Source organism: Mobula birostris, chromosome 7 (genome assembly GCF_030028105.1).
Source record: "Mobula birostris isolate sMobBir1 chromosome 7, sMobBir1.hap1, whole genome shotgun sequence".
NCBI lineage: Eukaryota > Metazoa > Chordata > Chondrichthyes > Myliobatiformes > Myliobatidae > Mobula > Mobula birostris.
This window is the reverse complement of record NC_092376.1, coordinates 130,932,369-130,997,146: the sequence shown is the minus strand read 5'-3', so window position 1 is coordinate 130,997,146 and position 64,778 is coordinate 130,932,369. Positions and strand designations below refer to the sequence as shown.

Below are 64,778 nucleotides of genomic sequence, written 5' to 3'. Positions count from 1 at the left end.
TTCTCTACTTTTGCAATTGGATTGGAAGAGTAATTCTCACTGGAAATAAAAAATACTGTGTGTTCCAATAAATTAATTGTCATTTGTCAGTAGACCAGCTCACTTAATGTCATGAACGTAGAAGTGTCAACTTGCAGCTTACACTAACTGCTTGAATTTTGTAGCACAGAGATGAAATCACACAGCTGAAACCTTGACCAATTAATGCAGTGTTTTTAAGATGTTAAGCCATTTACATTAACTTAAAATCCCACTAATATAATCATCAGAAACTAATTAGAAATGGTCATTAGATATTTAGATGTTAATATCCATATTTCAGTGCCTAATGATTACATTTTCCAGTTCTTATAGAACTCAGACTCACCAAAACAAATGAATCCATGACATAAAACATAAAATCCTTGCACTGTTATACAGAGAGAAACCTTGAACCACTTGGCTCCAGATACGTTCTTACATCACGGTACTTCAAAGACATTATGTGTGTTTTATCAGAATGTGTTTAAACATTTATTGTATGCTAAGTTTCCAAATACATTTAAAATATAAATAAATTAGGAACAGAAATTGAAGGGTATAAACCAGTTACAGTATCTTGTCCAATTGTTTCTTACACATTTAAATGAGCTTTCTTTCAATTAAAATCAATGTGCCAGCCCAGTTAGCTGCTGGTTAATTCATAGATGGGTGTCGGGGCATCTATTACCCATCCTTAATTGTCTTAGAATTTGGTGGCTTGTTAGGCCATTTATGAGCACTGTAACTGTGTACCCGAGTCTGGGATCACATGCGAACCAAACTGTGTAATAGCTCTATATATCCTTCCCTCAAAGATATCAATGAACTGGATGGACTGAGGACCCTTAGGCTTAAAATAAATACTGGTCAGTGGACAGCCTGCTATCCATTTTTCAAAACTAGTTTAATAGCAGCTGCCTATATGAGGGTGCCCAAAGCTTTGGGTCATCCTGAGGTCAGAGCAGATATTTCCTAGTAATTGTACGTCCATGGCTGCTGGACAAATGACGTACAAAACTCATTGGCCGTTGCTTTAGCAAAATTCTATTCTGAAATTGAGGTATATGAATGATGTGGGTCTCTAATATCAAACCTGTCCTTAACCAGGGAATTCAGGCCTATTCATTGTGGTATTCATATTGTATGTCCCTATGCGCCCAGGTGCTGTGGATTCCAGGATAAGTCCTTTGATTATTTTTTCTTCCTTGGAGATAACTTCAAACCTGTCACCCCAACCCTTCCCTGGTTTAATATTTGAAGTATGCCACCAGGTAATCTGCTTCACCCCTTCATCCACCTTTAGCACTTAAACTTTTCCTGATCCTAGAACAGAACTTCATTCTCACTTTGAATCCTCTCCACCATCACATGCATATCACAGGTCTTAATCCTCTCTCTGACTTCACCCTTATTTCTTGCTCCTATGACCTACACAATTCTTTCTAATCCTATAACCATATAACAATTACAGCATGGAAACAAGCCATCTTGGCTCTTCTAGTCTGTGCCGAACTCTTACTCTCACCTAGTCCCACCGACCTGCACTCAGCCCATAACCCTCCATTCCTTTCCTGTCCATATAGCTGTCCAGTTTAACTTTAAACAACAACATTGAACCTGCCTCAACCACTTCTGCTGGAAGCTCGTTCCACACAGCTACCACTCTCTGAGTAAAGAAGTTCCCCCTCATGTTACCCCTAAACTTTTGCCCTTTAACTCTCAACTCATGTCCTCTTGTTTGAATCTCCCCCACTCTCAATGAAAGAAGCCTATCCACGTCAACTCTTATCAATCCCCCTCATAATTTTAAATACCTCTATCAAGTCCCCCCTCAACTTTCTACGTTCCAAAGAATAAAGACCTAACTTGTTCAAACTTTTTCTGTAACTTAGGTGATGAAACCCAGGTAATATTCCAATAAACTTTCTCTGTACTCTCTCTATTTTGTTGACTTCTTTCCTATAATTTGGTGACCAAAACTGTACACAATATTCCAAATTTGGTCTCATTAATGCCTTGTACAATTTCAACATTACATCCCAACTCCTATACTCAATGCTCTGATTTATAAAGGCCAGCATACCACAAGCTTTCTTCACCACCCTATCCACATGAGATTCCACCTTCAGGGAACTATGCACCATTATTCCTCGATCCCTCTGTTCTACTGCGTTCTTCAATGCCCTACCATTTACCATGTATGTCCTATTTTGATTAGTCCTACCAAAGTGTAGCACCTCACATTTATCAGCATTAAACTCCAACTGCCATCTTTCACCCCACTCTTCTAACTGGCCTAAATCTCTCTGCAAGCTTTGAAAACCTACTTCATTATCCATAACTCCACCTACCTTAGTATCATCTGCATAGACCCCTCACACCCTCTCCATGAACTGTTTGTTCTTCTGCCATCAGGCAAACATTACAGGAGCATCAAAACTAAAACCACAAGGCTACTAAGCAGCTTCCTCCCACAGGCAGTCAGACTGCTAAATAGCTGCTCTACCTGACTCTGCTTTGGACACTTTTAACTTGCACTGGACACTTATAACTTGATTTTAATTGACATATGGCTGTTGTGTTTTACTATTTATTGTTATGTTTATTATATAGTGTTGTATTTGTTATGTTATGATTGCACTGCTCCTGAGGAACGCTGTCCCATTCTGATGTACGGTTAGAATGACAATAAAGTTTATTGAATCTTGAATCTTTGAATACTTACTCATCCAATTTACCACTCCATCATCCAGATCACTAATGCATATGACAAATAACATTGGACCCAGTATAGATCCCTGAGGCACACCACTAGTCACCAGCCTCCAATCTGACAAACAGTTTTCCACCACCATTCTCTGGCGTCTCCCATCCAGCCACTGCTGAATCCATTTTACTACTTCAATATTAATACCTAATGATTGAACGTTCCTAACCAACCTTCCGTGTGGGACCTTGTCAAAGGTCTTACGGAAGTCCATTATAGACAACATCCACTGCTTAATTGCAACTAATGTATCCAAAATTCTCAATCCTTTTCCTTTCCATCCTCACCTTACTTGCAGCCTCTAATGTTGTCCAATGAAAGTTTAAGAAACAGCAGGTTTCCCTTTCCACAGATTCTGCCTGCTCTTCTGAGTGTTTTCAAAGTTGTGGCTTGTGCTGTCGAAACATCCAGAATTAGCTCCATTACGTATTTTCTTCTGCTTGCTATCCAAACAAAAGTATAGCCTTTTATCTAATTTTATTGCGCTACATTCAAACCCCAACCCCGGAGGTGAAAAGATCATATTTGAATGCTGACTCCACCCAGTTTTGCAATTGTGTTAGTTGGTAAACATGAATCATAAATGAATGTACAGTTAGTAATTCCCCTATTGTAGCATCTCCAAGGAATACAGTATATAAAATTCTGTCATAACCAAATTTCAAGCTCCATCTTTTTATTCATAAGTAAAGTGCAAAACAAATGAAATACATTTAGTCTGCTGACAGTGTCGCAATAAATCTTGGCAAATTATCTTTAACAAGTTTCTAATAAAAAATCATTAGCCCTCACCAAAGTCACAGTATTTGCATGTTCTCATGCTAGAAATACTCTGACATCTACTTTTGTTTAGTTGTCTTGTGCTAATTCTGGCATGATGAAAGACTGAAGTCGCTAGGAGAGACTGTAAGAGTTGTTGGATAACTCAGCATGATTATCAGATTATCAGTTGGAAAACTGAATTACATTAAGTTTAAGAATCAGTCTGCAATATAAACTAATCTTATTTCAGTTGCAGAAAGGAGCATTTATAATTGACTTCAATACATCGGATGAAACTGAGAAATGTTGGCCAAATTTTCCGCTTATAAGAAGTTGTTCAATTATTGCTAATTATTTTGCTAGATTAGTAATCAACAAATAAACCTGATTAGACAATGATACCCTACACAGTCAAACAGCCACCTACTATTTTACTGCCGTAAAGCACTAAGCTAGCTCTATCCTGAATAATCACAGGTTATCCTTACCATCTAGTTTTTAGGTAAAGGATGCTGTAGAATTGAATATAGAACTGTTCTCAAGCAGGGCAAGTATGAATTGTGAAGAAAGTTCCTTTGCACTTGGTAACACTGGTTAAGAGACAAGAAGGGAAACAAAGTGAAGCATCACTGGATAATAGAGAAACTAAATTACCAGAGGTGTTATAAATATGGTTGAGGCAATTAGTCAAAGGTTCTGCACCTAAGATGTTCCAATATATATTGAACATGCAATGTTGGTCATCTATGAACTAAAGTAATGCTAGCTTTGATAGGTAAGTGCAGTTTTAAGTTTCCCGCTCTATAGCAGGAAATACCACAGAGGAGGGACTAACCCAACAACCAAGATGCAATTCCAAATCTTGTTTGAGTTTGCATAATGGTTTCTGTAGGCTACTCAGCTCCACAGCTCGCTGATTTGTGCTACAGCTCATGATGAATGAAAAAGAAATATTACAAAATTGTAATCCAGCTACGTCATCAATGTAGTAAAAAGAGAGGTAACAAATTTAAAGAAATGTGGTTAACTATCAAATAAAACGAAATGGGATGATGCCAAAGGAAATATATTTTGCTATGCTGAAGGAAATGGTAAAGCTCTTACTTTGAAAGTGGCAAAAATGTTGGAAGAGTCCCTTCATATTGTTGAGTGGATGTGCTGTCTAGGATCATATTTATTGATTTTTAAAAGATTATGATATGAACAGCTCTTTGAGGTTATTAAATGTGTGGATAAAGATACATAAAGGGGAAGAGGTTGTGAATTTAACTTTTGTTTGCTTTTGTGCTGGTTATCTTTACACTATCTCTTTGCTGAATGGAAAATGACACCATAAAAAGTGATTTAACTCCATCTTTTTTACCTCTGTGGATGGTTAAATCAAATGCTCAGAAAAACGTGCAGCTATTCCCTTCAATAAATGATCACCAAATTATGACTATAGTTAAATACACATAACTCTGCATTTTCTGAGCTCTATTCTTTTTTCTAACATCTTTAGAAAAGCAAATACATTTTTAATAAAGTAATTTATCAAAAGTTCTGCACAGTGGATTATTGGATTCTCCTGACCCATTAAATGTTATTTCTGCATTCTGCTGAAAATATATTTTACAATTAGAAAACATCATTTGTATTTGCTAATTGTTGTATGAATCACAGTTTTGTTACTTCAGTTTAAGACCAAAATAAGACCATAAGGTACAGGAGCAGAATTAGGCCATTTGGCCCATTAAGTCTGCTGTGCCATTTCATCATGGCTGATCCAATTTTTCTCTCAGCCCTAATCTCCTGCCTTCTCCCCATATCTCTTTATGCCCTGACTAATTATGAATCCATCAACCTCTGCCTTGATTCTGAGACACACCCTGCGGATGCGCTGGGACACATCATCAGTGATGTAACCTGGGGTCGTCAGGTGTTTCGGGTCTTTCAACATCATACACCCTTGCCCAGGTGACCCAGCCCGGGTTGATCAGACCCCAGCTTGTGTCCCAGCAGCACTGGCCCATGGATCACCCCTCCTGATCCATGGCCATCTGGAGGCTCTCTCAGCGGCCTCTGTGATGGTCCTGATAGCCCTCCTCTTGCCAGCCCCAGAGATGCCAAGTAGGGTGTAGACTCTGCAGAGTGAGTGGCCGGCAGAACCCCTGCACCCCACTTCGATGGGCTCGCAGCGAGCCCTCCAGCCTTGCCTCCAGCACTTCTCCACCAGCTCCTGGTAACGTGGCCCACTTCTGCTCATTTTCCTCCTCAATGCGGTCCTCCCAGGGAACTGTCAACTCAATGAGGACAACCTGCTACAAGGACACTGAAGAAAGGACCACATCCGGCCTCAGTGAAGTTGTTGCTACATGGTCGGGAAACTTCAGCTGCCTCCCCGGGTCAACTTGAAGCAGCCCATCTGCTGCGGTGCTAAGCAGGCCCGATGATGACAGTGGTCTGGGCTGACGTAGGGGCTGTGCTCCAGCTCTGACAAAGGAGATGTTCTTCCTCTGACCACAATGTTTACTGGTGGTCATGGCCATTGCAATGCTCTCTGCCACTGCCTTCAACACCTGGTCATGACGCCACATAAAGACTTGGCTTCTACACCTGCCCGTGACAAAGAATTCCACAGATTCACCACTCTTTGACTAAAGAAATTCCTCCTCATCTCCATTCTAAAAAGATGCCCCTCTGTTCTGAGTCTGTGTCCTTTGGTCTTAGATTCTCCCACCATAGGAAACATCCCTTCACATCCACTCTATCAGATTTAGTTCTTAACACTCAGCATTAGATCTATAAAAAATTAGAAATGAAATAATCTGACAGATTTCCAAAATCTCAGTTCGGGTTAAAGATTATCATGTATCTGGACAGCAGTTTTAAAATGTGCAAATGTGAAAGGGCAAAGCAAGCCAGAATTACTCATTTCTCAGATATTTTCTCAAGCACAAGAATAACATTTGTGACATTGCTATTTAAAGAGATTGTCAATGCTGATTTCAAAGCATTTTCTTTGCTTTTCTATTATGTATAGTATATATTAAACTTTCAATTATAAAATAGCACTCCTGTAGCATCTAACATATGCAGCAGAGCTAGGGATTTCTGATTTGCCATCATCTTCTAAACAAAGTCAGTTTCAGAAACTGTGGGTTTAAATCTGTTCCTCGTATGCATGTTGCACAAATAAAGTTTTATATATATACAATGAGAAAGTATTGTAACAAGAAAAGAACTATTTGGACTGTTTAAGATTCCAAAGCAAACTGGAATTCTATGTACTTGAGTAATTTAAAGCTTGCCAATCTGCTTTCCCTTTTTGTGGCTATAATCTCTAGATGCAGAGATTGTCCGCAGGGAGATGGAGGAAGTTAGTTGTTATAAACAATCTCTCAGGCAGTTCACTCATGTTCCCAGGCATAAAGCTGGCGCTAGTTACAGAGTCTCTCAATTTTAATGATTTCCACATGGATGAGGAGAGTCTCAAGCCAAGCCTACGATATCGTCAAAAACTCCAAATTTAGAAGAAACATGAAAATTGCCAAACACGGCTTCCTTAGTGGGTAAAAGAAGTCCTGTGCTGAACTGCCACAGGTCACAGCAGGGTACATATGACTTAGTGCAACCAATAGAATTCATTCAGTGCTCTGTCAGTTGTGGCATGTAGCAGTATTAACTCCTTTTCAGTTCATATAAGGTAATAGAAAAAGGTTTTCCAAAGGAAGCAGCACAGAAAACTATTCAAAAGGCCCACAACTAGAAATTTCTTGTGTTGTTTGGTTCTCAGCAACTGTATTTATATTCAGGAAGAGAGAAGTTCAGACTCTATCAACAGCTCCAACAGGTGTGATTCCAGAATGAAGCAACAGCAAGAGGTACGTACCATTAATGCTTGTATCTGTTCTCTTGAAAGGAAATTTAAACTTTAATTATTAAAGCTTATAAGATATGCAAATTGCATTAATAATTTTAAACTACTTTTCTGAACTGATTATGCAAAAAATAGAGATTTTCTTTTCCTGCTTCTTTGGGATGATGCAATCTTACAATATGTCTACAGCAATATAACTCTGTCCTATTCAAATTTCACATACCCACAAGCTTTTATTGCAGTTTTTGTTCCAAGCCAATATAGAGTCATATTTTCCTCTGGTTTTGCACTTGAGAACTGCAAAAAAAAAAAAAATTCTCTCTGATGATTCCCATCTGTTTTATGCATCACTTACACAAAGCAGAATTGCTTTTCTAAACCAAACCAGACAGACTATTGTACACTTTATTGCACAGCTTTATGTTATGATACTAGAGAGATTTAGATTTAAACCTACATCAAGCTCTGTCATAGTGTATAGGTTGACATGAAAAGTGCCTGAAATGTGGTAAAGTAACATTTTAGCTGAAATAGAATGGATGATTATTGCTAACTTTTATGCTAACAAAGAATGGAAAACACTGGAGTGGTTGTGTCTGGAACAGAATACTAATTCCAGATGCTTCCAGCTGTCTGCGGAAACAATTTCTGAATTTCAGCAAAGCCATTTAGCTTACTTTCTTATGTCAGTGAAAAACAATTTGTTTAATAAGTGTGATACCTTAATAGATACATTTCAGCTGATCCTTTAAAAGCAACTACATTTATTGCCAATATTTAAACTATGTTAAAATCAAATGGAAACAAAATAAGCAGCCCTGTTAGCAAACATCTCCAAGCATACACATTGATCGCACATCTGAACATGGGTATGCTTAACTGAAAAATGAATTGATTTTCTGAGATTAGTGAGCTGATGAAGGTGTAGATTACTGAATATACTCAATATGCACTTCCAGATCGAAGATTGTAATGATTATGTACTGGCCATAAATCTATTTGCAATCTGAATAACTATTATCTTTTTACTGTTTGCGTTTGAGTTAAATTTAATCACTTAAATTAAGCAACAAAACTATCCAGACTAATCTAGTTCTGGCTACCCAATCCTTTGTAACCAAGTTGTTCATTCTTCTATTGCCTCTGTTTATACCAATCTTGCCTCAAATATGCCAAGCCAGTACAGATGGATAATGGCTATGGAGATTAAATGTTTAATACTTGCAGTTAAGACTGTATTAACAAAGGGATGCTTTTGGCATCTGGCATTGTCTTGAGCACAAGACATTTAAATCTCTCATTGCTTCTACTGGATGGGAATTTTGTAAAAATTGTTTTATTTCGGTTTGGAAATACCTACATAAATTGATTAACATCTAACTATCAGAAACCTCAAAAATAAACTCCAGAAGATGAAGGATAGACAAGGAGCATACCATTGAAGGCATTCACCTCAAATCCAAATGATAGTGCTTGTTTTTTGACTAAGTGTACACTTTTTCAGATGGAATGTTAGTTAGAACTTACTACAGCATCAGATTATTTGTTTTTGTGGAAAGCAAAAATTTAGAACTACTAATTTGTTCGAAATGGAATATATAAAGATACGTGAGCTTAAGAAACAAGTCCACTTACAGAATATTCAGGCCTACTTCTCCACTGCTTAACTGATCAGCTACCTCAGTCTTACCTCTTTTCAGTGTCCAACATACAATGATCCCCTCTATTTACACAATGTTAACTCTATCTCTATTGAATATATACAAACTCACAACATTAATATCTTTTTGAGTAAGAAAGTTTTAAAGACTCAAGACATTTTGACTGAAGATATTTCTCCTTGTATTGGCTTTTAATTCTAAGACACTGATCCTAGACTCCCTGAGCCAGGGAACACAATCTTTGAGTGTCTGTGTGGTCAAGCTTCTTAAGAATGGTGTTTTTATATAAGAACACCCTTATTTTTCTGAACTCTAAGGAATAAAGACCTCAACAAATCTCATATTTCAGGAACCTGTCTTGTCAACCTTCAGTGTTCTCGTTCTAGGACAAGATTATGTTTCCTTAGGTGAGCAATATATATTTGTACACAGTGTCATGTGTATGCTCTCACCAGAGTTCTATGTCATCGCCATGAGAATTCTTAACTCTATACCACAATCCTTTTATGATAGAAGGTAACATGACACTTAGTTTGTTAATTGCTGGAAGACGTTCAGGTTTGATTTAAGTTTAATTTCCTGATCTCACATCAGAATCATATTTAATATCCCTGGCATATGTTGTAAAATTTGTTAACTTTATGGCAGCATTATGATGAAATATGTATATAATAAATAAATGTAGGGAGGAAAAAAACTGAACTACATTAAGTATATATACATCTATTAAACAGTGAAGTTAAAATAAGTGTTGCAAAATAACAGGAATAAAAAAGTAGTGAGGTGGTGTTCATGGGTTTAATGTCCATTTAGAAATGGATGGCAGATTACAAATAAATAGATCATTGAAACAGTGGATTACATCATGTATCGCTTTGAAAGTTCTATCTGCCATATTCTTGATACATTCTTAATCATCTATATCATTCTGTGTTCTTCTCACAATAACAGCACTAAGGTACACATTCATACTCTGTTCACTTGTCTTTAAGAGGGTAACATACGGACTGACTTTATAATAGCAGAGAGAGTGGGAATAAACATTATTCTTATGGTTATATTATGAAACTTCCCAGTTTTCAAAAACCCTTCAACTGACAAATAAGTAATCGATTTGTAGATATATGTGCTATTTCAAATCTGGTAACAATACTTACCATGCAACTAACTTATGGGAAGGACAACTGAAATAATTGTGCCTTTCCATGCAACTTTAAAGTGAAATAAACTTTCTCAAGTAATAAGTTAAAACAAGGAGAAACTGATACAAATTGGGTTTCTATCCTATCAGCTCAAAGGTGACTGTACTATTATCTGTTTGAAATTCCTACTAAAATTTTCATACCAATCATTTCTCCTTTGCCACCAGCCCAAAACTACTGACTCCAGATTACTGAACACTTCAGTCCTGGCAAAGTCTTATCATTGCCTTCTCCAACCCACAGGGAATGTGGTCAGTCTATGTATCTGTACATCTAGCTCATCTAAAGTAGGAATGAACGTGTGATTTGTTTTCGGTTATACACAAAACTAAGGAAAGTTAATGTTAATATAAAGTATATGGAATCAATTTTATAAATAATTCGAAGTAAAATAGAACCAGAGTGCTGGAAACATTCTGCAAGTCAAAGAGAAAGACTCATGATTGGTCAGAGCTGGGGAAAGTTACAGAGAAGATTGGAGAGGCGGGTATAGATGGGGCAAAGGGAATATATCTGATAGGGTGAGATCAAGATTGCTGTGCTATCTCATATACAGTAGTTCATATTCATTTTCTCCCTCTCAAACTGTTCCTATTAACATATCTAGCAGAGATCTGTTCAACATATCTCCACTTCATTCCTGGTTTTACCCTATTCAAAGCCATCCTTTTTGTTCTATCTATCCTTCCCCACCTTCCTTGCAAATTAAAGCTAATTTTCTCTCTCCAGCTTTAATGAAGAGTCCTTGAACTGAAATGTTAATGCTATTTCTCTTTCCACAGATGCTGTTTCACTTGATGAGTACTTATAGCACTTACTATATTTATTTCAGATTTCCTGCATCTCCAGTTCTTCTGATTTTCTTTCCAAGAAAATGCATGTTTTCATGAGAATGAACTTGAATTATAATAGCTTTAATTACGTTTCCATGTTATGGGAGTACATGATCACTGACATTATTTTGGAGGCAAGTATTAAGACAGTAAAAATCCCTGACTGCTATCTGTAGCTTCATATTGTTTTAAGGTTTAAATAAATAAACAATAAACATTTGCTGCACAGTCTAAAATACTTCATTTTCAAGAATGAAGCCAAGATAGGGAAGTCAAATATTCCATTAGTGTACAACTTGCTTATGTCAGATGAAGTTATGAAGTTAGGAAACTTCAGACAACGACATACAATCTATACACAGTCCAAGAAGTTCCATCACCAAAATCGGTCATTAAACTACTGTTGTCAAACAATGAAATGAAACTGTAACATTTAAAGGAAGTTCAACATCGGGGCTCCTTATCTTTATCAGGCCTTTTTCTTTCTTTTGAATAAATCTAGTTTTGGAAAAGTGCAGACTGATTTGTAATTTTTAGCTTCAGTGGGAAATGAGCTGAATTCCAAAGAATGCTGTTGTAAAAGCAGGAAATGTGCTGGGAAACTGAAGAGGCCTCCTCCTGATTTAGTCTGATTCCTGTCTTGATGAATACAACAGATCAAACAGCAAGTTATACCTTAAAAGGAAATAGTTAGATCTATGTAGTAGTTTTGGTTTTATATGCCAGGCAATGTGTTTGAGCACAGATTAATTTGCCTTTCTCAGTTAATTATGATTTGTAATTACTAATCAAGTTCATTGACATTTTCCACATAAATTTAAATAAGTTTATTTTTCTCATAGATCTTACAATATCAATGTAGCCAGATGATAATATTTAACAGTAAAACCTGCAAAAAGTGATAGGATTAAAAGAAATTTACCGACCTGAATATTTACTTGTTTTAATCATCTCATCTATTTAAGATAACTCTTTTTTTTCTACCAATATTTTATTTGATGTTGAAAATGAGTAATAAATATCATCTCTAATAAATTTAAATTTTACAGACACTTTTTGATGGTTAGTATGTGGAATATTTATTGACTTATTCAAGAAGCACTTTATGCCTTCTCTCATTAAATTCTAAAACTTTGGTATCAACCTTGCTGATATGTTTTACTTTGAGAGGGTTAATTACAGGTTTAAGAATATTGGTCTGTGATCTAAAATCTATAGATTTTTAAAGTTGGTGCTAGATTATCTATTTGTACTTTGTGGCATTCTGATCTTGTAGGAGTAAGTGCCAGAGATGGAGAATGACAATGTACAGCTGTGAGTGTTGGCCAATGACCAGCTCAAAATTCTACAGTCTCTTTCCAGTGAAACATTGACATGCAAGTGACCATATTTGGTGTCCTATTGATGCTAACCATGCAACCCAATGGAACTACACACTAGCAGGGGCCAATATCATGGCTGTCTACCTCTAGTTAAAATCAGTCTGCAGTGCTTAAAGCTAGCCTAGCCATCTTAAAGAGCAGCAGAAGCTGGCATTAATATTAGAGGGGAATCTGATCCATGAAATACCATAAAGTGGCATAACATGGGAAAGAAATGACTCCAAGATGTTAAGTCATTTCTGTGACCTTGGTGGAAGAAATTGAAAGGAGGAATAATATGAATGCACCTCCTTCCTTCCTTCCTCCCGTTACTACAATATACACTTACCCTCTGCCTTTAGGTGCCCCAACAGCAATCCAGCCGGGCAGCATGAGAACGGAAAGGGAGAGATGAAGAAGACATACTGACACTTGATTTTCACACTTGTAGGCATCAGCTCAGTTATTGATGTTTCACAGAGGAAAGTGTGGTGGTAGGGAGACCCTGGCCATGAGTAGTCTGCATCGAGGGGATGGGAAAGAATAGCTCTGTCACACAGCACTAGAGTTCTGCAATGAGTACTTGCATGGTGCAAAGCACAGTAAGCACAATGTAATGTTTACATTGTGAAATCTCAGAAAGAACCTACATTCAGTCATGAAGAGCATAGAGGTGTCTGACATGGATCCGATCACAATGCAAAATCAGAAGGATGAAGTTGTAGCTTTTGCCACAAAACAAGCATCAGCCGCGAATGTCTCAGTGCTAACGTCGAAGCTCATTCTACATTCTTGCAAACTCTGACTTATACAAATGACTTACTGGTTCCTCAGCGGCATGTCTTCCAACATTTTACTAAGGATTCTCTGGTGATGTTTTAGGAAAGAGGCAAGTTGCTGCCCTCCCACAGGGTAAACCTGGATATCCACCTCCATCAGTTCTTTGCCAGCTTCCTGCGCATCAGCTGGGCCTGATAAGACAACCTTCACCCAGGTTGGGATGCCTGCAATCCATGTTCCAGGTCACATCTGTACTCACGTGCACTTGGTCAGCAGCTTCCATTAATCAATGTTGCATTGAGATAGCACCGGTAATTATGGTTAGTAAAAAGGATGATTAGCATTGATAAAGACATCAGAAGGACATAAAAGGTTGCACAATGCTAATAAGTTGACTTATATGTTGTGTTTGGCATGGTTAGATATATCAGTTTGGTTTAGAATGTCTATTTTCTCTTGGTCTTTGGTCCAGAGAGATGAACTTTGTGATGTTCAGCATTAGAGATGAGGTAAATTGCAGAACTCTGGTGAATGGGGAATTTGGACCTAGATCATGCCAATTATACAGTACATGTTAAAGTGTTCATGATGGACTCTATACTTTGCCTCCAGACGTGCCGTTCACGCTGGTGACAAGAATTGAGTTGGCTGCTGGAAACCTTCACACCCTCTCAGTCAAGTACTGCAGGGCTCCTCCAGTCCAGTCCATGCAGCAAATCGATCAAACACATGATCACACGGCTTTCATTCTACACATGCTGCACAGGAGTATTTAACTTACACACTTGATTTGTCAGCCTTGACACCAGCCAGTTGCCCTTGTCCCCCAGTGGTCAACCTTCAGTTTGACAACTGCAACTGTCAGAGCTAGCTTCTACAGAACCAAAGACATAATTTGAGGTAATGACCTATAAAATTGACTATCTATGGTCTTAAACTATGGTCTTAAGATGTCACTTCTGGGACATGACAGAGTTGACAAGCTTTGCTCACTCATCACGCACGGAGTCAGCGGAACCCTGCATTGCACACACCTCAGCATATCCACATAAAGCTGCTTTTTTTCTTCGCTTACTGGTTCTGGCACAAGGGGATAATACGCAATTGTCTCTTTCAGGAAAAATAGCCTCATTGACCATGTTTACTCTGTAGCAGAAATTTAGTTGAGGCATATTACAAATATCTCCAAATTTAGCTGTGACAGAGTCGAACGCATAAAATAAAAATCACTGTTATTGTTGCCTTTCAGTCCTTGCCCTGCTCCAAGAATAGTGTCTATGAAAGACAGCCAGCTTCTGTGAAGATGTCCTTATTAAAGCAGAGTCGTTCTCTCTTACTGTTCTTCCACGTAAGTTCAGAAAGAAGATTTCACTTAAGTTGCAGATAGTACATAGATTGGTGGTGCGGATGGCATAGGTGATTGGCAAAGAATACAGTGGGATATAGATCAGTTGCAGATATGGGTGGAGAAATAGCAGATGCAGTTTAACCCGACAATTGTGAAGATTTGCACCTTATTAGGTCAAATACCATAAAGAAACAGTGTGCTGTTAAGGGCAAGTCACTTAAGACTGTAAATGAGCAGAGGAATCTTGTGGTTCAAGTTCATTGTTCCCTGAATGTGGCTACGGGGGTTGATAGGGTGATTAAGAAGGTCTATGGCATGTTTGACTTTATCGGTCAAGGTATGTTCGAAAGTCAGCAAGTTATGTCGCAGCTTTATACAACTCTAGTTAAGCTGCATCTGGAGTATTGCATACAGTTCTGGTCACCCCATTCTTAGGAAGGATTTTGAGGCTTTGGAGAGGGTGCTAAAGAGTTTTACTGGGATGCTGCCTGGATTAGAGGGCATATGCTATAAGGAGAGGTTGGACAAACTTGGGGTGTTTTCTCTGAGGCAGCAGAGGCTGAAGGGAGGTTTGACAGAGTCTTATAACATTATGAGAGGCGTAGACAGAGTAGCCAGACAGCATCTTTTTCCCGGGGTTGAAACATATAATACCAGAGAGCATGCATTTAAGATGAGGGAGGTCATTTTAAAGGAGACATGAAAGTCAAGTCTCTTACAGAGTGTGTTGGGTGTCTAGAAAGCGCTGACTGAGCTAGTGGTAGAGGCAGGTACATTAGGGCCTTTTAAGAAGCATTTAGGTAGGCACATGAATGTGAGGAAAATGGAGGGATATGGACATCATGTAGGCAGAGGGGATCAGTTTAGTCGGACATTTGATTACTAATTTGTCTGGATTGTTACAACATTGTGAGCTGGAGGGCCTGTGCTGTATGTTTCTATGTTCTAAAAGAGAAATCTATTTGGACATGATCTTCTCATCTCGTGCACCCTTCTTTTCCCCTTCTCTCACTTCCAGGAGTTTATGCAACAGCACACCTTTTCTTATTACTCTCTTAGCTGCACTATTTCAACTGGAAGATCTACTAATTCCTCAATGTCTAGGGAAAAACTGGTTGTGCAGAACATTTGAAGAGAGCAAAAGTTCCTTCAATGTCTGCCACACTATTCTTTATTGACTTTGTCAACTTGTTATAGTCGTATACAGTATAGACACTCGGAATGAGTTCAAGAAATCAAGTAGCAACCAACACGTAATTTGCCAAAAATTCCATGAATTGATGTCAGTGTAGTATCTTTCTTGCTGCTACTCCTGTATTCAGCTGTGCAAAGTGAAGCTGCTGTCTGGAAGCATTGCCATCAATCAATACTGTACACTGGTTTACAAGATGTTCTCCACTACCTGGTGATTGTGATGGTCTGTATTTGCACTATGGTTCCCTCATCATCAGAAACACAAGTTAGTACATGGACGATCAAATAAAAAATAAGAACAAATCCAAGTTCTTGCTGTATAATGAATATGTTTGCCAGGAAAATGAATTTTGTTTTTCACAGAAAAACCTTGATTTAAAAAAAGACAAGTACCATTTTACTAACACTAGAGATTCCACAGATGCCAGAGACGCAGAGCAATACAAACAAAATGCTGGATGAACTCAACAGGTCAGGCAGCATCTTATTATTTAACATTTTATTGTTGGAATTAATCTTGTATGGAAGCAAGTGCTTCAGCTTTGACAAAATACAAGTACCAAAACAATTTCTGCTATAAAAGGTTTTAAATTATGTTCTCTTGTGTTGAGAAATTTAAAAATGTTTGGGAAAAAGTAGCATTGCTAGCATAAACCTGTTCCATTTTCATATTTGAATTTGTTTTTAAACATATTTTCATTGGACTTTTGAATGATTAAGAAGAATGCACTATTGGTTCTGAAAAAGTAATGTTTCACTATTGAGCAAAATTTTATGCAATAAATGCATGGAGAAAATGACCCTATGACTTGCACAACTGCACACAGGGATTCATATCTGGTAACATTAAAGAAAATAATACTTTTTTGTGCAGCTTAATTTATGCTGCTTATTAGTTCCTTATTTTTGAGAAATCTGTTGCATTTCGCAGAACCTAAAAAATCTTATTTTAACCATTCTAAAGACACAAAAAGCCAATGAAAATTATGTAAAATTGTACATCTTCGGCAGCACCAAAGATCAAGGTTGATTGCCACGGTTGATGAAACTTTCCCTGTAACATTCTTGGAAAAGTGAAAAGACTAGGCAAGCACAAAGAGTTAAATGCAGTTCATTAAAAACTAAAATAAAAATGCATAACTGAAGATGAATATTTCAAACTGTTGGCTCCTTGAGAATAATTCTGGTTAATGTTAGGATGAATATTTTTAACTTAACTGATTATACATTTGGTCCAGAACATAGTTACTTTACAATATAAATCAAGAAAAAATCAACTGTAACCATCACCCTCATTTCCCACCCCTTAACTTATTGACATTGTCCAAGCACACTTCTAGTCTAACGAAGCTAATTTGAAAACATAGTATCACACATGAACCCTGTGTTCTATTCAACTTTCTCCATGCAGACTTCTCTTTTGCTCTTCACTGCACAGTTGCATACAAAGGACAATTAATTTTAAACTGCAGTAAACTTTTTTCATATATAATGTTATATGTTTCATAGTGAAGGGTCCCAGAAGGGAACTCACATCCCTTGGTCATCTTGTTTTCAAGCATTACCAATCAGTATTGGCTGTACATTGTTCAGGACAAATTCTTTCACATAAAATGCTGCATGTTTAATTGTGAGGGGCTCTCTGAAGGGAAATCATATTCCTTGGTCTTAATCATTTTGTTTTGAAGAATTACCAACCAATGTTTGCTGTACATTATTTGGGACAAATTTCTACAGTTCTACATATTTCCATTATATAATTGGCTGATATTCAAACCTCACATTTGTAAATCAGTGAAAAATTAAGTTCCTTACTCCCCCATCCTCTCTAGTTTAACATTTATGGTTACTTCCATTGGCACTTTGAGGGAAAAACGGAATATAAAATGGTATACAATAGTTTGTATTGGAACAAACAAGTTAAGCTTTGATTCAATGGATGCATGTATTGTAAATCCTTAAGCAAATCATTCCAATTACATGAGGACAAATAGCATCCTACTTTTGAAACTTCTCAAGTTCAGATTCAGTTTATTATCATTCAACTGTACACAAGTATACTGCCAAATGAAACAATTTTCCTCTGGACCATTGTTTCCAACACAGTGCATATAACTCACACACACAACACATATTACTACAAATAAATTAACAAATAATAAGGTGTATTTATGGCACAAGTTAAAAAGTAAAGAGTATAATGTTACTGGCACTTCATACATGATGAAACCTGGGTGTTGGCGGGGAGTTCAGTAGCCTCACAGCTGGGTGGTAAAAGCTGTTTCTCATCCTAACAGTCCTTGCCCTAATGCTACATTACCTACCCTCTACAGTAGGGGGTCAAAGAGATTGTTGGACGGATGGGTGAAATCATTGACAATGCTAAGGGCTGTGCATATATAGTGCAACGGATAAATATCTCGGATGGGTGGAAGAGAGATGGGTGCCTCTAAAGAAATGGCTTCCTGTTATTGTAAAAATGCAACTGATAAGCAAATACTTACATGTGCAAACATTAAAGTTTTGTTCCCTAAACCAAATCCAAAAGTACAAGTCTGCTCTATAACGTTATATCAAAAGCAAAGTAAATGAACTCTGCATGGTGGACTCAACCAAAACTAGTAAATGACAAAACCTAGCAAATTAGTCAACATATGCAGTGATATTTTAGATGTATCCTTTCAATGCATTAAAGAAACTACTGACTGCTTACTGAATACAGGTGTCCCCCGCTTTACGAAAGTTTGCTTTATGCCACTTCGCTCTTAAGAAAGACCTACATTAGTACCTGTTTTCATTAACCAAAAGAGATCCGAAGAGGATTTTCGCTTTTACGAAAAAAGGCGCCCACCTTAAACTTGTGTTTACCCCGAGAAAGACTACCATGACCGTGAAGCATTGCGCGGGCAGGTGTGTGCACATGTGTGTACATGCCAATTTTTTTCTACACATTAGTTTTGGCTAAATCTTCCCGATTCTGTTAAGTGAAACCACACTGTACATACATTATTTCACTTTATATAGGCCGTGTATTTATCATATTGTTCCTGCTTTTATTATATGTTAGTGTTATTTTAGGTTTTATGTGCTATTTGGTATGATTTGGTAGGTTATTTTTTGGTTCTGGGAATGCTCAAAAATTTTTCCCATATAAATTAATGGTAATTGCTTCTTTGCTTTACGCCATTTCGGCTTACGAAAGGTTTCATAGGAACGCTCTACCTTCGGATAGTGGGGGAACCTGTATTCTCACCTATTTTTGCCTTGGCAGTTGAGTAGTGCCAGTTTCAAATGGCAACTTGAAGTGAAAGAGATTTTCACTTATTAATAAATTATTAGCATTAGGTCTGATCTTAACCAGAGGCAAAGGACAGGCAGGCAGAAGAACCTGTCTACACTGTTTAACATCGCAGTGTATCCTCACTTCGCACAGCTTGAGCAATTTTGTAAGGAAGAATGGGCTAATCTTGCTCCCTCTCCTTGTACAAAGCTAATAGAGACATATCCCAAAAGACTACTGGTTGTAGTAGCTGTGAGAGGTGGTTCAACCAAGTACTGAGCAAAGGGGGGATGAATACTGTTAAACTGCTGGCATCTCAGTTTTGCAGTTTAGGTTTTCAAGCTTTACAATTTTCTCTGTTTTTTTGGGCTCTACTGTGGAAAAGAAAGGAGCATGTGATCATTAAATAAATATTGATCAAAATCTCTGGTTGTAATACTTACTATGTAAACAAAGGGTTGGAGGCTGAATACTTTTTCAAGGCACTTTGTATTAAGTATACAAGTTCAATCTTTTGGGATCCTTTCTGAAAAAAAAGCTCCAGCACTGGTGAAGTAACTTCACAATACATCAAGAAGTGTCTCAAATATAGTTTGTTGGTTCACTCTTAGCGAATTATGTTTATTTGTAGCCAGATATATATAAAAGTCTGTTTTGCTTAACTGTGGACGATATCATTGATATATATTTTTCAGACAAACGTATCAGATGATCTTTTCAAAGCTTAACCATTAAAGGTTGTTGTAATTTTATTTTAATATTCCGTCAGCTGGGATGATTTCTTTGTATCTCTTCCCTTTCCAGATATCTTTAAGACAATGCTGATATTTAATATTGCAATAGCCCTTCAAATAAGAAGTTTTTTCTTTCATTTCCACAATAATTACCTTGATTCTTCTAACAATAGAATTTTATCTATAAATTCATCTCTTGACATTTGTATGAAACCTAATAGATAATAGTGACCACACATTCTAACTCTGTCTATAACACCCTTTTTTTGAAAACAATAGGATGGATTTCTGAGGCAAAGCACAATGAAATGATGCTGCTAGTTAGTGTACTTTTAAAACCTTGAAATCTAACAATTCTTTAACTGATATTGTACAAAATGAAAAAAGGCACAACATTCTAGGTTCCAATATGTATTAATGTCTTTATGCTATAAATTATGCAAACTCTTCCTCCACTTTTCCGAGCTCCAATATCTTTCTAATAACACGTAACTACAGTCTATCCAGTTCTGTACTAATCTTTTGCATTTGCATTAAATGAATTTGCCTGTAATCATTTACCATTTATCATTTCATGAAGTTACCTATCAGCATTTTCACCTTTAAATATTACTGATAAAAGGTCACTGATCAGAAACATTGTCTGTTTCTCTCTTAATAAACGCTGCCTGATCTGTTGAGCGTTTCCAGTACATTCTTCCTTTCGTTTTTGTTCTTTCCGTTGCATTTTTACTCTCACTTTTACCCATCTCTTTTTTCACTCTGCTACAAATTCTTCTATTTGGCAAGTATTTCCACTTGTTTTGATGTAGTGACTTCACAATTATCTACATCAACACACACCTGACTACCTTGCTGACTTGCCAGTGACTCCCTACAACCTTCTCCCTTTGTTCTTAAGTCTACCCCACTATTTTTAAGGAAAGTTCTATATCTTTAGTTTTGATAATAAGTCTAAACCATCATTCCTAGTATCGTCAGTCAACAATTCCAGGACACAACCTACCTAATATGGACAAATCATCGTTCTATACATAAAGCCACTTCTCTTTAATTTTCATGCATGAAACAACATCAAATTCTCTCTATAATCCATATATTCAATATTCAATATTCAATGGCGTGTATGTACACATGATTAATATCTGTAATTTTCATGAAATGTAATAATATTGTAGATCAATTTTAACTATTATTTTATAATGTAAAATATAAAATTAATGAAATGTCAGATTTAACCTCAGTAAAAAGACTTCAGCTTCTGATATCAGTAGATCCAAATTACAAAGGAATTCTGACCAATGTTCTTCACTTTTATCACCAGTGAACTATTTTCCAGCCACAAATCCAATTACTTCATGCAGATGTTGTCTTATATTATGGACTAAACTTGGAGTTCAAATAACAGACCATAGCTGGAATGGCTAGACTGAAACTGATACCCTACACATCTTAGTTCTTAGCAACTCTAGTGGGAAGAGTATTAAAAGTTGGGCTAAATTCCTTCTTTAAAATATCTGGGTTTTAGTAGCATTGTAGACATTTAATTTTCACCGGTAATGCAAAGATAAATCTGTAAGATATGTCAGATAGTTCTCTTTCGAGAAGGTTTACTTTTATGCAAAACACTGGATATGCCAGTGTTACACATTTAGAAAGAAATATTCGCCTATTTATTCTTGCGCTCTGTCTGTATTTTTGGCTGTACCGTAGATATAATTGGTAAATATAAGATTTCAAATCCATATCAAACATCATTTGATTTGATCACAAGATCTGTATGATCTGAAACCATGCTAAGTAGAAAAATATACTGTTCCCTTTTAAAGTTAACAAAAAAGAGCAGCTGCGTTCCAAATAGTTGACCTTCAAGTTCATGTAAATAATTTAGTTTAGAAAGATTTAAACCATCTGGTTTACTGCACTTATTCTCTAAAATTCTTTTCATAGCCGGTTATAGAGTTCTTGATCTGTGCATTTTAAAACTAATCCTAAAATTTTGAAGTTGTTGATTGTGATGCAATGCTTTTCTGAAATAGTTGGATAATTTTCTTCCAAGTTTTTATTGTGGATAAGCCTTTCAAAAACACTTAATAATCATTAGGTTATAGTAATTATTCTTTCACGAAAATTTTAAAAAAAAATTGAAATCCTGGAAATCTTTGACTTGAAACTTTTATTTTATCCACAGATGCTGCCTGACCTGCTGAGCATTTTTGATTTTGTTTTTTAATTCTATCTTTACTTCATGTTGATTATCACATTTTATTTTGTTCTAATACCTATTAATTTCACTACACCTGTGGATGTTGAACTTAAATAAAGGACGTGTTACACTTTGGGAAGTCTAATGTAAGGGAAAGGTGTACCTCTTATTTCTTAGTTAATGGCAGAGTTTAACAGCATTGATATATAGAGAGTTCTTAGAGTTCAAGTCCATAACCTGCTGAAAGTGGTCAACCAAATATTTAGGGCGGAAAAGGAGATGTAAGTCTTGTTACAGCTATATAAAACTTCGGAGTATTGTGTGAGGTTTTGGTTGCACCATTACAAGTGTGGAGTTTTTGGAAAGGATGCAGAAGTTGTTTATCAGGATTCTGCCTGGATCGGAGTATGTGAGCCATAAGGAAAGGTTGGACAATCTCGTGTTGTTTTCTCTGGAGCCCTGGAGGTCCAGGGCAGACCTGATAGAAGTCTGTGAGATTAAGTGAGGCATAGATAGGGTAGCCAATCAGAATTATTCTCCTGGGCTAGAAATGTCAAGTACTAAAGAATGCAAGGCAATTTTTAAAAAAATACATAAGAGAGTGTTAGGTGCCTAGAATGGGCTGCTGAGGGGAGTGGTGGAAGTAGTTATGGTGGTGGTGTTTAAGAAGCTTAGATAGGCACATGAAAATGTAAGGAATGGAGGGATATGAACCTTGTACCAGCAGAAGAGAATTAGTTTAATTCTGTATTGTGCTCAGCACAGACATTGTGGCCCAAAAGGCCTTTTCCTGACCTATAGTCCTCTGTGTTCTATTTTTATAAGTTTACTTTGTTTTTAATCTAGAAATGGGGATTGACGTGAAGGATTTTTACAGAATATATCCTTTTCTATCAACCCCTTCTCACCTTTATCTTTTTTTCATTATAAATTGCAGGGATGTAGCTCATATCATCAACTGGAAGCCCAGTGCACAAACTCACATAGTCCAATGCTTTCCAAGAAAGTTATTTTCTAAAATCCGCTTAACTGATTTTTAGTTATTTAACTAGTAATAAATGGGAAAATAAATAGTCAAAATTTTTCATCAGTTTAAAGAAAGAAATCTATTTAAATACCATTGTAAGTAACTAAAGTTGATAGAAATTGTTCAGGATATTCAAGAATACTACCACTGGCAGTTTTATTACTACAGTATAGAACAGAGGTTCCCAACCTTTTTACAGGCCATGGACCAATACTGTTAAGCAAGAGGTCCGTGGACCCTAGGTTGGGAACCTCTGGTGTAGACGGAAAAGAGAAAGCTTCCAAGGACATAGAGAAATATAAGAATAGAAAATACGTAGCAGCAATTATAATGGTAGAGCAATCAAGATTGCAAGATGGGGCACAGACTCACTGAGACTGCAAGTGCTTGAGATACACTACACTCTTGGCCAGTGACAGCCAATTGTCCACTAAACACCATCGGTTATACTGAAGGTCACCGAATCCATTAGTTTTTGTACTCTAGCTACTTCTCACATTTCTACATCGATCACTATAATATCAACCACTTTGTAAATGTGCAGTTGATTTTTTTTTGCAATTAAAGATTGGCATGACAATATATATTTTAAGGTATTGATTGAATTATATTTTTATGCTTAAATATACATATATAACTGACTTAACTATTTAGTACTGATTAATACCGATGCTGCATCCATTCTGGAATCCATTCTCAATTGTGAAGTTACGAAGGAGTAAAACAAAATGATAATATACCTCAGTCTAATTTTAAATGGCCTGTATCAGTGCAAGAACATTTTTACTGCAGTGTTTAAAATGATAGTATTTATATATAAATCAATCAGCTGCTCTGTGAAAGGCCACATCGTCTCACAGTGAGTAAGGCTGAGTCATGGGAATAATACCCATATATGTCTAACTGTTTACCAAGCTGTAAGAGGTTAGCCATTATTGTGGGTTAGAATTAGAATTCCAATGAAAGATAAAAACAAGGCCACATAAGCAAATACAATGTACTATAAGGTATCTGGAGAAAAGTTAGCTATACGACAGTATCAGTAAGAAATTTACACATGAATATTTTTACCCAGGACTCATCCTCCATTGTGCCAGGTACCTCATTGCACCAGTACGCCATGTTTCAGATAAGAACATATTACTGTCATATGATGATATTTAGTATTCTTCTGAAACCAGGCCCTCAAAGATCTCCATTTAACTCAGGAGTTGACATCGTTATGTGAAGTTATTCACCATCTTGTCTCATTATGAAAAGTTATCTGTGAAGTCAAAGTCAAGCTCACAGGATATGTGTCAGGAAACGTAGAGGCTTGACCCAAACATAGAGCAGTGGATATGATTTAGCGGTGAGCAAACACTTTAATAATAAACTGCAAAATAACAAGACATGAGAGTCCACAAAACAGGAGAGTACAGATATTTAACACAACAAGGCATTAACGTAACTAAAGGCCAGGAGCAACTGGTTGAAGCTGTCTGGTTCAATGGGTGATCAAGAGAGCTGGACTTAAATAGGCTACAGGTGATGTGGTGGAAATGAATGGTTGGTGATTCTTGTTAGCTGGTTGGAGACTGGGAGGTGTCTGCCGGTGCAGGCCTGACAAACCCCTGCCCCTGTCCTATGGCCGGCACCCAACAGCCCAAGATGATCTGGGTGGGCCTTTGGAATTCCTCTATATATGATAGTTCCCAGATGAAAGTGGACCAAGGCCTCACTTCCATGCCATACTCTTCCCGGTCAATGAAGGACTGCATACCCGTCCACAATGATGGGAACTCACCAACTGGACAGTGGGCCACCTTCCACTATCCTAGGTTCTGGAGGTGAAGGGTTAGGTGGGTTGAGTGGTCCATGGATAACAGACTTGAGGCAGGACGTGTGGAAGGGAGATGTTCTCCTGAGGGACTGTGGCTGCTGGAGACAGTAAGTAACTGGATTGATGCAATGGGTGACAGTGAAGGGACAGATGATCTAGGGTGAGAGCTGGTGGGAGTCGGTGCGCAGTTGCAGATCTCAGATGGATAGTAAGACGTGGTCCCTGGGCTGGAGTAATTAGCCTGGTGGCAGCAGGCATGGTTGGCAGCTAGGATGGCCCTTGGTGCCCTCTATGAAGCATTCTAGCAGCCCTGGCAGATGAGATCTCCACTGTTGGTTCCTCTGTGGGGAACAACAGGGGTTGTTAGCTATAAAGCACCTCACTGGTGACATATCCCTAGCTGCGGAGGTGTGCAGACTGTAGGATGGTTCAGCCCAGAGCAGATACTTTGTCCAAATGGAAGGTTTGGAGGTGGCGAAGCATCACAGAAACTTGCCCACTTGCTGATTGGCTCATTCTGATTGACCATTGGGTCTGCGGATGATAGCCAGAGGAGAAGCTCACTGAGATGTGGAGGAGAGAGCAGAAGGCTTGCCAGAGGCAGGAGATGGATTGTGGGCTCAACACAGCATCCTGAGGGAAACCATGGAAACCATAGAAACCATGAATGTGAATTACATTGCAGAACCAGGTCCAGCATCTCAGCGGCTGATGGAAGTTTGGGGATGGCAATGAACTGGGCCACCTTGGAGAACTGGGCCACCACTGTCAGGGTCACCATGACCCTATTGGAAGGTAGTAAACCCATGATGAAATCCATGGCATTGAGGGACCAGTAGGCAGCACATGAACCCAGATGGCTACTAGTTGGAGGAAATGGAGTAGGCACACTGAGGACAGATAGCAACAAACTGACACACATCTACAATTGTGGTGGGCCACCAAAACTGGCATCACAGAAAATCCAAAGTCTATCTTGCACCTGGATGATGGGAGAGGTGTGGGGAGTGGGCCCACTGGAATGCCTCAAGGTGTATGACCGCCAGCACGTACACTTAGTTGTCAGGTGTGCTGGCCGGAGCAGGCTCCTGTTGTAGAGCGCCTGGCAGATCTGGCTGTCATGATCCCATTTCATTGGTGTGAGGATCTGCAAGGATGGTGTGATGGGCTGAGAGTTGATCTCCGTTTCAGCTGGGTCAAACTGTCATGACAGGGCACGTAAATTAGGGCTTTTGCAGCTGGACTGGAGGTGAAACTTAATTGCTCGAGGAAAAGGGCCCAGTGAGCCTGAGGTGGGTTCAGCTGGCGAGGCTGTTGAATGGATATGAGGATCTGGTGGTCAGTCCAGATCAGGAAGGGCTCAGTGTTCCCCGTCAGCCAATGTCTCCATTCTTCCAAGTCCCAATTAATGGTGAGTAGCTCCCTGTCTCCTACTCCATAATGGCACTGTATACAGTTGAACATGCATGAGAAGGTGGAACAAGGGGGTGTCCTCTTGTCCAGTCCTCACTGGGAAATGATGGCCCCAGCTCCCATGTCAGATGCATTACCACGAAAGTTCTGAAGGGGTTCGGTGGCAGAAAATGGAAGTGTCTCTTCAGCTCCTCGAAACCGTCATCCATGGAATCCCTGAGGTATGCGGCTAGGTGAGGGAGGTGAGAGGAGCAGTGATTTGGCTGTAGTTTCTGATGAAATGGTGGTAGAAGCTGGAGAAGCCCAAGCAGCATTGTATCTATTTGAGGGAGTGCGGTCAGGGCCATTCAATGATGGCGTGCACATTCTCTGGGTCTATGGTTATGCCTGGGGTGAAAGGTCGTAACCCAGGAAAGAAATAACCGGGGTGAGCAACTGGCATTTCTCTGACTTGCAGAAGAGTTAGTTTTCAATGAGGTGTTGAAGGACTGAACAGGCATGACAGAAATGGTCTTAGGGGTCCTTGGAGAAGGTAAGGATGTCATTGAGGTCGATGAATACATACCTATTGTACATAGCATTTCTCAGAGGATCTCGTGAATGAAGGCTTGGAAAATGCCTGGACAATTGGAAAGTCCAAAAGGCATCACCAAGTATTCGTTGTAGCCAGTGGTTGTCATGAACACAGTCTTCCACTCATGCCCCTGGAGGATACAGATCAGGTTGTACATGCTCTGAATATCCAGTTTGATGAGTATTGGTCTCCACAGATTTTTTTGAACGCACTATCTATCAAGGCAGAGTTTAGCAGTTCTTAATGGTGGTTTTGTTGAGTCCACGGTGGTCGATGTAGGAACAGAGATCCCACCTTTCTTTTTTATAAAGAAAAATACTGCACTGTCTGGGTACTGGGATAGTTGAATGAAGCTGTACTGTAGTGCACCAGCAATGTAGTCATTCATGGCTTGGGTCTAAGGAGGAGACGGAGAGAACAGATGACCTCCGGGAGGGATGGTGCCCAGGAGGATGTCGATCATGTGGTCTGTGAGGCAGCAGCATGCTGGCGTCCCTATTACTGAGGGTGATGGCTGAGTCGTGGTATTCCTGTGGGAGTTTGGTGAGGTTGAGGGTTTCCTCTGTCACCATGGATTTAAGGGGCGTGCGCCAACTGAAGTTGCAGGCAGGTGGGTCTCCGACTCTGCAGTGAACTGGGTGACCAGGTGAAGTGAGGGTCATGAGTGGAGAGCCTGGGGTAAGCCAAGATGAGGGGAGTGTTGGGTGAGTCGATAAGGAGGACTAGATGGATTCGTATGCTCATGTGCACAGGCCGTGTGCATGCTCAGACCATCCCAGACCCCATGGGACATCCATCCATGGCTGTGGTGCAGAAGGGGTGAGAGATAGGCTCAGTAAGGAGACCAAGATGCATATATAGGTCCATAAATTTCCCTGTTGCACCACAATCCACTGGAGCCTCCTGTATGCATAGAGCCATGGAGGAAGACAGAGAGAGTGAGGCGGTCTATGGTGCTGGTACAAGGGCCAGAGGCAGCTTACCTGATAGAAGGATCCCCTTTTCTATCTGGTGGTGCTGTTTTTCTGGAAACAGTGGGCATTTGATGCGTGGGTGATTAGCTGCTCTGCAGTCAGCGCACAGAGTGTTTCTCCGCCAATGATTACACTCTTGGGGTGGAGGGCGTGGGGTTAAGAGAGCCCTCCCTAACTGCTTGGGTTCAGGGGGCATTGCTGATGAGGTTAGTGCAGCCTGAAATGGTTCTGGGAACAGAACTGGGGTTCAGGCTGGTGATTGGGAGGGTTGTTCCATAAGATGTTGTTTGTCCACACGGAGGGCCAAAATGATGAGACTTTAGAAGTCAGTGTGTATCTCCCGGGTAAATAGCTCATCTTTCAAGTGCTCTGAGAGGCCTGATGACAATAGACCAGCAGCACTTCCACCCTCCAACTGCACTCCAGGGCACCAAATTCCACAGTATAATTCAGCAACGAACTTCAGCCTTGATGCCAGTGATGTAGCTGATTCACTGCCTCCCTTCCACTTCCCCGGTGGTCAATGGTGAATCCCTCATATCTACTGGTGGTTGGCCCAGGGCAGAGCTCGCCCAGCCAAGAAACAGATGATGAAAGCAATCTTGGCTCAGTCTGTAGAATACAAAGGTGACTGCAGTTCAAAATGCAAGACGCGCTGGGGCAAGAAATTTTTGAAAAGGGATCGTGGATCCATCAAAACATTCAGGCATCAGAATCTGGGGCCCTGACGGAGGAGATGGACTGGCGCGGGGTTGCTGTAACAAGACGGAGAGTTGTTTGAGAGTGGCAAGCAGACAGTCATTGGTTTTATGTTGATTGTGGATCATGTGCTCATGTCAACTGTTGATTTCATTAAGACAAGCAAACTCTGCTATGTCAATCACTGGTTCACCTATCCTGTCAGGAAATGTACAGAGAGCTTGACCCAAATGCAACACAATGGAGATGATTTAGTGGTGAGAGGTCACTTTAATAATAAATTGCAAAATAGCAAGCCACAAGGGGCCACAAAACAAGCAAGCATGGGTACTTAACATGACAAAGCAACAAGGTAACTGAATGCCTGGAGCAACTGGCTGAAGGTGGCCGGTTGAATAGGTGGACAAGGACAGTGAATGCGAGTTGGGTTTAAATAGGCTGCAGGTGATGAGTTGGAAACAAGTAGCGGTGACTTCTGTTAGTGGAATAGAGACTGGGAGGTGCCTATCTATACAAGCCTGACAATATCATCATGGATGTTAATAATTTTAAAAGTTTTATAGATCCTTGGAATAGACTTAGTCTATAATATGAGAAGCATTAATATGATATTTTATATTAACACTGGACATGTCCTGCTATTACAAACATCCGTTAATATATTTCATACAAAGACATATTAATGCAATATGTAACTTCTGAAGCAGAATATGTTCAATTGATAGATTCAGTCACACAGTTATACAGCATTGAATCAGGCCATTTGGTCATGTCAATGTATCCAATGAGAATTTACCTTTATTAACCCCATCCTCCAGCACTTGGCTCAGGGCCTTCTATGCCAAGGAAATTTAAATGCTCACCTAGACACTTTTTAAATGTTGTCAGTGTTTCCATGACTTGCTCAAGAAATGTATTCAAGGTACTCACTAGCCTCTGGGTGACCAAGGTCCCCATCAGATCATCTCTACATCTTTTACCCCTTACTCAAAAGTTATTTCCTGGAGTTTCATGTACCATTAGCACATAAAATATTTCTTTAAATTCCAGTGTCATTCAATTCTCCTTCTTAAAAGTCAAAACTATCTTGTGTCATAGTATATACAGTATTAGTTTTTTGAGAACTGCTTTTCCCTGCTAGCCTATAAACATCATTGGGATTAGCAATAGTGTAACTAATTTAGTTTGTGAAAATCCCTGTTTGGGAAGCACTAGCTGTATTTTACAGAGCATCATGTTTTTGTAACACAACTTGGATATTCCTGCTACTGTCTCTAATATTGCTTATTATATTAATGATAATATTTCACTGTATCAATGTTACTTGTTAATGAAATACACACATTCAAATACATTAGATATTGCTAATTTGTTGCATTATTTATGTCTTGGCATTTCTGTATCATGGAATTCCTGCCAGATGCCCACAGGACCTCCAGTGTGTCCTATTTTGCTTGTTTCAATTTGTGTTATTCTTCCTCAAAGAAATTGCACCTACCAATGTATCTTTGGCTGATGGTAAACTAAACTTCTCAGACTTGTTAATTTTCCTTGTGCTGTGGAATCATTAACAGGTTTTTCTACATTTACATCAGTTCAACATCAATTAAATGTGTAACAGGCACTAAAGAATTGTTACCATGTGTATGACATACTTGGTAGAATATGACTGCTGAGATAGAGTAAAATGAATTACAGCAAATCAGCAGCGTGTTTTACTTCTCTCCTGATTTTTAGTGTTCAAGTATAATTGGCTTTCAACTATTTTCACAATTACACCCTATTAATATCTGCCTTGCTCTATCTTCTGTTCCTTGAGAAAATTACATTTCCAGTTAACCCTACAGAAAAAAATATCAATGGTATCATGCTACCATGCAAGTCATCAAAAACAAACATTTCATTTGTCTTTGAAAAAGATCCATGGAAAATACTGAAGCCCTGGAATGAACAAAGAAATCTATGATTTTTTTGTTCTTTTGACAGTTCCAAGGGCTAAATATTTTCTAAGCAAACTGTTTGAATTCATTCAAAACTGCTCTGCATGCAGTCCAACAATTTCAAAGAAAACAGAGTTTAAATGGGAAAAAAATATTCAGAGGAAAGGTATTGTCTGATTGCATCAAAAAAACTTTTCAAAATCAGACTGAGTCCTGTAAGTTTAACATGTTGTATGTTTTGCAAGTTGTGGTAATATAATTTATCCTTGTAAAAACCACAAATTCCTAGATCCTTTGGTAACTTTCCAATAACATGATTAAGGCACTCTGAATCATGGGTGCTAGAATCAGGCTTTTACCGTATATGGTACTGGTTTCTTACAGAGAATGGAAAATGTTATGGTATTTTTAGTTAACATTAAGCTTTGTATGAGATCATCAATAATCTGCTTCGATATCAGAACCAGGTTCATTTTTATTGCATTTTTGTACAACTTGTCCATTTCTGTTGCAACATAGCATACACTGCATACTTAATAAACTAAGACTATAAAATGCTTTTCATCTTTTCTAATGAACATAAAAGAGAATTAAATGTGTTCTTTTACCAATTAAGGATATATAAACATAAGCGGCTCAGCCTTGTTCGGCAAAGTATTACTTAGAAGCAGACATGTATATTAAAAGACAAGACTGCCAATATAATTACTATTTAAGGAAGAGAAACTAAGGCTTGGAAAGAATTTGTAAATGAAAAGGAATTTGTTTATCTAGGATCAAGATTGAGTGCATTTTGATTTTGCTGTATCTGAATTGCATGTAGAACATATAATTGCAGTTTAATAAAATTAATTTCACAGTAAATTCCATGTGTAGATTTCAAGTTGGATGATTAACTTTGATTGGGAAACTATTAAATGAACACAATAAGTAACACATTTATTGAAAAAAGTTGAAGGCTTTGAACAGAAACTATTTGGCTTAAAATTTGACTTTGTAATGTTCTGTGTTGGTATTAGTTTCAGACTAAAATACTTTACAGATGTTGCATAATAGAAAACATATTCTGCAAACTACACAAAGTTTCAAGATTCAGTGGATGATTGGTTAAACTGTTAATAATTCTGGTATGTACCAAAGGAAGCTGGAGTCCCATGGACTCATATATGAACTACAATTTAAAAGAAAGAAGTTATTACTTATTGAATCTATCAAGAGAAAAAAAAACTCCCCAATCTTGGAATACAGAATGCTAACCACTGTACAGAGCAGTGGTTAAAGCATATAGAACTATGTAAGATCAAGTGCTCGAAAACTGTGATTTTTACAGATCTATGGGGATCATATACAGTAGAGCCGCAAAACACATGCAGTGATTACATTTTTTTACAAATTCTAACAACTTGTTTTCTACCTATCATTTATAAATATTATTAAGGCAAGTTCAAACTATTTTTACTCAAAAGTTTTGAGCCATCTGCTCTGTACAGTGGTTATTGTGGATATCAATTGCTACCGTCAGTTTTAAGTAATTTTCTTGATATTGACTAAATATAGGATAAAATAGCCAGGCTCATATTTGAGATGCATTTGGATTCCTACACATATTAGAAATAAATCTCCACTTAGGATGCCAATTTAGACCTAGTAGTACAGTCTCTGCTTGCTAAGATGCCTGATGTTGGACATATACTCGGAAATGGGATTAAGATTACTGATTTAGACGTTTCTCTGTCTGATTGCAAGTACTGCGCAAAGCGTGATTAGCATCTGCGCTTTACCTTTCACTCAGGGATAACCAAAATGGGGTTTCAACCGTCTATTCTAAGTTTGACATCATCTGAGGCAATATCTTTTTTTCCTCTCAAAAGCCTAGCAATAAACGAACAAACTTCTTTCATGAAGATGTGATATTGTCTCAGCAGAATACATATATTTTCAGCAGAGCAGGAATTGTGGCAAAAGCTAGACAGGATGATAATTACACCATTCGGAGTTCTTCAGAAACAGCTGAGTGACATTCAAACAATTACTAAAAATGTGTTACTAGTTGTCCACTTAGAAAACTGTTCCTACAATAGGCAAAAGTGTAACAAATTCTGAAAATCTGAAATTAAAAACAAAAGGTGCAGGAAATAGATTTAGCAGCATGTGTGTGTGTGTATATATATTAAAGAGAGAGGGTGGAAGGAAGGAGGAGGGGAGAGGAGGAAAAGGGAGAAACAGTGATCTGAAACCTTAACTCTGCTTCTTTCTCCTCATTTGCTGCCTGAAGGTGTCCAGAATGTTCTGTTTTAATGCCTTCAGAATTTCCCTTTATGTAAATACAGAAGATAGTGCAGGGATCCTGAAAGCTTGAAGGATGTTGAGTTAATGAGGAAGAAAGCAAATGGCAAAGACTCGGTTTTCATCCACACAATTAAGTGCTCTACAGACATTTCAACACAAAGAGGCAGAGAATTTTCAGATATTTCATCTCTAGAGAGTAAAATAAACTTTTATATTGTTTACAACAAAAATGAACTTTGATCATTCATTATCTCAACATTTCTCCTTTCTCCTTTGGAATTCAAACCATAGATAAAAGTTGGAAAAATCTATTAATCCAACATTAAAAAATAGTGTTACAATAACAACAGCAAATGACATGTTCATCAAGACATGGTTCCTGCACACAGTTTACATATTGTAGCCCTGTTGGGTGTGTACAACCCATTTGCAATGATTCTGCAAAAGATCTTTAACAGTTTCCTCTAGGAAACAGGAATCCTAATTATCAGAGATGATTGCATTTAATTAAGAAACTTCGCAATAATTGGCACATAATGACATATTATAGATAGTTTATCAGAAGTGAAAATGTATCTCCAAACATCCTTCCTGACAAACTGGGACTGGCATAAAAATCATACAGCATCTGAAAACCTAAAAGATAATTTTTAAACAAAGTATTCCCTTGTATATAAACATCCTGTGATCAACTCCCAGTGTCATGATTATTAAGAAAATTATTTCTAGATACTTTGTAGATATCTGAAATGTAGAGATGACAGAGACTTTCAAGTTCTATTGGTTAGATGTAAATATAACCAATACCTTCCCTGGTCCAACCACATAAGCTATGGTCTAGAAAGCACACTATCACACGAGTTGTGATCTTCAGAAGGCTAAGGAATTTCGACATATCTCCTATGACAGCTACCAGTTTCAACAGATGCACCATAGAAAACTTCCTATCTGGATGCACCACAGCTGGTTATGGCAACTGCTCAGCCGAAGACTGCCAGTGCAAGGGATCACAGAGAGTTGTGAATGCAGCACCAGTCTGTCACAAAAACCAGACTCTCTTCCATTAACTTTGTCTCAGGTAAGTAGCCAACATGATCAAAGCCCCCTCGTACTCCAGTCATTCTTCCTTCTGTCCATTTCCACCAGACAGAAGATACTAAAGCATATCATGAGATTCAAGGACAGCTTCCATCTATTGTTGAAAAAACTCTTGAATGGACAAATTGTATGATAAAGACAAATTCTTGAACTATCAGTCTAACTTGTTATGGCCCTTTCGCCTTATTTATCTAACTACAATGCACTTTCTCTGCAATTGTAATACTATATTCTTCAGTCTTCTATTGCTTTTTATTTTTAATTCTACCACGGTATAATTATATTTGAAATGATCTGTTCGAATGGCATATAAAGCAAAGATTTTCACTCATATCTGTCCATAGGGTAATCCTTTAGCAGCTCGTAACAACGATGATCTTCTTTACTTTTGCAACGAATAATCAAAATATGCTGTTCTTTGGCTGTCTTGTAATAACTGATGAAATCTTTCCCAGGGAACAAAAGTTATCCAACAGAAAAAATATATTTAAATTGAAAATTCAAGATTCAAGGTTGTTTAATGCCATTTCCTGTATGTAGGTGTAAAGAGAACAAAATAATTGTTATTCTGCATCCGATGCAGCACAAAAAAAAGCCACAAAAGATAAAGAACATAATAATAATGTATTGATTGTCCGTCCTTTCCGGTGATGACGTAACCTGCCCAGAAGGAGTTTTATAGTGAAAAAGCTGTGCAGTTCCACTCGCTCGACCTCAAAAATCTAGGTCTATTGGTCTAAAAATCATCATGACTGGTGACTTCCTGGGCTGCAGTGGATAGTCGTGATACCTTCTGTACCTTGTCTTGCACTGCGATCTCCTTGCGGCATTGCGGCACCACCTGCTTGGCCGTTGGACCTTGCAGGCAGATGAGCTGCCCCTAGGCGAAGCAGGACAGGCCCATCATCAGAGGTTCTACCCCTCCCTGGACACGGCATAAACCGCATACAACCCACACGGTAATAATAATAAAACACACAATAAATATAAAACAGTGCTGTGCATATGTCTTAGGAGTGGATATATAGCTAAGGTGCCTAAGACTTATGCACAGTACAGTAATAATTTTATATATTGCACTGTACTGCTTCCACAGAAAAAGATAAATTTCTTGACATATGCGAATGATGATAAACCTGATTCTGATATGCATCTCTATTGTGGACTGAGAGTGGGAAGGGGGCACGGAGAGGAGAATCGTGGTTGGGGAAAAGGGAAGGGAGAGGGAAAGGAGCTCAAATCACCAGAGAGACATTCTGTAATGATCAATAAACCAATTGTTCGGAATCAAATAACCTTGCCTGGTGTCTCAGAGCTGGTTTTGTCTGCACCCATGACACCACTCACACATGGCATTCCATCTCTGCCAACTGTCCCACACCTCTAGCACAGTGCTCCGCCTCACCTTTACAAACAACCTTTGCTCCTGCCAGATTTACAAACTCGCTCTCCTCTCGACATAGACAAATTGAGCACTCTGCAAAAGTTTTAGGCACACTAGCTACATATATATGTGCCCAAGACTTTTGCACAGTACTGTGCATAAGAAAGCTTATATACATTGATTGATTGTGTGATGAATACATACTTCCGTTATAAATATACTTTGAAACTTTGAAAAAGAAGTGATTCTGGCACTTCTGTTTATATATCCTTCATAGCGGGTAGGCTGGTACCAGTGATACCTTGGGCAATTTTGACTACTCACTATAGAACCTTCTTGTCTGCCACAGGACAGTTTCTGCATGAAGCAGTGATGCACTTGTTAGGATGCTCTCTACTACGCATCTGTAGAATGACATGAGTATGGATGTGCAAGGCCCAGCTCTCTTCAGCCTCCTCAGAAAGTAAAGGAGCTATTGAGCCTTCCTGACTGTGTAGGACGTCTTCTGGGATCATGAGAGGTTGTGTGTGAAGTGCACTCCCAGAAGTTTGAAGGCGCTTGCAGTTTCACTGCTGTGCTGCTGATGTAAGGGGGAGTGGGGGACGTGTGAGTGGTGTAAGTTCTCCTTTGTCTTAGTGAATAAAATTCATATTTCCTCCAATTGTTTGTGGCCTTTATCCGGATTCTTCTGAGGCAGACCTTCAAAATCAAGAATGGCATGGAGTTCTGTGTTCAGGAGAAGGCTGCTGAGGCAAATGTGGTCCTTCTACATTTTGAAGCTTGATTGAAATTGGGGTGATCTTACTTCTGGAATGGAGCTGACATTGGTTGACTAGTTTCCCACTTGTCCTGAAAAGATTGAGAAAGTTATTTGCCTTCTGATGGTTAAAGTCAGGGCTTGCATACTATTGTGAATCTGGTGATAGATGGAAATGATTTTTTATGGGCAAATAAATCCAAAGACTTGCAATTAAAAAAAGAGATTGTGTGGTACTGCTGCCTGCATCTCTCTTGGAGTTAAAATGTGATAAACCTCATTTCCATTGGGCCACCAGATGAACTGAATCCCTACTGAGATTCAGTGAGTAGGTGTTCACTAACTGGACAAGTGTAATTGAGCTGGACCGTGGTAACGATTTATCCTGTGGCAGACAGCATTGAAATGACTCTGTAATTTCCATAATTTGATCTGTCTCCTCTTTTGAACGTGGTTATAATTCAAGTTCCCAGGCATGTCTTCCTCCTCCTAGATGTGAGAAATTTATGACTGAAGTTCCTTTTCATTGATAGGATTCTGTTGCCAAGTCCTTATTGCTAGTCTATGGTTATTTTAAAATTTTCTCAGTCAGGTTGATGGTGAGACCAACTTTTTCTCTGTGGAAAGAAGTCAAGGGATTTCATCTCAGATGAGGAATTCTTTGAAGTGTTCATTCCAGAATGCATGAACTGCCATCTTGTTTTTGATAAGTTTATCTTTTTTCTTGGCACTCTTGAGGCCTTGGCTGATGGTATTAACACCACTAAAGATTCCATACACGTTATGGTTATCAGCAAGTTGATGGATCTCTTGTGCTGTCTCCATCCAGCACCTGTTATTCAGGTCATGGGATTTCATCTGCCTTCAGGTGCCTATAGAGTTGCTTCTTGGAGGATATTCCATTCTGCCTGGTAAGAGATTGGAAGGATCTCTATGTCACAAGTACTGGATTCTCTCTGATTTGGTGCTGAAATAGCTGCATTTTCTCATGTGAAAATTAGTACTCCATTCATCACCTTTAATCATGGCAGAGATGTCTAAAATTGGGGAGCATAGGTTTATGGTAAGGGGAAAAATATTTGCGGGCATCTGAGGAGGAACTTCATTTACCCAGAGGACGGCAAATGGAAATTACTACCTGGGGGGGTTAAAGGCAGGTACTTGCAAAATTTAAGTATCAAAGCACTTCAATTACTGGGACATAGAATACATTGGATAAACTGCAAGAAAATGGATTAAAACAGTTGAGTATTTGATGGTTAACTTGGATATAGTGAGCCAAAGAGCCTTATTCTGTGCTGCATAACTCCTAAACTCTAATGGTGAAGGTTTCAATGATCCTTCAGATGAGCTTCACATGGATAGCATCCAATTGGAGACTCGAAGCATTTGAATTGCCTTGAAGTTCACCATAATTAACACCTTCGAAGAGGCTCTTGGCTTCTCCACCAGAAAGCACCAAAACTGGTTCGAAAAGAAATTTAAGGAGACCCTGGGGCTAAATAACCAAAAATGCAAGCACTCTTGACTAGATGCTCTTTGCTCTATCTGCGTACTGTTCTCAGCACAACAAAGATATGACACATCCCAGCCCACTTATTACAGACAGAATGCACAAATTAACTGTGGGAAAGTAGGAAAGATGTCTGGAATTGGAGACTGGAATAAAGAATAACATGAACTCTTGAGCAGTTCGAAAGTAAAGCATTTCCTTTCATGGTATTGAAATTTACTATGTCTGGGTTTATATATGAAAAAGGGGTTGGGCTTCACTGACAGCTGCTGCTCTTTCTCACTGCAGATGGTTTACAAATGCTTAGTCCCACAAATCTCAACAAATGTTCCAGATAAATTACCTTCCTCTCTGTCCTTTAAAAGTTCAAAAGAAATTGATGTGCTTTTTCTCATTAACAGTCAATTTTACAATTCAAGAAGTATGTGTTAGGAAAATATTTTTTTTCAATGCGTCTGATACACATCTTCCTCAATTTTCATAATATAAATAAAGGATCTATTATAATACTCTGCTGCTCTCTAATTTTTCTCCTTTTCTTTATGACTTTGGGAGAAAAGGTTACCATTCTTTTACCCTCGAGCTTAGCTCACAAATGAGATGGTTGTCATCAGTTTGCTGCATATATTTTGCGAGTTATTTTTTTGGATTCATACTAGGCTGTTGCATTCACGTGAAAAGATACGAAATGTATTGGAGAAGGTTTCTTCTTCAATCTACATGCCTTTATTTGCTATGACATGTAAAATCTCAGGTATACATATGCAATAAAAGCAGAGTGCCTCATCAAACTTGTATGACCAAAGCCATCACAATATCTTAGCTTTATTTCCTTGACACATTGTACTAACAGCATCTATATAATTTTGACAATCATTCATAGTCTTTCCTGGCTTGAGCCTCATGTGCCAGTAGGAACACCTGCACAATACTCTTAAAAATGTAGCATAACTCCAGCTTTTTTCTGCATAACCACTGAAGTACTGATGCCTATAAAACACTGCGCAACTTCCCTAATCAGACCAATATCAAATTAATAGCCTATTATTTTGTTATTTCACATCAAATGCTTTGAAATAACCTGTGTGATTTTCAGTTTATTTGAAACTCAGAAGAAAATTTCCCTGGAAGGTTAATAATATTATTTTCCTCTCCTTTTCTTCTCCCCTGAGAGTGAGAATGACTTGCTTTGACTCAAGTTCCGAAGAGAGAAAATCTTACGATGTGTTTCAATTCTCTACATAGTGGTGGCTGCTGCACAAAAGCTACCCATCAATTTTAAGGGACTGAGGTCTTGTTCTCGTTGTAAGGAGACCCAGGATGATAGGAGGCCAAGTTTTGCTGCATGGTCATAGTACATTCACACATACAGTACATAGGGGATACATGGTTGTAAATTCTTGCCTGAGTCCCTTTCTTTAGCACCCACCTCATGAAAGTCATCCCTGCTATGTGTCAAGAACTATGCATTAAAAGGATAAGCTAAGAAGGCCAAATCACAGACCTATTTGTCTTAAATTCATTACACTTTCACTTACAGTGGATTCTAGTTATTTGAGCCATTTGTTAATCAGGACAGCCATTTATTTGGGACAACTCTTAAAGAACAAAAACTAATTAAGGAAATAACTGGGATTCCCTTCATTTATTTGGGACTCTATGCTGCTTAATTGGGGTAGGAGACTGCTTCTGAACAGTTTCTAACTACATTCAGATGTGTGCACTTGTGTGGCTGTTAGACACTACAGCATGCCTGGAACAGTTTTGAAATTGCGTCAGTTGCGTGTGCTTGTGTTCAGAAAGCAGTGATTTCTTTCACTGATAGCTGCCGAGAAATAAGCAGTAAGACAATGCAGAACTGCTTTTTACCTCTACTTCCCAATCCTGAAGAAGGGTCTTTAACCCAAGCATGATGCTTATTTTTCTTTCACAGATGTTGCCTCACGTGCTGAGTATTTCCAACATCTTCTCCACATTTCAGATTTCCAGTACTACAGTCTTTTTTAGATTTGAATGTATTAATAGAACATTTTTGTATATTTATTAGTATTAGGAACAATCATGCACACAATGGTCTATAAATCAGGAAAGTTAACTCGCCAATATTTGTTCAACTGAGAGCCCACCCCTGCATCCTCTCCAGATTTTTTACAATAAAATAAACAGTGTCTCATCATCCTTGGCTATTGTTCATCAATTCTGTGCAGTGGTACAGGAGAGGGGGAAGAAACAGGAATAAAACCTGAAAATGGTGCAAATACTTAGCCAGCCAAATCAGCAGGTGTGGAAAAAGGAGAAGCAGTAATTTTTTTTGACATTCATAAAATAATTGAATAGTGCTCTTTTTACATGGATGGAACCAAGGATCTCTTTATGCGTATACTGTATATACTTAGGAGCCTGGAGTCACTGGCAAGGCTAGCATTCCATTACTAATCCTCTACTGTTCCTGAGAAAGTGATGGAAACTGATCTTGTAATGATGCAGTGCGGGAAAAGAGATTCTTACAGTGTTGAATAGAGAGTTCAAGGATTTAAACCCAGTTGTAAAGTTTGTAACTCTTTGCATGTAAGGTAAACTCATTTTTATCGAATGATTCAAAGTAGTTCTTAAAGATAACATCAAAGTGGCAGAATGGCAATAGATGGGCCTTCTTATGTTTAAAGTCACTGATGTGATGAATTACTCAGCTACATTATTTTGTTATTTCAGATACTGTATATCAGTACTGAATATAAATACAGGAAAACTTTGATTACAGTTGAGATTCCAATGTGCCGGTTTCATGAAACACAGTTTATAATTAAAATGACTGTCAGTCATCATGTATTTATATAATGAGCACGAGTACTTAGTGGCCAAGTAAAAATATGTGTAAAGAACAGTAATTTATTTAACACGTCTAGGTAAGACAAATGGCCTGATCTGTTAAAACACTCTGGCAGTAATTATATAAGTACAATATGTATCAAGTCCAGTCTGTCTATTTTACTTGCAAGCCTTTTTAGAAGAGCAAATATTTAACATCTGGGTTTGTGTGAATACAAAAGCACTGGAAAATTTAGGTGACTTACTCGAACAATAAGACTTTGCAACATATTTTAATATCAGAAGAGAAATTTCTCATGATAGCCGAAGAAGGAAATTATATACTGTAAACTGTAGATAAAAAGGATCGACCAGAGTGACTACTGCTGGTTTTCAAGTTAGCTACATCGAATAACCAGGGATGGATACAATAAGAAAGAAAAGGATTAAAGTTATTGACCATGGTCCAGGTTACAATTTCAAAACAACTATGTAGCTTATAATATTTAGGAGAAATGGATTTAGGGTTTTTAGATAAGATTGCAACAATTAGGTCATGCTATTAAAAGGTCATCTTGTAAGCTGGTCTTATGGCTTGAGATTGAAGAATAACTCTTAATAAATATGCAATGCTGTTAGTCGCCAAAAACCATCTGTTCCCCATTGACTCCTTTCTATTAGAAGGGCATGATTTGTCAGCAAGAAATTAAAAAGCTTAGCCTTTATTTGGAATATGCAATTGAGGTGAAGTGTCAAACAGATCAAGAAATATGACCGACACGTTGAAGGGCAACAAAAGTGACCTTTAATCACATAAGTGAAGCGTCAAACTGAACAAGAAATATGACGAACATGTTCTAGTGCAATGAAGGCCAGCTTGAATCACAATGACATTCTAACATAAAAATGGCTCCAGGCATGTAATCATAATGTCAATTGATGTGGAACCCACATTTGACATTGTGACTGCAACACTGGATTTTGAAAACACAACTGAAAGTTATGCTGGGTCTCGATCTTGAAAACAGATGACAATAGAAGAAAGCAGGTTGGCTTGGGAGTGCCTTACCTGCACCATTGAAGATAATAGAAATACTGGGGCCAGCGCACCAAACACGAAATGCTGGATTTAAGCATTTATGGAGCCAATGGGACCAGATTGCTTATCATTTGGCATCTGAGTCTTCTGGCTTGTTTTTGATGACTGTCTATTTCCGATATCCAGCCAAAGTTGGAGAGGCAGATGACTCACTGCCACATCAGCCCTGACACTCTTCAATATTTCCAGCAATGAGTCTCATTAAGAACTGCTGCCTGAAACACTCCAACCTACTGGGACATCCTGCAATTAATTCCCGTATTCCCTTATGATTCAAAGGGCTGCACTTGTGCCCATTGACAGCACGCCAAGTCTGAGGACACTCCTACACGTCCCATTCACCCGCCTATTATCACAGGACATTTTTCTTCACATGCTCACAACACCACTTTGATTTCTCTGCCACCCATCCATGCCAGGGGCAAATTCTAGCAGCTAGTTGGCCTGCCAGCGTGTCTTTAAGGGTGCAGGAGGAAACTGAAGAAAACCTATACAGGTAGAGGGAAAACATGAAAAACCTCACAGAGACACCACCCAAAGGGGTTAGTTCTGGGTCAACAGTTTCCTAAGTATGTTTGCATGCAGTACAACACTGAGCTAAAAGACAGGAACCGCATTAGGCATTTTGTATAATGGTTTACATCCTCTCAGAAGGAAGGATAAACATTGCTTTAAATGTCAATATTTCCAAAGAAGAAGAGATGCAGATTAGGGATTAGGAAAAGCAGTGTAGAATCAAAGAGTATTCGATATCCTTGAAACAAGAATGTAATTGATTGGCGATGCAAGTGGATTCAAAAGAAGAGATACAAACACTAAATGCTGGAGCTCAGTAGGTCAGGTAGCATCAATGGAAATGAACGAACAGCTGATGTTTCACACTGAGACCCTTCATCTGTACTAGAAAGGAAGGGCGAAGAAGCCAGAATAATAAAGTTGGGGGGGTGGTAGTAAATCAAGCTGATGGGTGAAGCCCGGTGGGTGGTGGAGGGGTGAAGTAAGAAGCTCAAAGGTGATAGGTGAAAAAGGTAAATAGCTGGAAAAGAAGAAATCTGATAGAAGAGGAGAGTGGGTCATGGGAGAAGAGGATGGAGAAGGGGCACCAGAGGGAGGTGATAGGCAGGTGAGGAGAAGATAAGTGAAGAGAAGAGGTAAGAAGGTGCCAAAGTGGAGAACTGAAAAAGAGGGAAGGTTGAGGGAGAAAAATTATTTGAAGTTGGAGAAATCAATGTTCATGCCATCAGCTTGGAGGCTACCCACTCCTCCAACCTGAAAGTGGCTTCATCATGGCGGTAGAGAAGGCCATGGGCCGACATGTCAAAATGGGAATGGGGATTGAAATTAAAATGGTTGGCCACCAGGAAATCCTGCTTTTTGCAGATAAAGTGAAGGTGCTCAACAAAGCAGTCCCCCAATCAATGTTGGATCTTATCAATGTAGAGGAGGCAGCATTGGGAGCACTGGATACTGTAAATGACACCAACGGTTTCAAAGGTGAAGTGTTGCCTGAACTGAAAGGACTGTTTTGGGCCCTGGGATATATGCCAAGAGGGCAATTAGTGAGGAGGGATGAATGGACAAGTGAATCATGGAGGGATCAATCCCTGAGGAAAGTGAAGAGTGGTTAGTAAAGATGTGTTTGGTGGTAGGGACTGTTGGAAGATGGCAGTAGTTTCTCAGAATAATCTGCTGAATGCAGTGGCACTTGAAGAGGTAGGTGAGGACAAAAGGAACACTATTCCTGTTAAGATGGGGTGAGGGTGGATGTTTGGGAAATGGAGGAGATGCCGGAGAGGGCAACAGCAATAGCGGAACAAGGGAATCCCTGTTTCTGATGAAGGAAGGCATCTCTGATACCCTGGGAACAGATGTGGCAGAGTTGAAGACATTGAAAAAAGGGAATGTCTATTTTCAGGAGATAAGGTGGGAAAAGGTAATGACAAGATAGCTGTGTGGGAGTTGGTAGGTTTATAAAATATAAAGGGTACACAGTTTGTTACCAGAAATGGAGACAGAGAGACTGAGAAAGGGGAAGAAGGTGTCAAAAATGCACCAAATGAATTTAAAGGCAGGATGGAAGTTGGAGGCAAATTTAATGAAATTTATGAGCTCAACATGGTTGCATGAAGCAGAACAAAGGCAGTCGTCAATGCATTGCAGAAAGAGTTGGGGAGTATAAAGTTTTAGAGTCACAGAGTCATAGAACTCTACAGCACAGAAACGGACTCTTTAGCCTACCTAGTTCATGCTGAACCATAAATCTAACTAGAAGCATCGACCGACACCTAAACCATAGCCCTCCATACCCTCCCATTAATGTACCTATCCAATCTTCTTTTCAATTTTAAAATCGAACCCCCCTCCACAATTTGTGCTGGCAGCTCATCACGTGAAGAATGTCTCCCTCATGTTCCCCTTAAATATTTCACCTTTCACCCTTAACCCATGACCTCTAGCTCCAGTCTCACCCAACCTCAGCGGAAAAAGTCTGCTTGCATTTACCTTATCTATACCTCTCAAAATGTTGTATACCTCTCTCAAATATTCTTTCAATCTTCTACCTTCTAGGAAATAAAGTCCTAACCTAGTCAACCCTTCCCTGTAACTCAGGTCTTCGATTCCTAGCAAAATTCTTGTAAATTTTCTCTGCACTCTTTCAATCTTTTTTACATCTTTCCTGTAGGTAGGTGAACAAAATTGCACGCAATACCCTAAATAAGGCCTTGCCAACATCTTATACAATTTCAACATAACATCCCAACACCTGTGTTCAATACATAGGTTTATGAAGGCCAACGTACCAAAAGCTTTCTTCACGACCCTATCCACCCGTGATGCTTTCATGGAATTATGGATCTGTATTCCCATGTTCCCTCTGTTCTACCACACTCCTCAATGCCCTAACGCTCACCATGTAAGACCTACCCTGGTTGGTCTAAAGTGCAGCACCTAACACTTATGTGCATTTAATTCCATCTGCCATTTTTCAACCTATTTTTCCAGTTGGTCTAGATCCTGCTGCAAGTTTTGATAGTCTCCCTCACTGTCCACAACGCCCCCAATCTTGCTGTCCGCAAATTTGTTGATCCAGTTTACCACATTATCATCCAGGTCATTGATATAGATGACCAACAACAAGCCCAGCACCGATCCCTGTGGCACAGAACTAGTCACAGGCCTCCAGTCAGAGAGGCAACCATCTACTACCACTCTCTGGCTTCTTCCATGAGTCCAATTTACTACCTCATTTTGAATGCCAAGCAAATGAACCTCCTTCACCAACCTCCCGTATGGGGCCTTGTCAAAGGCCTTGCTATCGACCATGCATATTGCCTTGCCTTCATCAACTTTCCTGGTAACTTTCTCAAAAACTCTGTAAGATTGGTTAGACATGACTTAACATACGCAAAGCCATGTCGACTATCTCAAACCAGCCCCTGTCTATCTCAATACAGTGGATTTTGGTTAATTGGGACACATTTGTACCAGAACATTTTGGCCCAGTTAAGCTGTTGCCCAATTAGCCAACATTTTACAGAAATAGTTAAAAATATATAACAAGGAAAAACTGTCATTTAACTGAGTAACAAATTTTGTATTTATCTGAAATACAGAACAATTTAGAACACTGCCAATCCTGCTGGTGGTTACCTGTCATATCTGACAAAGACAGTAAACCTGTGCAGGAGGGCTTTAAAGTGGAAAAACCATTGCACTGGTGTAGTTACACTCTCTCGACTTCGAAAGTCTGTCCAGTGGTATTAGTAGTCATCACAATTGAGTTCTTCCTTATTTGCAATAGAAGACCGTGACTTCTTCTGTGCCTTGTCGTGCCCTTCACTCTCCATAGCACATTGCAAAACTTCCTTCCTGGCTGTTGGATCTCACTATAGATCTCTTCCAACCTGTCCACTGGAACTGACCTTACATCCAGAATTTCTTCTCAGTTTCATGTGATAAATCTCTGGTACAAAACACTTGCTTCAAAGAAAAAATATTTTGACATTGGAGAAAGAAAAAAGTGTCTTTAGTCAAAGGATAATATGTGTAGTGTTCATTGGTTCCTTGACAATGCAGTTTTCACTCAACTAACAGCTTACAACAGAACACACTTTATAGTATACACTTACAACTAACAGCAGCATCAGTTAGTTAACTCTGCCTACAGGTGAACTTATACCCATATATCCTACAGTGCATCTTCAAAATGCTTTACCTCAGAATATTTGAGTACATTCAAGATTAGGATTGATTTTTACTTCAAAAGAATTGGGGAAAGGCATAGGGTGGGAAAATGGAATTGATGGAAAAGTGTAGCCAAGATCTCATTAAATGACAAAGCTGTGACTTAATCACATTCCAACTTTGTATTTCTATGTCATGAGAATCGTATTCTTTCTATTTAGCTAAGAACTTGGGAAAAATACTTCTTAAGGGTTAACAACTTAGCTTAAACCATCTGGTCAACAAACCAGCTAACTCCTGGGAGAAATGCTAAATCTCACATGGGAAAAATGGTGCTTTGCTCCTGCAAGACAAAAAAAGATCATGACGCAGAAGTGTGGGAATGGAAGGAAAAAAGCTGCAGCACAACACTAAATAAGCAGAACTATGAATTTAAAAAAGGACATGAAAGGAGCAATATATATACTTGAAAAGGATTACCTATAGCTGTAACTCGTATGGTCACTTTTGTAACTGTGATTACTTATTCATTATTAGATAGTTGAGGAATATTGAATTGCTCTGAAATATAGACGTTAGCAATCATCATATTATTTTCAGGATAATACATTGTTTTAGCATCTTTATATGTTATCAATATTAACCATAAATCAATTTTAATACTGACATTTATTCACTCCTAAATGCTTTAATTGATATAATTTAACTTTGAAATAATACTAATATTCAGTTGAAAAAGCTGAATCCCTTAACATGGCAAATTCAATTATTTTCCAGCAAATTAAATATGCACTTAATTTCATTTGGAGTAGAAATTTAAGTGTTTTCCCTTTTGTTTCATGAAGGTGTGACCACCCACGATTGTGCACGATTGCACAAGGAGACAAGACATTCTCAGTGGACAGCCAACGCAAATACAAAGGCGAAAGATCATCAAATGTGAAACACTGGGACAAAATATCCGGCTAGATGCTAATTTCATTATTTCCACAAGTTGCTTTTGCTATTTTACATTTGAGCAGGAAGTAAAGTTTTGAAAATTTAATACAGGCCAGATTGCACTAGTGAATCACACTCATTGCCTCAGGGTTTTCTCCATTTGCTTGTTTGAATTGAAGGAGAACTATAAATTTAACATGCTATTTTTGTTTCAAATATTCAATCATTCACAAAGTGCTGGAGAAACAAAAGAAATCTTAATTCTGTAAAATGTTTTGGCCAAAAAGATCAGCAGAAAGGAGAAGCAGTCTGAAAATTTTCCAACGAAAGAAAGATTTATGATTTATGCTTATTTTCTCTGAAAGGCACAAGTAAGTGCAATGCATTTTTTGTGGGACCCAAATAATTATTCGTGTTCCTTACTATCCAGGAAAAGATGGCAAGAAAATTTAAAGGGCTTTCCCTGGGCTCCACGGTAGCGTAGTGGTTAGCACAACATTGTTACAGTTCAGGGTGTCAGAGTTGAGAGTCCTCAACAGTTATCTCACTCAACAGCAAAGGGCACAGGCCTCCTCAGTGTGGGCTTCCAGAATGAACAATTAAACTTGAGGCCTGACATGTGAATCAGCCAGAGGTGCAGTGCTGCATCTCTGGTCAGTTGTGAGTCTGAGATGAAGCACTGTAGCTCTGGAGGATGGACACTGCAGCAATGGCCTTGAACGAAGAGCGGGACAGCAACACACAGCCTGGAGGGAATGTCATCTGTAAGTTTACTTATTGCATCTATAAAAAGATAATTGATGAGTTTTCCTTCTTTTGAGGCAAACACTATGTTTATTGTTGAATAATAAAATATATATTTAAAGTCATAACTTTTTCAAAGTAATCAGGTGAATTTTATTTACTAAAAGAAAACCTTACTGTAAAAGTTGGGTAGTAAAGACAAAATGCACATATGAAGATACAAAAGAAATTGTCTAACGAGAGCTTAGATTTTCAGATTCTAAAAGCACTGTGAATTAGATAGATTTGTACTAAGGAGGGAGGAGGTGCAGCTTTTCTTGTTACACACAAATTCATTAAAAATTATCTCAACAACAGCCAGACTTCATTTGTGCAAACCCATGGGAACGTACAAAATGTTTCTTATCAGGAGGTCATCTTCTCATGGTTCCGGCTCTTTTCCTGTCCATAATTGTGCTTCTGCTGAGACTACAAGAACAAAGTTGTTGAACAAAAATGCAAGGGCAACATCACATTGTGCAGTTGTCCAGTGAAAAGTATATTAATACACATAATATTATGGCATATTGTGATTTCATGCTTAAAAACAGTCTTTTTTAACTTGAAAAGGGTGCCATTTGTTACTGTCACAAGGTATTAGTAATTGGCAGCAATTAATCCTCAATGTTATTCTTTCCGCACTGACATTAGATTGCATGTTTTTCATCTCTTTAATTGTTGGTATAATATTTCAGAATTCAAACATAATTGCAAGATTCTTATCCAATCAAGGGTATTAGTTAGAGACTTTAAGTAGGGAGAGTTCATGAGTAAATACTCAAAACTTTTGTGAGCCTCCTTTTGTGAGGGGACAACTCCCAATCCATTTCCTGCCCCCCTTCCATGAAACTAACTCTAAATTAACAATTCACAGAAGTACTTTCAGTAGAGTTTCAAGTAAGATAAAATATTTCAGTAATGCACAATGGTCTAGAATTCACCCCAGTTTGTAGGCTCTTAGAAAACAGGAACTGCATGTTCTACTCTAATTCTGAAATTTGCTTCTGTCAACTTCCACAGAACCAAATTTCAGAAGCTTAATAGAAAGAGTAGCTACTACTATACCATGACTTTAGTTCTATCTAGCAGTGCATGTAATTGGAAAAGGTTTTGTTTGAAAGAAAAAGCAAATTTAAGAAAGAATAGCTCTGATTTACAAATTTCTCATCAAAGTAGTTAATTGTTTGAATTTGGTAAAATACAACTAGATAAGCAATAACAACAGCAATAGTAATAACAATATTTCCTATTTATACTCAGTTTCCAGTGTGCAAATCAAAGATGCAAATAAAATTATTCAATTGTTGCTTTTGTGATTTTATGTTAGAGTTAAGGCCATCAAAGAGAGTGCTGAGGGACCTACTGTAAGCTTTGGGTTCATATTAGTTGGCTTCAAAAGCAATTGTAAGTTCCCCAGGTTCAGTTCAAATTGGACCAGGCTGGCAGTTTGTACTTAAGGATTGGGGAACAAGTGCTAAAAGTTGGACATGTTGACAAGGCTGCTGTGAACCTTCGTTAGTCAGCTGGGCACATGCTGGAATTGTGTTCCAGCAGGATTCTAGACAACGGATACTTTAGATAGCTGGCAATTTGGTGACTTTGGTCCTCAGGCACATTTAGTTTGTAGCTGAACATACTTTTAATTGGAAATAATCAAATTCAAATCTATATTTTATATCCACTAAATCAGATCAGATTTTATAAAGGAAAATTAACTTGGATGAATGATATTCAAGTGAAAGCCATGGGTATTGATAATCTGAAATAGAAGTAGGATAGTTGGGAGAATTAAGCAGTTAACAGTAGCTGAATAAGACACTTTGAGTAATATCTTAGATGGAAGCAATTATACGAAAACGAAACAATTATATTCTTTCAGGTGTTGATAGACTTACTGATCAGCACTGGGTTATTAATTTAAGGATAAGAAGGTATATTTCATGGGACAAGAATCCTAGAGAAGGAACTTTAGGAAATAAGAGCGACAAAATGGATATGCAATTCAATATGTTTGATTCATTCTCCTTAAAGTCCCTGTAAGAACTTTATTCTTATGCCTGATTTTCTGATCCAGTCAAGCCCACAGAAGTCCCAGAGAATTTTCTCCACATATTAAGAGTGTAGAATTCAGTATATCTCATAAAACATTTAAGAGGGCAATATATATCTCTTGCCTTAGAGTTCCCAATCATAAATAATTCAATATGAACCTAAAATCATTAATAGATTTTACAGAATCCCCAAAGCACAGCTTGCATTTATATCAGCATTAAGGTATAAATCTATCTTAAATCAGATTTGTTTATGTGCTTCCAAAATAAATCTACAAAGTATTTCCAAATATTTTGTTCTGTTGGTGATGAAAGAAGGAATATAGCATAATATTTCTCTTGGGAATGTTTTTCTTTATCCACAGGCGTTCATTTCCGATCTTCCATTGACCTTCTCCTCAGGGTCCAGTTTTCCCAGGAATCCCTTCAATAATGATAAGGGGATTCCTGGAAATACTGTTCTTGGGGGCAAGGCTTGGCAGCTATACAATGAGGAGACCACCAAAACTGCGTTCATGAAAGCTCCTGGATTATTGTGGAAAAAATGAATCCTTTAAATTCTATTTGTGAGAACATTCCCCCAATGTGCATTCTTAATGTAATAAACATAAATTAAAACAAATTATGAATCACTAAAATCTTAGTGTCTGATTCTATTTTCAAAAATTCATATGCACAATATATTTATGTCAGCAGATTATTGATTTCCAGACAAATGGAAAATAATTATTTAATATGGACCATTAATTTTAAAATTCTAACCCATCCTTACCACAAGTCAACTAATGGAATTTGAAGAGGTAAAGTACTACCAGCCTCCATGCTGAAGAACACTTTGGGTGTAACATTTTGTGATTTCAAAGTGCTCAGGTGATAGTAGATTTAGGATGAACAATTTAATCTCTGTCAAATTGCTACCACAGCCCTTATATCATACTGACATCATTTATATTCTGCTATTTATTCATTCACAGGACATGCAGATCACTAAAGATGGTAGCATCCATTATTAATCTCTAATTGTCCTAAATTGAAACATTGACGGGTCTGGAGTCTATGGGCAAGACTTGAAGATTTCCATTCGAGAAGGACATTAATGAATTGAATGGGGTTTTATGATATAGTACTATGCAAGAAGTCTTGTCATGCATATACATAGATAAGGTGTCTAAGTGCTGTATTTGTCTACGTGGAGCAGAGACTAAATCTATTAGGAGCCAAGGCTGTTGGGAATGAAGAGGATGGAATATTATTGGAGGAATTTGGGCCAGGTGACAGAGAAGCAATGCTAGGAGTGGGGTGGGTGGGGGTTGTTGGCAGCTTGGATGCAGATGTACCCAGTCCTGAAACACCAGGCAAGGTCTCTTGATTCCAAACAACTGGTTTATTGATCATTACAGAATTTTTCTGTGATACTTCCTGCTCTCTCCACTCTCCTTTCCCCTTTTCCCAACCATGATTCCCCTTGCACTGCCTCCTTTCCACTCCCTGTCCACAATAGAGACCCATGTCAGAATCAGGTTTACCTTCACTCACATATGTCATGAAATTTGTATTTTTTGTGGCACCAGTATAGTGCAATAAATAAAATTACTTCAATACTGTGGAAAAGTCTTCAGCACCCTAGCTATATATGTATATGTGCCTAAGACTTTTACACAGTAGTGTAGTTTCATAATTAATGAAGCCAATGTTAGATTTACTTCCAGATGGTTAATTACCCAAACTTAAATTTCTCAGGTAGCTTTAGAACTCATATATCTGAATCAATGATCCAAAACTCTGACATTGATTGGCTCACAATATTTTATACTTAAAATGTATTGAATTGATTTGAATTGAATTGAATTGACGTTATTTTTTCTTATATCTGCCACATACATGAGGAGTAAAAATCTTCACATTACGTCTCCATCTGAATGTGCAATATGCAATTATAGTAATTTGTAATAAGTAGTATGTACAGGAAGACATACAACAGAACAGTCAATATAGCTTAGAAATACAATTGTGTCAGTGTGAGTTAATCAGTCTGAAGACCTGGTGGAAGGAGCTGTCTTGAAGCCTGTTGGTCCTGGATTTAATGCTACGGTACCATTTCCCGGATGGTAGCAGCTGGAACAGTTTGTGGTTGGGGTGACTCGGGTCCCCAATGATCCTTCTTTTTACGCATTTGACGCTGTAAATGTCCTGAATCATGGCAAGTTCAGAACTACAGGTGCACTGGGCTGTCCGCACCACTCTCTGCAGAGTCCTGCGATTGAGGGGAGTACAGTTCCCATACCAGGCAGTGATGCATCAAGTCAGGATGCTCTCAATTGTGCCCCTGTAGAAGGTCCTTAGGATTTGGAGACTCGTGCCAAACTTCTTCAGCCATCTGAGGGGAAAGAGGCACTTCTGTGCTTTTTTTCACCAGACAGCCGGTATGTACAGACCACATGAGATCCTTGGTGATGTGTATACTGAGGAACCTGAAGCTGTTCACCCTCTCAACCCCAGATCCATTGATGTCAATAGGGATGAGCCTGTCTTCGTTCCTTCTGTAGTCCAGAACCAGCTCCTTTGTTTTTGCGACATTGAGGGAGAGGTTGTTTTCTCATGTCAGGGTGATGACTTCTCTGTAGGCTGCCTCATTTATATTTGAGATAAGGCCAATCAATGTAGTATCACCTGCAAATTTAATTAGCAGATTGGAGCTCAGGGTGGCGACACAGTCATGGGTGTACTGAGAGTAAAAGAGGCGGCTTAGGACACAGCCTTGGGGGGGCTCCTGTGTTGAGGGTCAGAGGGGCAGAACTGAGGGAGCCCACTCTTACCACCTGTCAGCGATCAGACAGGAAATCCAGGCTCTAACTGCATAATATATGTTGCAGAAGCACATGCAAATCAAGAATGGGGAATAATGACAAGGAAGTAACCACTTATCATTCACAAGACATAGAAAACAACAAAACCAGCGAAACATCAACCTGGATTTATATACTGTCGTTACTATAATGGAGTGTCTCTAAGATGTCTGTGTGACTATTGCTGAATATACAAACTGACACCCAGCAACACATGATGCTATTGGTGACGGAAGACTTGGTCAGGGTACAGGTTCCAAAGCCCACCTTAAACAGTGAGAAAGATGGCTTGACTTAAGAAAGGAATTTTAGAGCTTCAGGGTCAAGGCACTGATTGCACAGTCACTAAAGATGGAAAACTTGAAATGAGAATAGGCGAGAGGCCAGAAATAGAATGCAAAGTTACCTGAGGGCTGCTGATAGTTACTTGCATAGTGACGGCAAGACAGTGAGATGTGGGATTTGCAAACAAGGAGGAGAGTTACACAATGATGATGGGTTCAGAGCGAATTTAGGGCAGCAAAGTCAGAAGCACTGAGCACCAGTCGAAGCAGGAGCACCAAAATTTTAGATGAACTTAGTTAATGAAAAATGGAAGATGGGAAGATGAGAGGCAAGCCAAGAAAGTTTTAGACTAATAGGCTGAAGGTTTCTAGTGGAGATGAGCCAAGGTTCCTGAAAAGTCCTGATCAAAGCTTTTTTTGAAAGAAATACCAAACCGATATAAGTTTTGAATTAAGGCTAAAATAACTATTAAAGCTTATTTTGGCTTTCAATTTCGACTTAACTGACAAAGATAGTGATTTCTGAGATGACAATATTTTTCAATAAAATCACAAGGAATTATTTTTAAAAATACCTATGATCAGGTATGTCTTTGTAAAGGTTTTCCTTGGAAGCTTGTAATGCAAAAATGAATTAGTCTTTCAATTCAACATTCCATAAAACTAATGCTGGAAATGATCAGTAAGCAAGAATGCAGTAAGTGTCTGTGACACTTAAACCAGCATCTCCCAGCACTTTCAATTAAATCAGTAACACTATGGGCTGGGTCACAATGCATACCAGGATTTCCTGTTTGTAATCTGAAATTCGCTTGTGCATGGAAAATTATAGAGAATAACCGCCCAGCTCTTAGAATGCCCTGTTTCATTAAGAATCCTGAGTAGTATTCCAAGCACGTTGAAAAGAGCATCTTCAAAAAGAAAGCTTATATTGATTAATGGTATTAAAAACAGCCCACTTAAATGGAGTGTAGCCCACATTACATGTGGCAACAATGGGCTTATAAAAATATAATAGTAGAAAGAAACAATGGAGCAATGAATAATTTTACTGTCTAAATCCACTGTGATCAAGATCACATTGATCCAACTTTACTGATCAGTCCCAAATCACAGAAAGAGGTGTGTAGTGTGGAGATTGGTTCAGCTGGTCACACACTTACTTTTGAATCTGTGAAGATCGGAGCAAAAGTAATAAGGAAAGCAAGTGCTGAAGGAGTGCTGTATCACTGGAGACAGAGTTGTTTCTCCAACTGTCAGGACAAAAGCTCCTCTTGCTCTGTTAGGTCAAAGTGGAAGTTCCCATGGTTACTGTTTGAAGATTGGTAAGAGATCCAGTGTCCTAAATAATAGAGCACAACAGTGCTTATATTAAAGAAAGTCAATTGGTCACTGCTTTTCCCACAACTTTCCTCTGGGTAATTGGCTGCATGTACCTCGATTGCAACAGTGACTGCTCTCCTTGTTGGAGGTGAAGAACTTTGAGAGCTTCTGAAAAGTGATGTGGAAGGAGCTAGATAATTGCAAGTTTCTTTCTGCATTGTATCCTCATACTTCCCTAAATCTATTTTATAAGTAAGTCTTTCACAAATTTTAATATAATAATGCATAAATTTGGTTGACATTCATGATCAATTTTTAGAATTGTTAATTTTAAATACTGCTGAGCTTCAACATTAGGATATCTGCCAAGAATGCTTTTATTTGTACTCAAATATTGTGTCAAGAATTGAAGAAATGCATTAAAACATATTCATGGAAATGTTTCTCTTGGAGACTTTGTGGTCTGACATATTGTCTATAGGCTCAATGCCCAGAAATTCCATTTGAAACAATTAGTGGAATTAGTGGATCTAAAAGAAAATGCTTTCAGTATCAACATCAATATATTTCCTGATATTAACTTGGAAACAGGAAATCTGAGTATACTACAGGCCCTGTTGAATATAACAGCAGAAGATGATTAATATTTTTCCTCCACTTTGCAACTACAGTCAGCAAGCTGAGTAACTGACTAGACTTCTGATAATAAACCTTCGTCACAGACTGAGGAGCAATGATGAAGAAGGAAGAGAAGGGGAAGGATGTGGGAGTAGAAATGGAAGGATCAGGAGATGGGAGAGGCCCAAAATGGGAATAATTACAATGGCTTTGATGGGGAACTGAATCATTTTCTAACTATTTTCAGGAAAATGGGTGTCACTAACAATTACCTAAGAGAGATATGTTCTTAATATATCGTAGTCCTTCTGGTAACAGTTCTGCCTCAGTATTGTTGCGAAGGAAGTCCCAGGATTCAGATGCAGTGATAATGATTAATAACAATAATATACAGTATTACAAATTTGGATGGTATGTGACTGAGAGGGGAACCTGCAGATGGTGGATTTCCATGGATTTGCTTCCACCCTTCCTGATTGTAGATGTCATGGGATTGGGCAGTGCTGTTTGAGCCGCCCAGGTGAGTGACCATAGTGCATTTCATCGGCGGTACACTCTGCAGCAAGGATGCATCACTAGTGAAAGAAATGAATGTTCAGGAATGGAAAGAAGGGAATCAATCAAATGAGCTGCTTTGTCCTGTATGGTGTTGATCTACTTGAGCATATTCAGGCAACTGGAGAATATTCTTGAATTTGTGCCTTGCAAGAGGATGGAAAGCCTTGGGAGTTTTGGATGGTGGTGAATATTGGTAGCTCGGGTTGAGACTTTTCATGTTGTGATGGTTGCTGAGCTTGACAATTTGCTTGCACACGTTTCATTGCCATTGGAGTTGACATCCTCAGTGTGCAGTTGTTGGTTTTTCTCTCTGGGACACCACTTTAACTGGGACACTGTGGAGCTTCTGGCACAGGCAAACACGAAGCAGGCATGAGTAGTTTTAGGAGTGTGGTTCTCTTCTGATGACTTTCTAAACCAACATATTGAAATAGACTCCATCTGCGAACCCCGAAGAGCCAAGGAAACACGAGCCTATAGAATTCAAGGTCAACTGAAGGGGTGGCTAATCAGGACTGAGGCAAGTGAACGGCGGCCTACATAAGCACAAGCGTTCCCAGAGATAAACATCAACTCACACTGAGGATGCCGCCTTGACTGGTAATGAAACGTCTGCAAGCTATTTGCCAAGCTCAGCAAAAACTGTAGCATCAAAGGCCTTGGGAGTGTCTGGAAGTCAGTCTTTCACCACAGGATACAGACTTTGACCTGCTCTTATCACCACAGTAATTTTGAAGCTGGCCAACAAGTTTCCGGTCAATGGTCCTGACGAAGGGTCTCGGCCTGAAACGTCGACTGCACCTCTTCCTAGAGATGCTGCCTGGCCTGCTGCGTTCACCAGCAACTTTGATGTGTGTTGCTCCGGTCAATGGTGATAACCAGGATTTTGATGGCGTGGGGTTTTCAGCAATGGTAATCTTTTAATATCAAGAGTGACAGGCTATTGATCTATTCTCAGTTGTTGGAGATGGCCATTGCATGACACTTTGCTGATGCAAATTTCATTTGCTATTTATCAGTCCTTTTGCTTCATATTGATAGGGGCTTCTTTATTTATACTCATAGTGGAGGATTGGTGATGGAGTTTAGAAATATGGTAGCATAGTAGTTAGCACAACACTTTACAATACAGTACCACTGACCTGGGTTCAATTCCCACCATGGCTTATAAGGAGTTTGTATGTTCTTCCTATGACTGCGTGGGTTTCCTCCAGGTGCTCTGGTTTCTTCCCACAGTCCAAAGACATACTGGTTAGTAGGTTAATTGGTCAACATAAATTGTCCCGTGATTAGGTTAGGATTAAATTGGGGATTGTTGGGTGATGTGGGTTGAAGGACTGGAAAGGCCTGTTCTTCACTGTATAGCAACAAATAAGTAAATAAACAAACATTGTTTTAATTGCACAGGGTTTTGGCAAGGCCTCAGCTAGAATACTGTGTGTGGTTTCCCTGTTCTTATTGAGAAAGGATACACTAATATTGGAAAATGTCCAGGAGACATTCCCTTGGCAAAGTGCTGGGATATGAGGGTTGCCTTAACCACAACCGCTAGAAAGATTGATTTGTACTCTTTTAGAAGAATGAGAGGCAAGCTTATTGAAAAATATAAAATCCAAAGGGTACATGTAGAGATATTTCGCCAGTATCAGAATTTCAAATGAGATGATATAATCACTGGTAATCACTGTAGTATAAGATAAAGGTGTTTGTCTTTTTTTAAAATGCCTCAGAATTTCTTCCTCCAGGGAGTGGTGAATTTCTGGAATTATTTAATTGGAGGACTGTGAGGCTGGATTATATGAGGTCTTTATTAAGGAGGTATATCAATTTTTGAAAGATTGGGGAATTAAAATCAATGTTGATTTGGCACAGGAAAGAGGGTGAGGCTGAGGAATCAGTTCTGATCAGAGTGAGTTGTGGGTATGCTAGGGGTTATGTTCTACTCCTGCTTTGATGTTCTTGTATAATTTCAATATTCAAGAGACAAACCTACTTCCTGACACTGAAGTTGCTTCTCCCCTAGTTGGAATCAGGTTGGGGTTATGAGTGGAAGCTTTTAACTTATTTTGCATCCCATTAATTCATTCTACAGGGGTTTAAAACCTTCCACTGAGAATTATTCAGAATAAATTACTTTATTTTCCTCGTTTGTTTGCTGTTTAGAATAAAATGGAATCAGATTAATTGATGGCTGCAGTTAAATCGCTGCCCCATGTATCCACTTGTCAAGTTTAATCCAACTTTTAGTGATACAGTACCAGCCCCAAATTATTCTTCAATTTAATGGCACAAAGTGATTTGATTAGTGGGACTCGTTCATGCTCTTGTACACAGAGGATTTACCCCCCATTTGGACTCACGTACAGAAATTAACTTCGGGCAAAGGATGAGAATTAAAACCAGTGTGGATACTCGAAAATATTTAAGTGTCACAGCAATGAAAATGGCCGTCATATTCATTCATGTTACCACGTACTGAGTTCTGCTTTTTGTTCAGATGCAGGAGGGTGAGGGCAGGGGGTGTAAGGCAGCAAGGTTGGAATGCAAATTTAAACTAAGTTTACAAAACTTGCAGAACATCTCCCATAGAAGTAATGTATAACTGTATGACAATTTTTTTTGAATGGATATCATTCTTACCCTCGGTGTTTTCTCCTTGGAGCAATGGAGGATGAGAGGTGACCTGATGGAGGTGTATAAGATGATGAGTGATATTGATCGTGTAGATAGTCAGAGGCTTTTTACCTGGGCTGGAATGGCTAGCGCAAGAGGGAAGAGTTTTAAGGTGCTTGGAAGTAGGTACAGAGGAGATGTCAGGGGTAAGTTTTTTTTATGCAGGGAGTGGGGAGTGCATGGAATGGGCTGCAGGTGACAGTGGTGGAGGCGGATATGACGGGGTCTTTTTAGAGACTCCTGGACAGGTACATGGAGCTCAGCAAAATAGAGGGCTATGGGTAACCCTAGGTAATTTCTAAGGTAAGGACATGCTCGGCACAGCTTTGTGGGCCGAAGGGCCTGTATTGTGCTGTAGGTTTTCTATCTTTCTATGTATCATAATAGACTGACATTTAGAACTGAAAACTGGTCCATGTCATTTCATGTCAGCGTATGACTTTATGTTGACCTTGAGATTCCGGTTAATTTTCCATTTTTATGTACTTTTCAATAAAAATCTATATATTAAAGGAAGTGGAATATTTCTCCCTAATAGATAGATACTTTGTTGAGCCCAAAGGAAATTGCAATGTCACAGCAGCATTAGAAGAGCACAGATATACAAATATACAAAAATTAGAAGAGAAGCAAGAAAGAATAAAAAATATGTTACCTCAAACAATCTAACAGTCGAGGGTCATCTCTTCCCCAGCTATAGGCTGACTCATTAAAGAGCCTAATGGCTGAGGGGAAGAATGAATTCAAAAAGTGCTCTTTGGAGCAGTGCAGTTGTCTTAGTCTATTACTAAAAGCACTCCTTTTTTCAGCCAAGGTGGCATGCAGAAGGTGAGAAATATTGATCAGAATTGTCAGGATTTTTCATAGGGTCCTTTGTTCTACCGCAGCCTCCATTGTGTCCTGTTTGATTCACGTAACAGAGACAGCCTCTCTAATCAGTTTATTGAGCCTGTTGGCATCACTCATGTTGATGCTATTGCCCCAGCACACCACCATGTAGAAGATCGTACTCGTCACAACAAATTGGTAGAACATGTGAAGGAGAGGCCTGCAAAGGAGCTCAGTTTACTCAGGAAATATAGGTGGCTCTGGTCCTTCTTGTACATAGCCTCTGTATTTATGCTCCACTCAAGTCCGTCATCCAGGTGCACCCCCAGGTACTAGTAGGTCCTCACCACATCTATGTCCTCACAATCAATTGTAACAGGGAGTAATGCAAGCTTAGTTTTCCTAAAGACCATCACTATCTCCTCTGTCTTCCTGATGTTGATCTGCAGATGGTCTAACTTGCAGTATTTGAGAAAGCCTTCCAGGGTCCTGTATTCATCCTCCCATCCTCCCTTTATACAACCGACTCTTACTGAGTCATCGGAGAATTTGTGCAGATGACATGATTCAGTGTTGCATCTAAAGTCTGAGGTATACAGGGTAAACAGGAAGAGAGATTGTGGGGCCCCAGTGCTGCTTATAGCCATGTCTGACACAGAGCTCCGAAGCCACACAAACTATCGTCTGCCAATCAGGTAGTCCATTATCTACAATACAATGGAAGTGCCAATCTGCATTGAACAGAGCTTGCTCCCCAGCAGTGAGGGCTATATGGTATTGAAGGGACTTGTGGTAAATTTGAGAAGTGACTATTATATTTTAATTCGAGTTTCTGAGACTGTGTCTAATCTTAATGGCATGTTCCAAACTATCATAGTCTGCATTTTTATATTTTATGGAGCAATCTGCTTCAGCAGAAAACATTTTAATGAAATGAATAACTTTTAACAAGAAACCAGTCTCAAGAGGGAGACAGGGTATGGCAGACTTTGCTGAGACTGAAAGACACTGAGCTGATAACGAATGCTACAATGGCATTTCATGAAGTTCTATTGCAAAAGTGAAAAATTGTTTAACCCTTCCCAGCACTTTTACTTGTCGGAGTGTAAGACCCCTAGTAAAGCCTTTAATTGCTTACAGAGCACATTGTATTGCTATTGGACATCATTGATCATTTCCAAGTATGTGCTGTATTGAATGATCACAAAGTATAAGCAAGGAAATTGAGGTTTACGCAAAAGAGTGTTTTAATTAATAGACTATTAATCTGAAACACAAGGGCCGTCTCTCTCTCTCTCTAGCTCCGCGCCTTGAAAAAAAGCCATGAAAAAGACATCATCACGCACCCACGCACACTCAGATGCACACGCACAGATGCGCACGCATGCACACGCAGACGCACACGCACAGAGTCGCATGCCTGCAGGCACACGCCAAAAAAAAATCAGGAACACAAGTTCAAATCCTATTTGGTAGTTGAAAAATTAAAGAAATCTGGAATAAAACAGTCGTGAGTAAATATTTGTAGAAAGTCATCTGGTTCACCAACGCCCTGAGTAAGAAAACTGCTACTCGGAACCTATCTGACACCAGACCCATCAACCTGGTTGGCTATTAACCGTCCTCTGAAATTGCCCAATATGACCAGAGTCACGTTTGATCAATCATGTGCCTGGAGTCAGAGTAGCTAGGGGAGGTCCTTAACGAATATTTTGTTTCAATATTCACCACTGACAAAGGTCTAGACAAATGTGAGGACAACGTAGAACAGGCTAATATGCTGGAATATGTCAACATTAAGAAAGGGGATAGATTAGACCCTCAGGCCAGACAGGATATACCTCAGATTATTACAGGAAGTGAGGGAAGAAATTGCTGTGCCTTTGGCGATGATCTTTGCATCCTCATTGGCATTATGAGTAGTACCAGACAACTGGAGGATGGGAAGTGTTATTCCTTTGATCAAAAATGGTAATACAGATAATCCTGGGACTTAAAAATCAGTGAGTCTTATGTCAATGGCGAACAACTGTGGGAGAGGTGGGCAGACTATTGAAGAGGATTCTGAGAGACAGGATTCTAACCAATGACAATAGTCTGATTAGACATAGTCAGCAGGGCTTTGTTAGGGGGAGATCATGCCTCATGAGCCTGATTGAATTATCTGAGGAAGTGATGAAGCAAATTCATGAAGGTAAAGCAGTAGATGTAGTGCATATGGATTTTAGTAAAGTGTTTGATAAGGTTCCCCATGGTAGGCTCACTCAGAACATCAGTAAGCATGTGATCCAGAGAAGCTTTGCAGCAGGGATTCTGAATTGGCTTGCCACAGAAGGCAGAAGGTAGTAGAAGATGGAATGTATTCTCTCTGGAGGTTGGTGACCAGTGGTGACGCACAGGGTTTTGTTTTAGGACCACCGTTCTCTATGATATTGGTAAATGACTTGGATGAGGAAGTGGAAGGATGGCTTAGTTTGGTGGGACTAGTGGAGGTCTGCAGATGACATGAAGGCTGTCAGAGTTGTGGTTAGTGAAAAAGGTTGCCATAGGTTAAATGGGACATTGACAGAATGGTGAACTGTGCTGAGACGTAGCTGATGGAGTTCAATCTGGATAAGTATGAAGTGATGCACTTTAGAAGATTGAAACTGATGGCAGAGTACAGAGTAAATGGTAGGATTCTTAGTGATATGGAGGAACAGAAGGATCTTGGGATCCATGTCCATAGTTGATAGGATGGTTGAAATGGAGTATGGTGTGTTTGCCTTCATTAGTCAAGGACTGATTTCAGAGTCATGAAATAGGGACATTTAAGAGACTATTAGATAGAATGAAATAAAAATAGAGGTTTATGCGGGAGGGAATGATCTTGGAATAGGTTAAAAGGTTAGCACAACATTGTGGGCCAAAGGGCCTGTACTGTTCTATTTTCCAAGTCACAATCTCAGTGAATATAAAAGCTAGTAATGTTAATGATGTCTTTCTTTGTAACTTGCTATTACGTGTAAGCTGCAGGTTGTGTTCTCAGGAATGGGAAGATTTGCTCTTCAGTCACATGACTCACTTGTCAGTCTTATTCCTTTAGATGTCGAGTGATAAATTCCTCCTCACAGTTCAGAACTGTGAAGAAGAAAATTAACATATTGGCCCATAGTTTGATGCTGGTGTGAAAATGAAGGCATCCATCACTGATTTCAGAGAGAAAGATGTTCGCAAAGGTCCCACAAAGTTGGCTGTGGATGTGCCCTTTTCCAACATTAACCCCATTCTGGATCAACCAGTGAGAATCTCTATTGTCCAGCAATGATGATGCCATCAAGAAAGCTGAGAATGATCTCATTTAGGAATTTTCATAGACAGCGAAGTATGAAGATAAAATCAATTAATTTTATGTAACACCTGAAGCACTGTACAGAGAGCACAATTAAGACTGTGATAAATACACAAGATTAAAGTCCAAATGAAACACTTACATTCGTACAGAGCACAAAATAATATAACAAAGAAGCAGGCCCTTTAGCCATTGACAGCTTGACTTGTCATCAAAAGCTTTGACAAACTTCTGTAGATGCACAGTGGAGAGTATCCTGACTGGGTACATCATGACCTGATATGGAAATACCAATGCCCAAAAATGGAAAAGTCTACAAAAAGGTAATGAATACAGCCCAGTCCATCACAGGAAAAACCCTCTCTACCATTAATCACATCTACAAAGAATGCTGCTACAAGAAAACAGAACCCATCATCAAGGACTCCACCATCCAAGCCATCCTCTCTTCTCAGTGCTGCCATCAGGCAGGACGCACAGGAGTCTTAGGTCCCACACCACCAGGCACAGGAACAGTTATAACCCCTCAACCATCAGGCTCTTGAACCTAAGAAGATAACTTCACTCAACTTCACTGGACCCATCACTGAAATGTTTCCACAACCTATGGACTCACTTACAAGGATTCTTCATCTCATGTTCTCCATATTTATTGTTTATTTATTTTTTTCTTTTTGTATTGGCACATTTTATTGTCGATTGCACACTATTTGAACACCCAAGTTGGTGTGGTCTTTCATTGATTCTATTATGGTTATTATTCTATTATGGAATTTATTGAATATGTTTAAAAGAAAATGAATCCTAGGGCTGTATATGCTGACCTATGTGTACTTTGAACCTTGACCTTTGACATCTGATAGGGGGAGGAGACAGTGAAGTTGCAGCCAGCTAGAAGGGTGATTAGTGGGAAGGTGAAGGCTACCAGTGCTGGAATCTAATAAATCAGAACTGTAATAGTGGGAACCATAAGACAAAGTTGAAGGGAATAGGGAACCAAATAGGGGAAGTGCTTGATGGGTGAAATATGTCGATAACATTGCTGGAACCAGAGAGAGATGGGGATGAAAATATCTGATTGGAGCAGAGAGTGACTGGGTGTGGACAAAACTAAGGGGCCCAGACAATGTGGGATCGGGGGGAAGTGACATACACTGAGCACAAGGACTATTTTGAGTTCAAAATTTCAATGTTGCAATTGCAAGCTGCAGTTCTCTGGTCTCCAGGTTAATGCATTATTCATACCAAAACTGATAAATGGCATATTCCCTGTTTACCCTCCAGCCCTCCAGTTAAATGGTTTGAACAACAAACATGCAACGAACACACACACACACACACACACACACACACACACACACACACACACACACACACACACACACACACACACACTTTGGAATTGAAAGAAAGGCTAAAAAAAAACTAGAGTTCATTCAGGATTTAAAATCTTTAAGATCCAAGAATTTAAAAAGTATATGTTTATAATATAGTTTTTCTACACAACATATCACAAAGTACTAAAAACTGACTACAGACTTGTTAGTATTCAAAGCAAATATAAGGAACAAATGTGATGATGTTGTAAGCCATAAGTGACTGGGCAAGAGAGATGCAAGGATTTTCTTTGGCACATCTTTGATATCCTCTTGCCCACATTGTCTATCACCAACGCCTCTTTGCCCCGTCAAGTCGCTTGCCATTTGGGCAGCAGACCAACAGGATGGCAAGCTCACGTATTGACAGTTCCAAGGGATTCTATCCCATCACAGTGAAATAAAAACATACATTACAACAGCCAACACAGCTCTGCAGTAGCAAACAAGGTAGCATTTCTTTTTGGGTGCATATTGCATTAGCTCTCCAAAATGAAGCTTTAGTTCAGTCTTATGGAGAAACTCATTTCCATATTTTAAAGACAAAGTTTTCCATAAAACCATGCTATCTAGCAACTTGAAGACTGGAAGCAATTATTTATTTTTCCTTTACACTAACCTATACGTCTTCACATAATTGCTCATTAACCAGGTGTAATTTTCCTAATGCGGCTGAAAAAGAATAAAAACAGTAAAACTATGCTTACACTATTACCACGAAGAATAAATTTAAATGATTGAGAATGAACAACTTTCTAGTTTAAGTCATATCTTCCACTTGCTTGCAAAGTAAATGAAATACCGTTCATCCGCACTTGGAATTTTAGCAGCACTAACAAGTTATGTGTTTAATATTCTTCCCCAATTGTTTTTCAGTGGTTGCCATAGAGTCATAGACAGTACAGGACAGAAAAGGCCCTTTGGCCCATCTAGTCCAAGTCAAACTATTATTTAGTCCCATTGACCTGCACCTGGACCATATCCCTCCATACCACTCTCATTCATGTACTTATCCAAACTTATCTTAAATGTTGAAATCAAATCTGCACCCACCACTTCCACTAGCACCTTGTTCCACACTCTCACTACCATCTGAGTGAAGAAGTTTCCCCTCATAACCCAGTCTTTCAGATGAGGAGAGTCTGAGCCTACAGCTACTTACTGAATCATCTTTACATTTTAAGAGTTACCTAATAGCAACTTAGAAGCAAAAATAAATAACTTAACTGAGCTGCAAGTAGCTGGAATTAGTGGAAACTTATTTATTAAATTGACGAATGCATTGAGAACCGACAGGCCCAGTTTCCGGCACAGTGCTTATGAGCGATATGAATGGAGGCAGTAACTTGATTTGCACTTGAAATTCTTCATATCTTTTACATCCATTTGGCCAACATGGGAATAAAATTAAATAAAGAGAAATGTTTGCGTATGGTTTCATTTAGTGAAACCTAAAATGAACATTTGAAGCATTCCAGCTGCCAAGTGAAGCAGATGTGCAGAAGATGCACTGAGATGATGAATACCCTCGTGAGTTAAAATAAACAATTCATAACATTTTTGATTTTAAGAAACAAC

The 64,778-nt window shown here is 38.8% G+C and overlaps 1 long non-coding RNA gene across 2 annotated transcripts; it reads left to right on the top strand.

Moving 5' to 3' along the window:
- Window positions 1-7,133: 7,133 nt before the first annotated feature.
- On the top strand, window positions 7,134-50,001 carry LOC140200817 (uncharacterized). 2 transcript variants are annotated; one of them, XR_011886740.1, is made up of 3 exons: window positions 7,134-7,413; window positions 46,436-47,293; window positions 49,729-50,001. It is a non-coding gene; the product is annotated as an uncharacterized lncRNA (long non-coding RNA). The 2 variants fall into 2 exon arrangements; XR_011886739.1 differs by having other exon boundaries at window positions 46,436-50,001.
- The last annotated feature ends 14,777 nt before the right edge of the window (window positions 50,002-64,778 follow it).